Source organism: Mchenga conophoros, linkage group LG15 (assembly GCF_057382185.1).
Source record: "Mchenga conophoros isolate Kocher_MC1m ecotype Shallow Benthic linkage group LG15, M_conophoros_male_GT1.1, whole genome shotgun sequence".
Lineage (NCBI taxonomy): Eukaryota > Metazoa > Chordata > Actinopteri > Cichliformes > Cichlidae > Mchenga > Mchenga conophoros.
Genome location: NC_140540.1, coordinates 6003099 through 6075187, shown reverse-complemented (window position 1 = coordinate 6075187; position 72089 = coordinate 6003099). Strand labels below are relative to the sequence as shown.

At 39.8% G+C, this 72089-nt stretch overlaps 3 protein-coding genes across 5 annotated transcripts; 1 reads left to right on the top strand and 2 right to left on the bottom strand.

Annotated features, from left to right (window-relative positions):
• Positions 1-14261: 14261 nt before the first annotated feature.
• On the bottom strand, positions 14262-46517 carry vrtn (vertebrae development associated). 3 transcript variants are annotated; one of them, XM_085247150.1, is made up of 4 exons: positions 46479-46517; positions 46226-46309; positions 21789-22102; positions 14262-17485 (listed from the first exon to the last, which is right to left on the bottom strand). In XM_085247150.1, the coding sequence occupies exons 3-4, from the start codon at positions 22098-22100 to the stop codon at positions 15740-15742; spliced, it is 2058 nt and encodes a 685-aa protein (XP_085103276.1). In that variant the 5' UTR covers positions 22101-22102; positions 46226-46309; positions 46479-46517; the 3' UTR covers positions 14262-15739. The 3 variants fall into 3 exon arrangements, with proteins under 3 accessions (XP_085103276.1, XP_085103275.1, XP_085103277.1); XM_085247149.1 differs by lacking the exons at positions 46226-46309; positions 46479-46517 and adding an exon at positions 23294-23577; XM_085247151.1 differs by lacking the exons at positions 46226-46309; positions 46479-46517 and adding an exon at positions 23346-23577.
• LOC146557588 (mitochondrial basic amino acids transporter-like) lies at positions 40547-47907 on the bottom strand. Its single transcript, XM_085247152.1, has 4 exons — positions 47502-47907; positions 46479-46522; positions 46226-46309; positions 40547-44279 (listed from the first exon to the last, which is right to left on the bottom strand). Exons 1-4 carry the CDS (start codon positions 47527-47529, stop codon positions 43521-43523), a joined length of 915 nt encoding a protein of 304 aa, XP_085103278.1. The 5' UTR covers positions 47530-47907; the 3' UTR covers positions 40547-43520.
• An 11944-nt stretch (positions 47908-59851) lies between these two features.
• slc25a47a (solute carrier family 25 member 47a) lies at positions 59852-64613 on the top strand. Its single transcript, XM_085247590.1, has 6 exons — positions 59852-59991; positions 60540-60583; positions 60665-60736; positions 62536-62715; positions 62821-63085; positions 63369-64613. The coding sequence occupies exons 1-6, from the start codon at positions 59955-59957 to the stop codon at positions 63680-63682; spliced, it is 912 nt and encodes a 303-aa protein (XP_085103716.1). The 5' UTR covers positions 59852-59954; the 3' UTR covers positions 63683-64613.
• The last annotated feature ends 7476 nt before the right edge of the window (positions 64614-72089 follow it).

The window sequence follows — 72089 nt, the reverse complement described above, 5'->3', positions numbered from 1 at the left end:
GTCTTGTTTTCCCTTCTCCCTCTAGAAGAACACGGATTGGTGATGAGAAGAGCTGATTAAAAAGCTATAAAGCTACAGAGGAAGAGGGAGAAAAAGCGACAGATTATTTATGACGACGAAATAGAGACGGTGAGGGATATTGCACTGGGATCATCTCCTTGTGGGCGGACTTCCTCTTGAGTATTGGTTTTGATAGCTGAGTGAGAGTTTACTTGGAGAGACACTCGTGGCTGATAATGAGTAATGCAGTCAATATTCTCGTGACAGATTAGACCTGGATACATAGCAATGCAGCACTGCTCCAGCTGCATGCTTCAAATGAAAGATCTGGCCCAGGGGATCAGTTGGTCATCTGTTGCACGGCTCCCAGAGTTTGTTTCCAAAGCTAATCAGTCAAGACAGATTGAAGTTCCAGCCGACAGGGAAAAATGCCATTAAATTCAGAGTTAATGAAAACAAAGCAACTCCCTCTCCTTACGTTCTGCCCTCTTTGCTTGCTGTATTTATAGAGAAAACACATAATTAATTTTTAACCAACTGACAGGCCAGCCAGATTGCTTTTGGATCATAAAAGCAGATACAAGTATATCAGGTGAAATATAATATCATCTGGATGAACGTCTTTCTCTTACAAAGAGTAAAGGGAAAAACTCAGCAAAAACTGGAAAACAAAATGTAACATAAGCCGACACTTGAAGAGAAATTTTGGGTGAGATTTTAATTGATTCAATTTCAATTACGGTCATGAGTGCCTTAGCCCATCCTGTGCTTTCAACCTTCTGATATCTTCTTAAACGTCACATGCCTAATATCTAGTAAGTTGGTACAGATGACCAGTCTAGAGCGTGTTCTGTGCATTTCCACCATAACAGACTGGCGGCAAAAAAATAGCATCATCGCAAGAGCATAAAATTGGAACAGTGGATGTTTGTGGGTGTGAGAGAGATTATTGCATTCCAACAATTAGCAGATGTAGCCCATGATTTTCTTCTCATTGAAATCACCATAAATCCTGCTATGTAATGCTAAACTACATGCAATTGTTTCTGAAATGACACCCAGACTAAACTGTGCATGCTTGTACAGGGTCTAAATTCTCCACATCATCTAGGCCAATTAAAGTTTTTATGTTTTCTGTCATTAACAAAGCAACTTCCCATCAAGGGTAAATGACCCGCAGTTACAATTTGAATAGTATCTGAATTGCAAAACTGTATCCTTCCCATTGTATCCCAACTGTGGCTCTTAAAAGCATCAATGAGCTGTTATTTAATTATAATTATTATATAAACAATCATGCAAAACTTATTATTACTTATTATTTATGCTAAGCCTTTCCAATCTCACATGGGTCATACACTATATTGCCAAAAGTATTTGCTCATCTGCCTTCAACTTGAGTGACATCCCATTCTTAATCCATAAGATTTAATGTGATGCTGGGCCTGCCTATGCTGCCATAACAGCTTCAGCACTCCTGAGAGGGCTTTCCACAGGGTTTAAGAGTGTTTATGGGAATTTTTGAGCATTCTTCCAGAAGTGCATTTGTGAGGTCAGACACTGATGTTCAATGAGAAGGTCTGGTTCGCAGTCTCCGCTCTAATTTGTCCCAACGATTGTTTATCGAGTTGAGTTCAGGACTCTTTGCAGCCAAGTCAAGATCTTCCACACCAAACTATCTCATCAATGTCTCATCGGTGGCACTTGATCTCCTCCATACCTGCTTCATGCCCTGGAGGACGGGGCTGTGGCCCCCCCACACCCTCTAGCAGATCATTACATGAAGGAACCTTTTAAAAAACAAAAAACAAGCGCGTCCATGCTCACAGGTGTACACACGGGTGATCACACCCACAAACTACACCCTTTTTGGCTCCTACCTCAAAGCACACTGTGTTCTGTTGATCTTATGTGCTGCACAATAATGTTTAATATTTAGTATTTACTGTCATATTCCCATATATCATTGTGATGTTGTTTATTCTATTACTCTTGTTCTCTTCTGCTTGTTTTCTTTTTTCTTTCTCAGCAGGTGATCCAGGTGATCGATATATGCATTTTTTTTCTTTTTTTCTTCTTTTTTTTCTTTTTCTGCTCATTCTGTTGGTTTTTGTCTTTTGCCCTTCTCCCCCGTCCCTCTTCTCAGCTGTTTCTCTTTCCCTCTTTTTTTCTCCCCTTCTTTCCCCCAATCAAGTCTGTCCCATATTCAGTAAGTGAAAATAAAATAAACAATAAAAGGTGAATCAAATGGACCATTATGGCAAGGCTGGGATGGTCAATTTGGTAAAGTAAATCCGTTGGGCATCTTTCTTTGCCTTTAGACAACAATTCTGATGGCAAAAGAGCCAAACGGGACAGGCAAAAAGAAAAAAAAAGAAAAAGAAAAAAAAAAAAAGATTTAAAGTGTTTATTGTCATGTGTCACAAGAGAAAAGGCATTTCTCTGTGCAATGAGAGTCTTTCTTTGCTGTCCACCCACAGATGCCGATGCCCAAAGCCGACCTTGCTTTGGGCACTGGTGCACAGTCATGTTGGAACAGAAAGGGACCATCCCCAAACTGTTCCCACAAAGTTTTGAGCATGAAATTGTCCAAAATGTATTGGTATTCTGACAGAGGAAAATTTAGCAGCATGGAAATTTCATAGCTGGACATGTTGCACAGGTGACATTCTATCGTGGAATGCGCTGAGCTTCTGAAAGCAATCCAAATCTTTTACAAATAGTACAAATGGTGCTTGTTTACACCTGTAGCCATGGAAGTGCTTGAAAGACCTGAGTCCAATGATTTGGATGGGTGAGTGAACATTTTTGGCAATATGGTGTGCACACTTTACAAAGAAAACAAAGGGTCTTCAAATTTTAAGACACTGAATTGTGCACCAAGCTAATGAGAGTAATGCTGGCAGCTCTTAATTCTGAAATGGCTCAAATAACAACTGCTCAAGATTGTAACAAATCTTAATTTCACAAGTTGGCTGAATAAAAATGAACTTTTTGTTTAATTTAGTGAAAAATATTAAATTAGAGACAAAAGAGACAAACAAAAATGAACTGAACTGAGCAGAAAATTATCTGTATGACCACGTTTTCTGCTGCTTCAGACCAAACTTATATAAACACCAAGTAAAAAGCATCAAGAGCAAAATAAGCATTCCTTGAATCTTCAAAAGAAAAGGAGAGAGGGAGCTGTGTTTTAGTGCACAACAGGATTAAAGTCGGCATTAATGCTGAGCATATTTCAGGCTTTGATATGAGAGGTGAATTAAAACTTCAAGAGTACGAAAGTGGAAGCAAAACTCTCACCCTACTACTGTGGGTAGCTTTTCATGTTTGTTCCTGTATTTGAGGTTTTGCTGAGACTAAAAAGAAAAGTTTGCCAACCTTCCAAATCATTTTTCATAGCTGCCCTCTACAGACCTCTGAAAACAGCTTCAGCATCTGAACACCTCAAAATATTACCCAAAATATTTTCTAAAATATTTGCTGATGCAGCAAACCCAGAGCAGCTCCGCACTCCACCTTTTCTTACTCTTCGTCTTTGCCTCCCATTAAAGTAACATGATGAAATCACAATATCTTGATCTCTGTATAAATGAGAACATGGTGTGCTCAGCAAGCGTCCTTCCCAACATGAATCCAGACTTTTATCTTTAAAAAACTTTTGTGTTGTTCGCCCACACCCCTCCCAGCACCCACATCTTTTATACAAACCAGCAGAGTCCTCTATCCCAAAGCACATTTTTAATACATCAAAAACATCAGAAGCACTCCTGTGGGTGACATTATATCCATAACTACCTGTGCAACATAGGAAAAAGTTTTTAAAGTCTTCTTCCTCCTTAGTGGGTATAAGAAACAATGTGGTCCAATTCTCTAGATACAATCAAAGAGTTCTGCTTTTAGAGCAGGCAGATGAACAAATGCACTCAGACAGAGGATTTGGGACTCCTCTGCCTTTGTGTGAAATATTACAGACCTGATTGGAAGTGACACAGCTATAATTCAGCAGTGTGAGAGGAACCATAATTCAGTGAGAAGAACACACACACACACACATGCATGCACGCACACACACACTCACAGAGACCATATGGGCACTTCTAAGGTACAGATAATTTTCTCCTGTTTTACTCAGTATATCTTTATACAGCAAAATCACTTAGAATTTTACAGCCTTCTGGCAGGATGATAAAGAATGGAAATAAGAAATAATAAACAGCAAATGTAAAAGGCAAACAAAAACATTAGATGATGGATGGATACTTACACAACATTTGGTGATGAATTAGACTAAAGCGAAACAGGACTAGTGTGTTTTACCCTTTAAGCTCATTTAGATTCTTTTTTCTTTTTTTTTGCTTTGTTTTTTTTTTGTTAGAGCTATGAAATACACAGTTGATCTTAAAGTACATTGTTATTAAGCTAGAATATATGGAAAAAAATCTTTTGTGGCTGATGCTAATGTCAGAATCCAAAATGCATACTGTTAAATCCCAAAGGCATCAAACAGAAATCCAGATCCAAAAGGAACAGGTGCTGAGACAAAGACTGAAGGGAAGACAACAGTATTTATGCACAAAAAAGTAATCAGGGAATTGAAGGGTAAAAAGACAACAAGACTCAGGTATAGATAATCAAAGACCATTAGACAGGATGGGTAAGTAAAATTAAACATAACACAATACAGACAAATAACTTCAAAATAAAACAACAAGTGAGAAAAGTAACCACAAGGGGTAGTGAAGACACACAAATGAACTACACATAAAGGAACCGACACAGGAAGATGAGGCAGGATACAGTGCAGGAACTTTCTATAACTAGAACTGAAAATGCTAGAAATAACTGAGAATTCAACACCAAACATCAGATACAGGAATGAAAGACTCACAATAATATCAATAACCTAAAACTTAAAAAGAATAACTCACAAAAGCAGAACAAAGCCCACAGCTATGCAGTCTGCCTTTATAAATGTTTGTGAAAGAATGGCTTGTTCTAAAGGGCTCACTGTGTCCAGGTTTGGTAGTGTAACAGGACACCACCATCTCACCAAGAAGTTCTGAAATTCTTTTCCTCAGTGATATTCTACGATCAGCTGTAAGTGGTATTATAGCAAAGTGGAAGCATTTGGGAACCATGGCAACTCAACCATGAATAGGAAGACCACATAATGATAAGGTGCATATTGGGTAAAAGTTGCCACTCTGCTGACACACTAATGCAGAGTCCCAAAAGTTCCTCTGACATCATGATCAGCACAAAAACCGTGTACCAGGAACTTCGTGGCAAGGGTTTCCATGACCCTTGCCACAAAGGCTCATGGTCTTGTAGGTGTGACGTGCAAGTGCGCCAGTGTGTTTGTCGATCTAGTGTATGTTGTGATTCAGGACATTTTTACAACCTTTTAGATGGACTTGCTATTATGAAACAAAGGCACTTTATGTGCATTCAGGGATCTACTTTTTCTTCATTATAGTAATACAGAAAAAGACAGACACCATGCTAATGTTCTTCTAATCTCCTTGGATTAATTAGCTTGTGAAATAGGCCAGGCCGTACTGAGTTTCTGGATTATGTTGAAAGGAACATAAAATAATGATTTCCTGTGAGTATAAATAATACATAGCCCTGTGTTGAAATTCCTGAACACAAACACATGTATACTTGCAAGTGCAAACACACACACACACAGTGGACTAAAGCGCTCACGGAAGCCGCTCTGTAGAACATTTAGTTTGTGAGTGAAATGTATTTCCCCAGAGTGTACATTTTAGATGTAGTTGGGGGAAATTTCTTTAATTACTGCAACCCTGAAGCAGTCTAACCAAAGCTTGAGAGGTTGTATGACTAAAGCAGGAGCAATAATTCAACGTAATATACTCTGCAAAGGAGTTAAATTGACACAGGGGATGATTTGTTTCATCCAGCTTGAGCTAGATTTGCCTGTAATTTTATTAAACTTGAATCTTGCTTCCAAATTTCGGTAGTGTCAAGGTTTAATTTTGCTGCATTGTGATGTAATATCCTGATCCCAGAACAGCACATGTCACTATCAAGTTCCCGAAAACACCTGTAACCCTCTGTTCCGGGTTTGTTCTTTCCTCTAATCACTGTCTGAAGATGGAAACTTAAAAGCACAAGTTGCAAAGCTTGGTCATTTTAAATCACATATGGAGGCAGTTAAATCATATTATAATAATGAATCCTTTTATCTCGATATACCGTAGCTATTCGGTAGAGTAGGAAGTAAAGCGGTGATGATTGAGAACAATTAGACTCTCACTGAGCATGTTCTTCCTTGTCATAAAAGAGAATGACTTTATTATTCTGGGTTCTTTTTCATTCTCACTTAACATTTGAAATAAAACTCACAATTGTCACAAATGCTAAAGTTTTCACTTAAAGTGTTTGCCTCTACTTCGTAAACCATCCAGCCAGTTATTACTCAGACTCTAATTTCCTGCCCCTCCTTCATACTTATTCCCCTGTACGTCACTCTTCTTTTCTTGTGCTGAAACAAAATCTAGCTATTAGCTCTTATCGTCTCATTCTGCAGACAATAGCTGCACTGAAATGAGTTCATGGTTCATGGTCGCTGTGCTTTTAATCACAACCCTGGACATTAGCCATTAGAGGAACCAACAGCTGTGCTTACACCCACCAAGCTCACAATAAAACCCAGATGGCTATTATGGGAGGTTCATTTGGCGAGGCTGAGGTTACTAATAAGGCTCTCTTATTAACATGGGGGATCAAAACAGGGCATTAGCCAGGATATGGAAGATAGTTTCCCTATCATTTTGACAAGCAGGATTATCCGGCCTTCAGCAGACACCCAAGAAGACACACAGGCGCTGAGTGTTGTAATTGTCCTTATAGCAAAGACAACAGTGAAAACATGGTATTACATACAGATGAGGACTGAATTATTAGGTGTCCTATGACAATTTCATTTTTGTAAGTATTTCTCAAGCAAACTTTTATTTTGGATGCTTACATTATTTTTACTTTGCACACATAAACAAAGTTATTTCATAAAACCTAAAAAAAAAACCAGGGTCAAAATTGTTAGCCCCTCTGATGCTAATAGTAAATTGTGTATCCTTTTTGCTGGATAACAGCCTGTAGTTGTTTGTTATAGTTCACAGTCATCTCCTGATCGATCCCAGCCCATTCTTCTTCTGTGAATCTATCAAGTTCCTCCAGATTTGATGGCCTTTTGGCATTGACCTTGGTCTTTAGTTCAACACACAGATTTTTAATTGGATATAATTCATCATTGGGGTTACTGTCGTACTGGAAGATGAACCGATGGCTGAGACCCAGTTTTGCTGCTGACTACTTGAGGTTTTCTTTCATAATCTTTATAAGATTCTCAGTTCCAGACACACTGATGCATCCCCACAGTGTAATCCTCCCACCACTGTGGGTGTGGGTTGTCACCTCTCCCTTCTTTCTTTAAACATAAACAGCAGCTCCAAAGAGCTCCAGTTTCATCTGATCTAACCAAAGGACATAGTTCCAGTACGCATAATCTCACTCCAGGTTGACCTTAGTTTACTTCAGTCTGGCTTGGATGTGTCCCTTCTCCAAAAAGTGTTTTTCTTGGTCTACAACCTTTTAGTTTGTTCCTGTTCAGCGTTCCAGTGATTGTCTGCTTTGAGACAACAATTCCCAACATGGCTAAGTCATTCACTGGTGTCCTGGCAGTTATTTTGGGAGTGTTTAAACACGTGTCTCAGGCTACGTCCACACTAATGCGTTTTCATTTGAAAACACATAATTTTCTCTCCGTTTTGGCCTCCCGTCCACATTGAGATGGCGTTTTCCTCTAAGGAAAATGCACTGTTTTTCAAAACGCTCTCGAAAACGAATACATTTAAAGACTGCTTATGCGTCGCAGTGTGGACAGTGAAAACGGAGACTTTGGAAAACGATGAGGCACGTTAGTCATATGATGCAGTCATGTGACCAATTAAACAAAGATAGCGGAGGGCAGTTGTTTGTTCTCAATTTTGACAGCCCTATTAAAGATTATTAATATCACTTTGTACATGCTTCAGATGGCTTTTCTTCGAATTCTTTAATTCGTCCGTTTCAATGTGGACGTGGAGCGTTTTCAGACGAAAACTCAGTTTTCAAATCTATCCAGGCTAGTGTGGACGTAGCCTCAGTAGTTTCTGTCCACTGTCTTTGCAGTCTTACACTTCCTATGTGTGCCAGGTTTGTCCTCATCTGGAATATTCCTACCTGGAATACTCCAGTACTTTAGGTCACGTCACATTCTGGATACCTTGAAAGTCATATGTCAGAATGAGTGAGGAAAAACGGGATTTGTTTTTTTGTTCTTAACAATGAATAGCCATTCAGGTATCCCTGGCAATACAGCATGATACTTATTTTGTTGCACTTAAAACAGCACTGCAGCACCTTCATGGATAGAGCCTGGTCAGTGCTCTGCATGTGGCTTATTTAATTAGTCACAAACACACAACAGTGACAGTACAGATTGAAAGTTTTACAGTTTTACTAGTGTTTATGTTCAGTGCCACCATCTTGGATTGTTAGCTTGGAGTTGTTGGCCTTTTTAAATGTGAAATTTGAGTTGAGGGAGTCTTCCAGATTCAAACTGACTGCAAACTCTGAAATTCCGACTTAGACTTTACAATTTTTCCCTAGTCAAAGGTGTGTAGACTCTTAAGCTGCATGTATTTCAACTGTTGACTCATGCCACTGCAGCAAAATAAGGTTTTTCACTTCACCTGCAAAAGGTTGTTGATTCCAGCTAGAGACACAAAGGAAGAGCATCTGTTGTGCAGCTCCAAATGAAAACATGCAAAGCTGACTCCCGTGGCAAAGGAATACCTGAAAGCAGCTTTCTTGTCTCGTTTTATTGTTGTGGCCAACTATCACCTGACCACCCGATTGTTACAAATTCCATCCAATGTTTTATAGAAATGAAATATATTTATCTTAAAACTATGCTAGAAAAGTGCTGTCTCAGTTTTGGTTTGGAATACAGTTATGCTAGTTGTTCTTTCTTTTCCAGTTTTTATGCTAACCTCAAGAGCTGCTGATATTGAACCAAGAGTGATATTGATCTCTCATTTTGCCAAGGGAGCAAAACAACCTTTTTTCTCGCCGAAACTGACAGTTGTAGCCAGGAGAGGTTTTAGTCAAAACATATTAAAAAAAGTTTAAAGAAAAGTGTAGTATAGCTAATTATTGCTTTCCTTGCACTTTTAACTGAAAATTGATTTTCAAAACGGAACTAAGACTTGTGATGGAGGGCTGGATGCCCAAGAAGATAAAAAAGATTTTCCCTTTCACCTTCTTATCTCCAGATCCAACTTTATTGAACTTTGCAGTTCTGCTCTCTGGCTCTCAGGAGTTGCATTGCAGTATCAAGCCTCTCGCTTTTTATCAGCTTATGTTGAAACTGAACAAGTGTTAGAAGTTACAAGACCACAAAGCAAACATACACAAAGGATTACTTGAACACAAACAGGGATTACCCATCGAGGTCTTTATGTATCTGACCTTTGACCCTGATTATCATCTGTCAACATGTGGGAGAGTGCACTAGGAGAAATTGTGATGGAGTAGTTGTTGACTGCATTGCACTAACAATTCGTCGTTGCATGGACAGACTCACTGTCTCTCACTCTCCTTTCAGAGAGCCCCAAAAAAAGAATGATTATTGATTCAGTGCAAACAAACAATATAAAAATTGATGTGTGTGTGTGTGTGTGTGGAAATGAAACAGGAGGTGCTGGACAAACAACAACAACTAGAAGACTGCTGTAAATCACTAAAATAAATATGAGAGGAAATTGATCAAAGCCATGAGGCAGCAGTAAGTAAATACAATTCCTACTGTATTAACTGATGCTTTCCTCCTCAAGTTTGTATTTTTTTTTTTTTTTTTAAAGTCCTTCTTGCCATGCCCTCAAGATCTGAGAAATCTCAGACAGAGCACGATGCATAATTAAGCATAAAAATGGCACATTACTCATGGAAAATTCACAAAAAGCTTTTTTTCTTCTCGCCTGATGTGAGCGCTTCAAAACTTCATCTCACATCAGCCTCATTTTCAAGTCAAATGTAACGCCTCATTGTTCCTTTGTGAGCATCTTGGTTTAAACTCTGCAAACCCACTTTGGTTTTTCTGCCATCGAGTATTGAAAATTTAAAAAAAAAAGCGTGTTCTAGTGCTCATTAAAAAAGTAAACTTCAGATATACTTTTTTTTTATCACCTAACGTGACAAGGTGCTGATTCTAATTATGCTGGGCCAGCTCAAAATGACCAAAAATTGGATCTTTTTTCTGAGGAGTGAAGGACTTAAAATTGGGAGCCTTAGTTCACAAATAAGCCATCAAAGCTCAACAGGTAATTCTGCCATTAAAATAAAACAAAGACCAAATGTAAATGTCGCACATGAGGGTGAGGTGGCACAGATGTGCTATATGTACTTAAATTAAAAATACTGCAAAAAAATAAACTTAATGAGGCGTTACATTTGACTTGAAAATGAGGCTGATGTGAGATGAAGTTTTGAAGCGCTCACATCAGGCGAGAAGAAAAAAAAGCTTTTTGTGAATTTTCCATGAGTAATGTGCCATTTTTATGCCCTCAAGATCTGAGAAATCTCAGACAGAGCACTCCATTCGGGTGGTCTTTCAAATCTTTATCTTTATTTCGGAGATTGGAAACAAAATGTACCGGGGTGATGTGAGCCATTGTGATTTAGTGAATCCCGGACCCATTAGCTGATCTAAAATCTTACCTTTAGCTCTCTTGGGGGGCCCTAACGTTTGAGGCAAAGTGTTTATTCAAATGTTATTTTATTTTGGGGGTTGAATTTCCATGCCGGAAATAGAAACAACCAATCAAGTGTTCATGCATAAAAATAATCCCTGACTGGGTCTCTTAGGTGTTCTTGTCTCTCCATGTTTTCCTTCTTTCTTCTTGCACTGTTTAATCTGGCATTAAACAATTTGTTTCCCAGATGTTATCTGGTTTCAGCATTAGTTGGCTGCACTGTAGGATTATGTTTATTAATGGAGATATCACAGGAGAAATCTGCACTGAGCACCCTGAGCGGTGCAGTAACATATTGATTTTTGTGTCCAAACCAAAATGTGTGTGCCTGAAACCTTTTCACAAAGGGAACCAAACCGAGGAAATTTTCTTATGAAGCAAACCACTGCCACCAAGTGGGCAAACGTTTTAAATGCATGCTTTGGTGGATGTAGATCAGAGCTGTTGTTAAATGAAGGTGGCAGAAAACACATGATTATCCTGTGTGGCACGGCTCAGTTTTGAGTAAGGAAATGAGATCATAATGACTATCTGGTAATTTCTAAAAGTCATCAGGGTTGCAACATTTTCAGTAATAACTCACTTTCTTTACTTCCTTTCTTGTAGGGTCAAATGTCAGATTGCGTCTGCATCACCATTCTTGTCAGAGAATAATTGGCAGAAAACTGGAAGCCTAAAGAGTCTCACAGGCCTGTTTTGTTTACTGATAAACCTGGCATCCTTGAGATGCCTCTCTGCTTTATCGCTCTGTCTTTCTGAGGCAACTGCAGTATGCTAATCCTTGAAGACTTCAGCTCCCACCTGCCAGACCTCATTATTTTCATGCTATTTTTGAGATAAACAATGCAGAGTAGCTTAGTGCCAGCGAGATTTCCCTCCATCATACAGTAATGAAGATAGAGATGGCAAACAGGCCCAAAGGCAAAGAAAGAGACTTCATCAAATATTTGCTTATATCAAGGTCAGTTACTTTGAGACTGCACGATGCCGATCACATTACTATTTAAAATGAAAAACTTTTCAAATTTTTATGTTTAAGCTGAATTGCACATGTATTATATTCACCAGCTTTTGATTAGTGCTACATTGCATTCCGAATCATTTATTACAGATGCAGAATATGGTTTGGAATCCACAGGCCCAGACGTCATCACCCACATCACTAAGGCTGTAAACAGCAACAATGGCAAGAACCGTTTTTTGTTTAGATTTCATGTAGGGGAGACCGGGGATAGTTGTAACGTGGGTCAGTTGTAACACTTCCAATTTCTCCAATCAGGGCTAAGTTTCAAATGATGTGATTCATCCTGTACATGCCCAATTCAGTTCTGCTATCACATGTGAAAAATCAGCACATTTTGTCAAACACAGACAATTTAACATGAAAAAAATAGTAATTTGTATGCCAAAAAGTAAGTTTTTCTACTTTATTTCAAACAGCATTATCTGCTTTGCAGTTAAACTCATCAAACTTAAATTGTGTTATTTGTATGCCTATGGGGATATATTCTGTGTAGGTCTTTAGTGCTAATGTTAGCTAGTTCATGGCTATAGGAGTCTGGGTCAGTTGCAACAGCAACAGTCTGGGTTAGTTGTAACAATAATGCAGATGTTACAACTTACCACACTATTACTTTAACTTATATTAAACAAGTTGTGGATATGACATCAGCAGAGGGAGGTTCACTGGTCACCTTTGTATATGCGGTTAATGCCATGGCAACACAATTCCTCCACTGTTTGTGTTCCCATACATACATTATGCAGACCACTGTGTCAGAGATGGACCAGTAGGACTTACTGGTAGTGGAAATAAATCAGGATGGGTGCAAGAAACAGGTTTCCTCATCTTTCTGAAGCACTTTGCAAACCACACCAAGGTAAGCCATGATAAAAAGTAATGGAATTGCGACGCTGGTGCACAACTACATTTTTTCAGCTTCATTGTTATGTTCAAAATTGGTGCAAGAGTTGTAGGTTATAATGCCCACTGAGCCAATGAGGCCAAACTCAAGGAAGACCAACCAAAATTAATGAAATATTCAGTTGCAGAAAATTCCATAATTTGTCTTTTTTGGGGGGGTTGGAATATGTTCAAAGGCTAGATTTCTGCATTCTGTCACACACACACACACAGCTACATAAATGGCTCTAAGTGCATTCATGTGTTGAATAAAAAAAGATTACATGTTAATGTTTTGTTAGTACCCTTATTTCATTGTGTTACATTTCACCCCAGGATATGTTACAACTAACCCAGACTATGGGGTTAATTGTAACATTTCACTCTTTGTGTTTGAGACCATACCATGCAATGGGTAATTGCGCTGCAGAGAAAATAGCTGCACTATTTAATAGCAGAGACATGTAAATACTTTGCATTACATTTTGAATCCACTACCTTAAAAGAGCTCCAATTTACAGACAGAAATGTCAAAAATGTTACAACTATCCCCGGTTTTTATAAAGCCTTCTTAAGTTAACAAATTGTTTTGCTTCCAGACTTGATGTCCAACCACAGGGCAAGTAAAATCACTGAAGAGTATGTAAGAAACATTGCGCTGGAAACTACCTATTTATAATAACTTGTGAATTTCTACTTGTAGTAAAATTCCAGTGTGGCATCAGCTATTCATTACAAGGGGTTAAATGCTGATTTTTAAACACAAAAAGCTACACAGAGCCCTTCTTCCTCTTCATTACCTCCATCCCTCCCCCAAACTCTTGGATCTCTTGGTCTGATCTCCAACACTTTTATCCGCATGCATACAATTACCCCCTTCCCCCCTTTCGCCCTCACACTTATGACCATTAACATGAGCACAATAGCTAAAACAGAGAGGAGGCGGCAAGCAGAAACCACAAAACCAGTCTCAAAGCTCATTGTTATTCTTTAGCCACTGGCTCGGTTTGACCTGCTCGTCTGCGGTTATATAAAGGGATTTTGTTCTTTATTTTTGCCTTGCTTATGTTTTGCACAGCATGGAATTTGTTAATATGAATATACTGCCTATGCCTCACTTCCTCTGGGTCATGACGCACTATGGAATGAACAATTTCACCTGTTAAGTGGTCCAATTCATTCTACCAGACAATCAAATCAGGATTCAGTTGATGGAGTACAAGATTAGATATGCTCAGAAAGGGGTTGTTGGTATCCATCCAAAAACTTGGAAGGATGACCAAGTTATTTAGAAAAAGTAGAGGTATTCAACTATTTCCCCAATCTTCCATATGTTTGCAGTAAACAAGGGGTGGTTTTAATGCTTTGCACCAGGTAACCCGTGTTCATGAGCTGACATAAAGCACTGCACTTCTTAGGTTCATATGCAGTTAAAAGAAGCAAAACCTGTGCTGAGAAGAAAAACAAAACATGCCAGCATTCTTAACTGTACACTTTTCAGACGTAACAAAAAACAAATGCTCAGGTCAAATTTAGACTAAATTTATTATGGGGAATCCATAGGGTGCACAATACAAAAGAGTAGCTTATGAAAAGAAATCTTCACAGATATTTTACTGATGTAGGTAGTTCTAAAATTGTGTGCACAACGGCACGTCTTCATACATTCAATTTTTAGCTTGTTTGGTTTTTTTTTCTTTTCTTTTTTTTTTTTTTTTTTCACAAAATTAGATTCAGTTAAAAACAAAAAAAACAACAACAATAAAATAATAAAATACTCTGAAGTACATACTCAGAGTGTGTATCACATTCTCATTGCTATGGATGTCAGATACTGCCACAAATCACTGGTGTGCCAAAAATATGCACAAGATGTCAAGAGAAAAGTGTCACCCTAAATGGAAACCTCCTCCGATTTGGTCTGTTAAACATGATTTTTTAGCATACAGGAACCTTTTTAAGGTGGCCATTTAATCCAAGAATGTCAAGATCATTTCCTCTAAATCTAACCCAGTAGTTAAATGGAGTGGAAAAGGAGTCAAGGTCTTCTGGTTGACAAACCAGTGCTGATTTACACCACTGTAACTCCTGCCTCCAATGATGCATGGAGGCACGAGGTGAAAAGGACACCATGTGGATGTTTCTGCAGTATCACTGGCCTATTGATAACATGGCAGTAACTGACATGCTGGGAGATGGAACTAGATGGTGTAATGACTCAAGTAATACATCCAACAGTGTACTGGTACTATTAACTACTAAGTTCCTAAACAAAAGTCAAGCCAGCATGTCAAAATCTTAAGATCATTTAAAAACTACCTAAATTGTCAGCTCACCAATTCGCTCGCTAATTTGTAGTACAAAAAAATAAAAATAAAAATAAAAATACACAACAACAACAACAACCTGAAAGGAAAATGCAACCCTGTTTTTTTATAACGAAAAGTAATCTTATCTGAAAACTAACACTGTTGTTTACATTCAAAGAAATAAAAAAAAAATGTAAATTTTTTTAAAAAAAAAAAATCATTAAATCCCCAGGCCAATTACAACGAAAAACTTACACTTAAGCATTAAGAATTAAAGAAAATAAAAAAGTTAAAGAAAAATAAGGACACCCGAATTATATAGTGGGGATGGGGATTAAAGGAGAATGTAGGAGATGCAGGTTCAAACAAAATGACACAAAACAAAAGCTTTGAACTGCCTTTTGCCTGGAGGGTAACATGCATGGTTTGAATGGACCCACAGCTCAGTTTCTTTTCACACATGTGCATGTGCAAATGTCCAGGAGGGAGGAATGACCTACTGGGGTGGTACTGGGGGGAGGAAAGGACAGAATGCATTTAAATGCTAAGCCCATGTATACAATCTTTTAGAACATTAGAACATAAGGCAACAATGTGTAGGTAGTTTGTTTAGAACAAAACGCTGCGGTATGAACGTGACATAGACTAGCAGAGCTTTCATTTTGCTCCTGAATGCCAATTTTTAAGTGGCACAAAAGCTTTTAAGCGTGAATTAGTGACACCCCGTGATGCAAGGCTCGCTTCCACATGTAGTAGGTCGAGCGAGGGGTGAACGGGAAGTAGGACCTGAATTCTTTAAATGTGGGGAAGGATTTCTCCTCAAAGCGCTGCTGTAGGAAGAGCTTGGCCTTTGCCTTAAAGTTGGCCAGAGTCACAACATCCATCGGAAACATCGACTCACCTACAGGTGCCTTTCTGTGAAGGATGTGGGTGGGGACAAAGGGGGGCATGGTGGGCCTTTCTAGAAATTTAGGGGTCTCAACAAATGGGGCTACATGCTGACTCTCCACCCTGCTTTCAGTGGTCTGGTTTTCTGTACCTGTGCTCTCCAGCGTCTTGAGGACATTGGCCTCTGTGTTCTGGGTGACCATTTTCTTTTTGTGGTTCTGGCTACTACGCCACAGCCAGTAGAGGCAAGTTGACATGGAGGGGAATTTCATCTTAAACTTTGCCAGGGACCATTTGGCCTTCTGGACGTGCAACTTTGCAGCTTCTCTGAGCTGTTTTTTGCTCATATATGCAAGCCTGTAGCTTCTGTGTTTTTGTCTGTAGATCCTCATCCTTGCCAAAACAGGCTGGCTGACATTGCGCAGCTCTGGTGACAGACTTTTGGGGCTTTGACTCTTGTCTGAGCTATCCTCACTGCTGCCAGTGCTGCCTTTGTACCCTCTGTTGAACAGCATGGCTTCTCTTCTCCAGTTGTAGTAGGTTGATCTTGAGATTCCTGGAAAATTTCTTTTAAAGATTCTGAAGGGCAAGGATGCGTTCATGGCAATGCAATTTTGCAGGCAGCGCTTAGCTTCCTGCATATGTGCAACATTGTGAGCACGTTCTGCATCCAGCTTGCCAAGGTTGAGGCCAAACATACCGGCAACGCTATCATTAGGATCCAGCTCATCCTGCTTTGCATCAGGTGATGACCAGGCTTCCTGCTCTGTGCTATCTCCTGAACTCGTCTCCCCAGTGGAAGAGGTGGTGGAGAATTTTCCTCCAGATTTCATGAGCTCATGCTTCCAGTTGTAATAAGATGACCTAGAGATCTCGGGGAAGAACTGTTTAAACAGGTGCAAAGGGATGAGCTTGCCTGATAAGTAGCAAGCTTGCAAGAAATGTTTAGCCTCATACCTGGCGGCTGACTTTTTGCAGTGTTCCTGCGTCTGCCTCTTCCAACGATAGAAGGTTCTCTTGGTGATGTTGTACTTGTCTTTCAGACTGGGATAAGAAAGCTGGGGGTCCTGAATTTGCTCGTCACTCTTAATGGCTGACACACTCTGTGTGTTGTTAGGGCTTTCAAATGTAAGGTCATTTGTGCGGACTAATGCCACAAAATGATTGGGTCTGAATGATGATTCGGACTGCAACTCACCAGACCACATAATGTGGATGGTTTGGGGCTCAAAGTCTTTGGGGCAGGTCCTCGGGCGTATGATTCTGTTATAATAGGGCCTGATTTTCAGATTGAACATGGGGTAGATTGAGTAGATGTTGAACTGAAGAACTGATGACAGGGCGTACACATGCCACATGTTAGCATAGGTGCCAGGGAAGCAGGAAGCTTTAACATCTGCATCAAAGATGGCCTCCAATACTGTTCCAGGCAGTTTTACCATGTCCTCAGACTCTTCAGCACACAGACTGAAGCGAACAGCCTGCAGCATCATTTTAGAATCTATCATCCCAGACAAGTAGTATCTCTTCCACAGCGCCATTTCCACTGTGGTTCGTACCTGTGAGGGACAACAACAGGGACAAAGAAAATTTTTGTTGTTGTGCTTCTGTTCACCAATTTTAAAATTCAAGTGTAGACTTTCAACTTTAATTCATGGGGCCATTTTGCATTAACTGCTGATGAATTGCAATTTTTATACGTAGTCCCCATTTTCACAGGCTCAAAACTATTTGGATAATGAACTGACAAGTACTTCGATGGCCATGTGAGTTTTTTTGCTTGTTATTTCATGACAAATGGCAGATATAATTTTGGAAGTATTTTTCATTTTGACTGTAATTTTAAATATGACACACAAAAGACATGTCAGTACAAGTGAGAGAGGCTAGTTTTGGGCTGAAGGAAAATAAAAGGAGTGACCAAATCAACAATCTGGTCTATTCTTTACAAGAATAAATGTACTGCTTGGCTCAGAAATACCAAAAGGCTTCTAAAGCCTGTATTATACACAGTTACGGACATTGTTAGCTGGCGACCCAGCAACCAACCAGTCATTCACGTTATACTTCTTTGAAGTCCTGGGTTCATGCATAGTTGGTAGACTGTTATGTAAATTCTCCACTGACGAGTCTGTGCAATCACAAAAAAATAGGCAGGCACGCAGACATCCACATAGACCATTGCTCTAACTGTCTGATGACAAAATGAAAATGAATGTATGAATGAGAAGTATGATCCCCACCTAAAAGACCCTGCATAGCGTCAACTTGCTAACGGAGATTTGATTTGTTAATCCTGATATTAGAGAACTTCCCTTTTTTTGCATGAAGCAAGCCTTAAGGTTTGGTCACATATCTATGGGGCGCCGTTTGTAAAGTGAAATATGCTGAAATTAACGGCAACATTTTTCCACATTTAGCTCAAAACAAGTCATTTTTTACAACATTTAGTAAAATATTTGTAACTTTTCATATTTAAAACAGGATTTTAAATGTTAAATATTCAATCTAAATGTTAAATGTTAAATCTAAATGTTAAATGTTAAATCTAAATATTATATTTAAATCTAAATCTAAATGTTAAATCTAAATCTAAATGTTAAATCTAAATGCTAAATGTTAATAATAATAATAATAATAATAATAATAATAATAATAATAATGGATTGGATTTATATAGCGCTTTTCAAGGCACCCAAAGCGCTTTACAATGCCACTATTCATTCACTCTCACATTCACACACTGGTGGAGGCAAGCTATGGTTGTAGCCACAGCTGCCCTGGGGCAGACTGACAGAAGCGAGGCTGCCATATCGCGCCATCGGCCTAAATGTTTAGGCTAACATGCAAATTTATTGCACGGATCAGCGGAAATACCAAAATAAAAGCTTTCCGAAAACCACCGGTGCAAAAGTGTGCCGGTAGTGGTCAGACACGTTCTCACTCCCAAAGCGTAATAATTTTCGCTAGGTGACAAATTGTCAACATTTTATGCTTTCGGGTACCCAACACGTTCCTAAATTACGGCATCGGAAAAAGGAGAGCACATGAGAACCGTTTGGACTCAATCTACACGTTTGTTCATTTTCTAAAAATCGCTTTGGGAAACACTATTTTACGTCATTTAACTGCTAGTAAAGGTTAAGAATAAGGTTATAGTTAGGGATACGGTTATGTTTAGGGCTGGAACGTCTATTATGGCGAGACCGTCATTCCACTGGAATTCAGCCATAACCCGGCACGGATCAATGACTGTATAAAAGTCATTTATACATTTATACAGTCATTGGCACGGACCATGAGAAAGCACGTCCGGCGATTTAGCTGAAAACATCGGAAGATCCGTTTCGTCGGCCATCCAAAGGTTCAGCAGTAGTGCACTCTTAGCAGCTGCAGTCTCCACTTCACAATCGCTGCAGCACATGTCCAGCAAAATCGCTGGACATGCTCGTAGGCAAGAAGTGAAGCAGCACATGGCGGGGAGAAGTGAGGAGGAGAACAGACAATTTTGCACCGGAGGTTTTCGGGAAGATTTTATTTTGGTATTTCCGTTGATTCGTACAATAAATTTGCATATTAGCCTAAACATTTAGGTTTAACATTTAACATTTAGATTTAATATTTAACATTTGATGAAAAGTTACAAATATTTTACTAAATGTTGTAAAAAATTACTCGAAAAAACATGTTTTTGTAAGGTTTTGAGCTAAATGTGGAAAAATGTTGCCGTTAATTTCAGCATGTTTCACTTTACAAACGGCGCCCCATACATATCCTGGTCACTCACTCTGAACCTTAACCGAAACCCCAAACTGCTTAGCTTATATCCTTTAAAAAAAATGACAAGACATTTAAGGACCACTCGTTTCTTATGAAGCTTCTGATATGATCCATGCCACATGAACTCATCCTCAGTTTGGAATAAAAGCTATACTTCTTTAGAGTTCTCTCACTGCGTGGACATTAGGACTGCTAGCAGTCAATACCCTTACACTGAAGCACAAGAGACACTGATTAACAGTCATTCCTCCTGCTGCACAGATTAAATATTCTTTTCACAGTTGGCATCATATGATTGAGATGATTGAGAGCATTTCTGAGTGAGGATGATTGTGGTTCTTACTCCAGGATGTTTAAGAATTTAAGAAGTGGTCTTTTAAATACAGACTGCATTCACAGTCGATTTGTTCTGACAGCATCATATATTGAAATGATTTCACAATGAAAATTAGTTGCTAAATGCAGACGAGACTAAAGTTTGAGAGTACAAAAGATCTGAAAATGTTGTGCTGACATTGATGCAATGCTGACACCTTTGCAGGTGCAAGTGGAAAACATGATTAGTGGGGGGGGGGAAATGCCATTTGCAAATTTTTTTTTTTAAAAGATCAGTAAAATTGTAGGTTTTTATCTTCAAACTTTTTTGAGATACCCATGCTCATTGCTTCATATTTCAATCTGAAAAGAAAGAGGCCTGAGAGTAGGTGGACAGGTCTTTTAAAAAATATATCTAGAAATGTAGTTGACATATCATTGTATATGTCAAATTTTTAAATACAAAATTTCTGGCAAATTGGAGGTTGTTTTAACAGAGATGTTCTAAAAACATGATGATTTGAGATGGAATAACCTGATCCCTATTCGCTAATAATGTTGATGATTTTAAATCATGCATTCAATATATGACTGAAGTGCACAATTTCAAGTGGTTTTATAAGAAAAATTGGAGGACATTTCTAGGAATTACAGCCATTTTAATATATATAGTCCCCCATTTTTAAAGGCTCAAAATTGATTGGACACTTGACTGACAAGCAGTTCCATGGCCAGGTAATGTCTTTTTAATTGTTATTTCAATTGAGGGGACATAATAACTGAAAATTGATTCAAAGTGTTAAATTACATTTTACAGATTTTCACTCTAATTTTAAATTCGACATCCAAAGACATGTCAGGGCAAGTGAACAAGCACACCAGTCAGCTCTGCAACACACACACAAAAAAAATATCCCAAAGATCACAGAAGGCAACTAAAAGTACAAAATGAGAGAATTATTTGAGTGTTAAGAAAAACCAGGTTGAGCATTTCTAATGAAATCAAGAACACTCTTAAGGAGCTTGCCACATCATTTTAAAAGTATATAAAAGAGATACATTAATGTCAATATGAAAGGTTTACAGTGAGGTGCAAAGCACTGGTTACACTGAAGAACAAAGGGGCCATATTAGACTAAAACAATCTATCAAACCCTGCACCTAGTTGAGATGAACGTGTATCAATATGATGGGAAAAAAAACAACCTCCCATTATATGTCAGACACAGTGGCAGCGTTATGGCCTGGGAGTGTACAGCTGCTAGTGTAACAGAGTCCCTACAGGATCACCTCTGAAGTGAAGCTGATCAGAGTGCTTCAAAGTGCAAAAAAATGATGACCCCCCCAAAAAATTCCAAAAGTAACACAAAAGTGTATCAAGGAAAGGAAGAAATTAGATATTTTTCCACCGGTCAAGTCAGTCACCAGGTCACAGAACATGTGTTTCAGTGATGGAAGATAAAACAAAAGACAGATAAACCCACAAAAAAGGCCTAGCAGCACATCTCAAGGGAGGAACTCCAGCACTTGGTGGTCCATGTGTTCTAGACTTCAGGAAGTCACAGCAAATTATTTTTATCCAGTGATTAAAGACAATCCTTATATTTAACATTACATAGCTTTGCTAATTAAATTAAATGAATGAAATGAGGCTGTGTATAGAAATGACTGTAGTTCTTAAATGTTTTCCCTTCCACGAAAACCAGGGGTAACCTTTTTGAACCAAGGCAGTAGATTTAGACCATTAGCGCACACGATCCTGCTTACCTGTAGCTCCAAGCTCAGTCCAGTGTTGCCCACTAACAGCAAGCTGATTGCATCAAACAGTAAGTTGCCTTCTCCATCACAGTTTAGAGGCAGGAGGCCCCTGGGTGCATCAGCTGGGTACAAACCATGAGCGGCATCGTCAACTCCTGCCCACTCAGGGAAATCCTGACAGGTGGTCTTGGGCAGCTGAAAGGCAGCGAGGACTTGCTCCACCTTCTGGGCCACTTTGGTCACTGCATCTAGGCCAGGGCTCTCTGTGGCCTCCTGGAGCTCTCCCAGAGCAGACAGCATGACCTCGTCCCTCTGAACCATACCTGTGGATCACACCAGAGATGCAAGGAAGGAGGAGGAGATAAGACCTAAAGGAAGAACAGTGGGGGGAGAGAACAATTCCAGATCCCAGGAAAACTGAAGATTATTTGAGATTTAATTATTTAAACTGTTAAATAAAATATGACCGGTAAATCTTATCCCAATGCCTTTATCACAAGTAAACTACATTACTGAGATTACTGTGGCTGAAACATGTAAAAGCAACAACTACAACAACTTTAATCCTGAATTACCAAATGCTGTTAGTAACAAATAACTCCACACCACCTCCTCCTTAATTAAGGAAAGGCTAACCTGGAAATTAAAGCATGTCTCTACTACTCATCTGAGCGAGTGTTATTTAAATGTAAAATTATTGTGTTTTCAGCAGAAGCGCAGCGTATTCACGTGATAAAATGTTGATTATCAATTATAAAATTAAAGCGAGCCCAAAACATTGCTAGAAGCTCTCACCTGCAGCTAACAGGCCTGACCCCTCCTACACTGAAGCGAGGGGGTCAGCACAGGTACGATACAGTTACATTACAAACACTAAAATCTCCTAATGCGTCAAAGCTAAACCAAAATAAAACTGGATTAAACTAAGCAGGTCCTATGCATCTGTGAAATAACACCTTTTAATTATTGAAAGTTTCATAAAACGTTATGTTTAAAATTTAGATATAGTCCCGTTAATTGAAAGAAGAACAACAAAAAAAACCCCACTTTGTTTTAACTCAAATGAGTGCATCACACTTCCGTAAATTTACAGGTCGCCTAATAAAAATGCAATTACAAAAAGTCTGTAAAATTGGCCTGGGTCATAGTGGCCCGTGATGAATATTATTTTTGTTTTTATTAAAATAGAGAAATTGTTAGCTACATTATTTAAAGGACAAAAAGAAAGAAAGAAAAGAAATCTGAACAATTTCAAAGTCATTACCTAGTATATGGCTCAATTTGCGCTGCGTCATGGCCTGTTTGTTTTGGGGGTTTTATTTACCCGTGTTTTTGTTTTCTACCAACGCTTATTGATTACTTAAAAAAAAAAAAAAAAAAACACATACCACTGACGCCTTCTTAGTCACCAAACCCCCCCCCCCCCCCCAAAAAAAAAAAACCCCTGAACGAACGCCGAACAGTAACTCCACATCACAACCCAAAACAATGATGGAAGCCATTATCTTTCTTACCTGAGCGCCTAGTGACCTAAGATGAGTATCAATGAAAACCACGTACTCTTACTGGTATCTTACTGGAGGGTTTCACAGATCATAGATTGCTTTCACGCTGCGAGTGTTTTAGTCCATTGCGTCCGTTTAACCTCTGGGAGTCCTGTTCTCCGGTGTGCAGTTGAGATGTGGACATCGATTAACGACACCTCCCTTCAGGAAACAGTCCACGGACGACCCTGGACGCCTCTCGCCGTCCCTCCCCGCGAAACACCTCCTCCTTTTCTCGTCTTCCCCGCCTGCTCCTCCTTACGTCGTGCCAGGGTCAATTTCAAAGTGAAGTGTTAACAGGAGCAAATGTGTTAGGGGCCATAAGAAGAAGGTACTTGTAGTTTTTTTTTCCTCAACGCGTTTTGGCTTGTTTTTGTTCACACTGAAAAGTTCATTTTCAAGGTTATTTGTCAAGTGCTTTCGGGTTAAGAGAGCAGCAGGGCCCCATTTTTGCTTCATTAACTGACCAACCTTACGTTTATGCTGCATAAAAATACACGTTGTCAGTTTATTTTTTTATCATATTTTTTTCCACTCAGAAGACTACAAATCAGTTTTAGGTTGTCCAGGGTAGACAGTAGTGTAAGTGCTACTTAGTTATTGAAGTGGATATGTGTAGACAGGGTGTTGACATGAGAGGAGAAAAAGGCTCCAGAAGCCCAGGTCAACTTGTTTCTATACTGTATCACTTCTAACACCTCCTCTCCTGCCTTTTGCAGGATTTCAGGGATCAAGGCCTTTTGTTCCACACACACAGAGACCCCCCCCCCCCCCACACACACACACACACACACACACACACACACACACACACAATCCCAGTGACTCTACCGTAACCCCCCACAGCTGGAGGACACCCTCTCTGGAGGACTTTTTTTTAAACCTCCAAAACTCCCCCATTGCATCCACACACCAGGGGACAAGAGCATTTGTCCCCTGGTGTGTGGATGCACACACCAGGGGACACACCAAAGATCTGTGCACTCCAAGTTCTGAGCAGACTCACTGGTGCCTGAGTTCACCGGGGTTCAAGGCTTTGGTCTGAAGCTTATCAGCTAATTGGTCAATGTGTGAATGTGGTTGCTTGTGTGGGGGGTTTACAGTAGAATGGGTACATTTTACACTTTGGTTTGTATAGTTAACACTGCAAATAATGCATACAAACACCCACTTGTTAAAAAGTGCAGCTCTAGGTGTGTGGACAATTTCTTTTCCTTTAGATTTGCATCCATTGTCTTAGTTTAAAGTCTAAAAACATGTGGACATCCACAGAAAGGGTTCACTAAAATGTAGATTTTGAAAGATGATCACTATGGTGATGCAGAAATCACAAAGTGAAACAGGCAAAGAAGCTTTTAAATACGCCGCCATATTTATTTATTTTTTTGGCCTGAATAATCTATAGAAGGAACTGAAACTGTCAGATCTGGATACTACAAGGAAGTTTACCCATATGGAAAAGAAATAGTAAAAACTTATAAAAGACTTGCATAAGATGTGGGCTACTTCATATAGTGAATCATATCAGGCTTATATGATTTACTCATGAAAGTGGCCACTTTCTCATTACTTTTATATATTGTTTTAGTAAGTATCCAAAACATACACGTTTCATTTATATAATTTTTCAAGGGATCTTACATCTGTTTTCACTCTTGTATGCTATCATACAAGTTTCACACAAGACAGATACAAACTTTGTAAGATTTATATATACCTTTTCCATATGGGTAGGTTGGTTTCAAAAGCTTGAGAACATAGTTCTTTTGGCCAATAAAGCTACTCTGAAATTCATTTGAAACTGAATCTTGTTTTTCCATAAGATTGCATATGAGTTGGATTTTGTCTTCCCTAGGTTGTACAGTGTGGCAGTGCCATTTTGGCAAGGTCCATCTGGAAATGGTGATTTTTGATCTCAGGAAGGCTCCACTTGGATGAATAGAGTGTGAGAGACCACACACCACACACATCATTACAAATTTGACTGAAAAGTACATTTTATGTAGTTCTAGTTCAGTAACATTTTAAAACATCTTCATGTCTGCTCTTAAATTTCATCTGTACTTTAGTGGCTTTCAGGCAATTGGCAGAAAAGGTACTCTATCCATCTTCACTTCTTGCATTCCTATGTTTGACATTAAAATAATCGTACGTCTTCAGAATCTGATAAAGATATTTGCTTCTACTTAACATTGTATGGAATAAGTGCCTTTAGCCAATTCCAGTGAGGCTCCTCATGTGTATTCATGCCACCTTTCTTGTCAGTGTTTGTCTTCACCATCTCCTCAACCCCCGCAGACTCCTGGCTTTAGCCTTAGGTGTGTAGATTAGCTGTGCTGCGTTGCACTGTGAACACAGTAGTGGGCTGGCTGCAAGTATTTAAAATGTAAATAGGGCAGCACCAGGACCGGCTCCAGGAATTTCTTACCTGCTGTGGATGCATGTCTGTGTGTAAGTGCGAGAAAGAAGGGACAGAGCTTTAGATTGCATCTAACATTGCACTCTATACAAATTTAATTAACATTCATGGCACAAATTGCTGAATGGTCAGTTTCTTGTACTCCATCACTTGCATGAACATGCGACTCTGCTAAACGATTCAGTTAGACTTGTTGTGCTTGTTGTGCTTTTTATGTGTTATCAATCCAGTGTTTTGTTTGTGTACATGTGCTTCAGTTTCTTCCCAGTTACTCCACCTGGTTTGCAGAGCAATTAATTCAATTTAACAAGTACTACAATTTGCATAGGAGTGGCCAAACATGGAACTGATTTGCCTAAATCTAAATATTTTAAAATATTTAAAAAATTCAGTTTTCAGTGTTTTTGAACTTGAGATTGTACAGCCAGATAATTCTGGAACTTAACATATAAAGCATACAGTGATTAACAAGTTATTTGACCACCACAAAATGTATCGTTTACATGTTGGAACAGCTCAGTACTGTGTTTTATGTTTTATGCTTCTGTAATGGTTAATCCACCAATATGCCCAGGCTCTTTAACCAAATTGTTGTTCTTATTGTTAAAATATAATTACTGTTGCTATCAATGAATTTTTAAAAAAAATATTGTTTAAAAAGCACATTATTATCTTTGATTAAGTTTTTTACTTGCATTCCTAAACATAAAAATTAGTTTTAGAGGTTGAATGTGTTGAATGTGCTGGTTTAAAAACATCTACTTACATCTCTTCAACTTTCTTCTTTTACTTATCTCACTTCTTGCTTCATTTTCTTATCACTGATCCTACTGCCCAGCTGAAAGTTGCAAAAATTTCTTATTCCAGGTGTCTTTCTTTTGTTGCACTACCTAAATACCCTTGCCATTGTTTAACATTAACATGTGTATTTCCTATGCTGACTGACCTGTTTGGAGCTTGTCTACTGTCCCATTTCAAGGGATTCTTGTGTGGTAGTACACAGTAGTTGATATATTAAATCTTGGTGATTTCTCACTGCTCATCATTTAAGAGCTCAGCCCCTACAAATGAACTCAGTGGATTTTTTACTAGCTTTTCTTTTCTTTTCTAATAATCACCCAAGGGTTTTTATAACATCCAGACTTGCTCCAGACTGGCTGTTATAATACTGTAGGACAAAGTTAAATTTGATTTGTTCTGCTAGCTGCGTCCTTTTTTAACTGATACTTTTTTCAACAAACCTACCTTTTTGCTGGATAGCTTTCTTTACCTGACCGTTTGTTGTTCCCTACGGAGCCACAGTGGCATTTCTAATGCCTCAAGCATATACTGGTGTTGTTTTCATTGCCCCTAAGCAAATCCTCAGAGACAAGCCTGAATAATATTCAGGTGTGACGATGCCGACTTGGCTGCTGAACCATACCCCACACATTGATTTCCTTTTTGCCCAGACAATCTATGCATGCACATATATTTTAATATTGCAGTATCAGCTTCTCGTTCTTGCCCCACCACATAACCCATGACATTACTGCCGTTCTAACTGTATTACTCATATGCAGTGCATGCCGACTTTTATTAGTGATTTTTTTTTTCACATCAAACTCTTATTTCTCACCACTGCACACGGTTTCCACATCAGATAACACTGTAGCTGCTGCCTGTTAATTAACCTGGGCAGAAGAGGTGGTCCAGGGTGGAGCCTGCTTTGAAGAAGAGGCCCAAGAAAAGAACTAAAGCATGAGACTTGACAAACAGCATTTGGGGGTGGGGAGGTCTTTTTGTAATGAATTCTAGTCATTGTCTGTAGTTTTCCCCTTTTTGCTTGTAGACCAGTGCATTTCCTATATGCTGTTTTTGTTAAGTCAGTTAGACGTGGGTAGGCAGAAAATCTCTTTGTCCAGAGGAAACCAAAATTTGCAATTGCCACTGTCACTTCCTATACTGCGAACCAGGTGTCATCACCAAATCTCTCAAGTTAATAGCGACCATCCATGTCAGAGTATGACTCTGACCTAAAGCACAATTATCATCCATCTGAACCATGTTTGTAATCTTATCATCTGTGTATTTTAGATTTAAACACACTTTTGCACCTTAAATTTTAAACCTTAAATTACATTTACATGTTTAGGAAATACACAGAAGAAAAATCACTGGATTAAAACTTCAATCTCAAAAGGAAGCAGATCTTTTTTAATATATCAAACACATCAATGCTGAGAATATAGTGATATATAAAGGGAGTGCAAAAATATTAGTCAAGTTGTATTTTTGAGGAATAATTTTATTATTGAACAACAACCATGTTCTCAATGAACCCAAAAAACTCATTAATATCAAAGCTGAATGTTTTTGGAAGTAGTTTTTAGTTTGTTTTTAGTTTTAGCTATTTTAGGGGGATATCTGTGTGTGCAGGTGACTATTACTGTGCACAATTATTAGGCAACTTAACCATAACACAAATATATACCCATTTCAATTATTTATTTTTACCAGTGAAACCAATATAACATCTCCACATTCACAAATATACATTTCTGACATTCAAAAACAAAACAAAAACAAATCAGCGACCAATATAGCCACCTTTCTTTGCAAGGACACTCAAAAGCCTGCCATCCATGGATTCTGTCAGTGTTTTGATCTGTTCACCATCAACATTGCGTGCAGCAGCAACCACAGCCTCCCAGACACTGTTCAGAGAGGTGTACTGTTTTCCCTCCTTGTAAATCTCACATTTGATGATGGACCACAGGTTCTCAATGGGGTTCAGATCAGGTGAACAAGGAGGTCATTAGTTTTTCTTCTTTTATACCCTTTCTTGCCAGCCACGCTGTGGAGTACTCGGACGCGTGTGATGGAGCATTGTCCTGCATGGAAATCATGTTTTTCTTGAAGGATGCAGACTTCTTCCTGTACCACTGCTTGAAGAAGGTGTCTTCCAGAAACTGGCAGTAGGACTGGGAGTTGAGCTTGACTCCATCCTCAACCCGAAAAGGCCCCACAAGTTCATCTTTGATGATACCAGCCCAAACCAGTACTCCACCTCCACCTTGCTGGCGTCTGAGTCGGACTGGAGTTCTCTGCCCTTTACCAATCCAGCCACGGGCCCATCCATCTGGCCCATCAAGACTCACTCTCATTTCATCAGTCCATAAAACCTTAGAAAAACCAGTCTTGAGATATTTCTTGGCCCAGTCTTGACGTTTCAGCTTGTGTGTCTTGTTCAGTGGTGGTCGTCTTTCAGCCTTTCTTACCTTGGCCATGTCTCTGAGTATTGCACACCTTGTGCTTTTGGGCACTCCAGTGATGTTGCAGCTCTGAAATATGGCCAAACTGGTGGCAAGTGGCATCTTGGCAGCTGCACGCTTGACTTTTCTCAGTTCATGGGCAGTTATTTTGCGCCTTGGTTTTTCCACACGCTTCTTGCGACCCTGTTGACTATTTTGAATGAAACGCTTGATTGTTCGATGATCACGCTTCAGAAGCTTTGCAATTTTGAGACTGCTGCATCCCTCTGCAAGATATCTCACTATTTTTGACTTTTCTGAGCCTGTCAAGTCCTTCTTTTGACCCATTTTGCCAAAGGAAAGGACGTTGCCTAATAATTATGCACACCTGATATAGGGTGTTGATGTCATTAGACCACACCCCTTCTCATTACAGAGATGCACATCACCTAATATGCTTAATTGGTAGTAGGCTTTTGAGCCTATACAGCTTGGAGTAAGACAACATGCATGAAGAGGATGATGTGGACAAAATACTCATTTGCCTAATAATTCTGCACTCCCTGTAGTGATATTAAACACATGGCAAAGGTTTTCTTTTGTTTTGTACAGCATGCTTTTTGTGTTTGACACAGGTGTATTGTGTGGATTCGCACTCTTGAACCCACAGTGTGTCTTAGACTGCAGAGAGATTATTGTCTGCATGCATCACATCATCTACATTCATCACCTAAACAAATAGACAAATAGACATATTTATTCACTTTAAAAGCAGGTTAGCAGTTTACGTTCTTTGAAGACCTACATTGATGGAAGTAATTGCGTTAGATGGGTCATTAAGTAACTGAATTCCTACAAAAATAAATAAATAAAAAACACATGCATTCATATTATTGATATGATTGCATGTATTGTGTCCTTTGAGGTCTGAAAATAGAGATTAGGTACTTTTTAAATGTTGAAATAATGTTCTGCAATGATGAGACATGTTCTTTAACACCACATCTAATCTTAAAGAATAAGAGTTAGAAAATAAGCAATGCTGATATAGTGTCTTGGTCTATTTCAGCTTTACTAGGTTTTATCATCACTATTATAATCGGACCACTTCTAACTAGCTCTCTTTAATTGGGTCTCTTTAAGCGAAGTATGAAAAATAATTTAAACAGATTTCTGCCAACAAATAAATAAATAAAAGTGAAATACACTGGTTGTCTTTTGCTGTACTTGGGATGATGCTCACAGGTGTCTGAGCTGGTAAAAGCAATGTTTACAATGCCCAAATGGTGGTTTTAGAAAAAAAAACAACTTCAAAATAATATATAGATCTTGCTGGATTATCTGAAATATGTAAATGAGGATTATAAATTCACCTATGCAAAACAAACCTTTTTTTTATTGTATATGAATAAGAATAAATCTGTACTTAGAGGTTCAGGTTCTTGATCCACGATGAAGCCTCTTTCTCTCCCTTTCAGTGCTACAAAAATACATTTGTTATTATCTTTTCTTTTACTTTCAGTATGTCAGAGTCTACTGCAGGGTTAACAGTTAAACAAACCTGACACCCTGACCCACAGCTCCACTGACATTTTGGCTTGCTCATCCACAATCATCCAGCACCTGAATTTCTTGTTTTGGGGACTTTGAAGAGTGACAGTCAGAGTTATATCACAAGCAGTCTGCTGCTTAATCTGATACTGAGCGTCCTCTTGTATTTGAGCACCAGTTTCATGCACCCACGTCTGAATGATCAGCTTTTGTTGCTGTTTATATCAATGTTTTTGCTTTGGGTAGGTGAACAGAATATTCTGTAGTGACAATGTTTCATCGGGCATGAGGTTATGAGAGAAACAAGAAAATGTGTTAATTGCATAGATTCGTTACTCAGGGCTTTCTTGTTATTATCCTACAAAAAGGCTTTCATGTTGCTAGTGGATTGGATTAACGGAGATGTTCGCGCGGCACTGGCGGCACGGAACACCGCCTTTGCCTCCGCGAACACATCGGACTACAAACATGCACATTACCAACTCCGGAAGACGATCAAAGCAGCCAAACGTGAGTACAGGGACAGGGTGGAGCAACAGTTTGACAACCCTCGGAGTATGTGGCAGGGACTAAACACGATCACAGACTTTAGAGGGAAAACCAGCACACCGCAGACCACGGCCTCTCTGTGTGAGGATCTAAACGTATTCTACGCTAGATTCGACACAGCGAACACCATGAGACCGGACAGTGTGCGCACCGCGGATGACGTCAGTGCGCACACTGTGTCTGAGGAGGATGTGCGGAAGTGCTTCAGGAAGGTGAACGCACGCAAAGCTACTGGTCCGGACGGGATTCCCGGCCGCGTCCTCAGGTCATGCGCGGCTCAGCTGGCTGGAGTGTTCACGCACATCTTCAACCTTTCCCTCTCTCTGTCTGTAGTCCCAGCCTGCTTCAAAATGGCCACCATCGTCCCTGTACCCAAATCCTCCACCATCTCCTCATTGAACGACTGGCGACCTGTAGCCCTGACCCCCATCGTAAGCAAATGCTTCGAGAAGCTGGTCAGGGACTTCATCTGCTCTGCACTACCCGACTCACTGGACCCTCTACAGTTTGCATACCGCCACAACAGGTCCACTGATGATGCCATAGCCCTGACACTACACACTGCCCTGTCACACCTGGAGAAGAGAGACACGTATGTGAGGATGCTGTTTGTAGATTACAGCTCAGCATTCAATACCATCGTTCCCTCGAAGCTGGACAGGAAACTGCAGGATCTAGGACTGAGCAGCTCCCTCTGCAGCTGGATCCTTAGCTTCCTGTCTGACAGACGCCAGGTGGTCAGACTGGGCAGCATCACCTCATCCCCCATCACACTGAACACTGGTGCTCCACAGGGGTGTGTACTGAGCCCTCTCCTGTACTCACTCTACACCTACGACTGCACAGCCACTAACAGCTCCAACATCATTGTGAAGTTTGCGGACGACACTACAGTGGTGGGTCTTATCACCAACGGTGATGAGACAGCTTACAGGGAGGAGGTCAGCGCCCTGACCCACTGGTGTCAAGACAACCATCTCACCCTCAACGTCGCAAAGACAAAGGAGTTGATAGTGGACTTCCGGAGGTGCAGAGAAGTACACACCCCCATCACCATCAACGGCGCTGCTGTGGAGAGAGTGAGCAGCTTCCGGTTCCTTGGAGTACATCTGGCTGAGGATCTTACGTGGTCAGTACACACAAACAAAACAGTGAAGAAGGCGCAGCAGCGCCTCTTCTTTCTCAGGAGACTGAAAAGATTCGGCATGAGCCCCCGCATCCTCAGGACCTTCTATCACTGTGCCATTGAGAGCATCCTCACTGGATGCATCACCACCTGGTATGGCAACAGCACCGCCTACAACTGCAAAGCTCTCCAGCGAGTAGTGCGGTGCTCTGAACGGATAATTGGAGGTGAGCTTCCCTCCCTCCAAGACATCTACAGGAAGCGCTGCCTGAGGAAAGCGGGGAGGATCATCAAGGACTCCAGTCACCCCAGCCATAAACTGTTCAGACTGCTTCCATCAGGAAGGAGGTTCTGCAGCATCCGGTCCCGTACCAGCAGACTGAGAGACAGCTTTTTCCATCAGGCCATCAGACTGCTGAACACGTCATAGACACCTCAGCTTCACTACTGGAACTTCAACATTATGCACTCCACACTGTATATAAATGCCACTTGTTTTGCACATTTTCAACTCTGTATATTTTATATATTTTATTATTATTATTATTATTATTATTGTTATTATTATTATTATTTTTTTTTTTTTTTTTTACTATTTAATTTGTAAAAATGTGTATACACACACACACACACACACACACACACACACACACACGTAGGAAAATATTTAGTATACACATCCAGAAATGCATACACTATTATATATTGTACATATATTTATTAGTTTCAGGTTGGCCATTCTTGTATTTTGCTCGTTTGTGTTGTTGTGTTTGCACATCTCTGTTGCTTGTGGGGCTCGCACACAAGAATTTCACTCGCATGTGCTGTGCCAGTGTGCCTGCACATGTGATGTGACAATAAAAGTGATTTGATTGATTTGATTGATTAGTGCTTGCTGATGTGAGGAGAGTGACAGTGGTGATGTCCAGCATCTTTCACAGTGAGATCTTTGATTCTCAGAATGCATTTTGACTCATCATCCTATGATATAGATGCCTGGATGACTCCGTTTGGTAGTACAGCATTGTAATCAGTTTCTATTTTTGTGCCAAGATTTTATACAGTGAGGAAGCAGATAAAATCTTTTGCACATGGAAATGTAATATTATAAACTCGTTCTTAAAATATTGAACAATCTTTCCCAGTTACACCTGTGGAAAGAGGAACAAGAGGCTCTAAGATCCTGGAAATAAAAGATTAGATTATCAGACTGAGATAGCATGATGAGACTGGGTTCATTTGTCTCTCATTCTACAGTGGGGCAAAAAAGTATTTAGTCAGCCACCGATTGTGCAAGTTCCCCCACTTAAAATGATGACAGAGGTCAGTAATTTGCACCAGAGGTACACTTCAACTGTGAGAGACAAAATGTGAAAAAAAAATCCATGAATTCACATGGTAGGATTTGTAAAGAATTTATTCGTAAATTAGGGTGGAAAATAAGTATTTGGTCACCTCAAACATGGAAAATCTCTGGCTCTCACAGACCTGTAACGTCTCTGTAAGAAGCTTTTCTGTCCCCCACTCGTTACCTGTATGAATGGCACCTGTTTGAACTCATCATCTGTATAAAAGACACCTGTCCACAGCCTCAAACAGTCAGACTCCAAACTCCGCCATGGCCAAGACCAAAGAGCTTTCGAAGGACACCAGGAAAAGTATTGCAGACCTGCACCAGACTGGGAAGAGTGAATCTACAATAGGCAAGCAGCTTGGTGTGAAAAAATCAACCGTGGGAGCAATCATCAGAAAATGGAAGACATACAAGACCACTGATAATCTCCCTCGATCTGGGGCTCCACGCAAGATCTCATCCCGTGGGGTCAAAATGATCATGAGAACGGTGAGCAAAGATCCCAGAACCACACGGGGGTACCTGGTGAATGACCTGCAGAGAGCTGGGACCAAAGTAACAAAGGTCACCATCAGTAACACACTACAACGGCAGGGAATCAAATCCCGCAGTGCCAGACGTGTTCCGCTGCTGAAGCCAGTGCATGTCCAGGCCCGTCTGAAGTTTGCCAGAGAGCACATGGATGATACAGCAGAGGATTGGGAGAATGTCATGTGGTCAGATGAAACCAAAGTAGAACTTTTTGGTATAAACTCAACTCGTCGTGTTTGGAGGATGAAGAATACTGAGTTGCATCCCAAGAACACCATACCTACTGTGAAGCATGGGGGTGGAAACATCATGCTATGGGGCTGTTTTTCTGCCAAGGGGACAGGACGACTGATCCGTGTTAAGGACAGAATGAATGGGGCCATGTATCGTGAGATTTTGAGCCAAAACCTCCTTCCATCAGTGAGAACTTTGAAGATGAAACGAGGCTGGGTCTTCCAACATGACAATGATCCAAAACACACCGCCCGGGCAACAAAGGAGTGGCTCCGTAAGAAGCATTTGAAAGTCCTGGAGTGGCCTAGCCAGTCTCCAGACCTCAACCCCATAGAAAATCTGTGGCGGGAGTTGAAAGTCCATGTTGCCCCAAAACATCACTGCTCTCGAGAAGATCTGCATGGAGGAATGGGCCAAAATACCAGCTAATGTGTGTGCAAACCTGGTAAAGACCTATAGTAAACGTTTGACCTCTGTTATTGCCAACAAAGGTTATGTTACAAAGTATTGAGTTGTATTTTTGTTATTATTATTATTATTATTATTATTATTATTATTTATTGTCATTGTCAAAGAACAATGAAATTGCGTTTGGGGCTTCCGTACAACCCGTAAAAAAAAAAAAAAAAAACAGCAGCAGGTGGAAAAGGTGGCGCGCAGGGTGATGTTGGTCCCGCAGGATACTGTGCACCCTCCTCAGACAGCAAGTGGGGAAGATATTACTAATCTCTGGCAGAATTGTTCCAATAATTCTGCCAGCTTCTTTCACCACCCGCTGGAGTGCTTGCTGGTCGGCCTTGGTGCAGCTGGGGAACCACACTAGAAATCCATGCGTCAGGACACTGCTGATGGCACAGTTATAGAAGTTCAACATCAGAGATCTGGGAATGTGTGCGCTCCGTAGTCTCCTCAGGTAGTAGAGGCGCTGTTGGGCCTTCCGTGCAACTAAGGTGATATGGTTGCCCCAGGACAGGTCCTCGGTCACAGTTACCCCCAAGAATTTAAAACTGCTCACCCTCTCCACCGCCTCACTGCCAATGAAGAGAGGCAGATGGTTGTTATGACCCTTCCTCCGGAAATCTACAATGATCTCCTTGGTCTTTTTGGTGTTTAAGACCAAGTTATTGTCGTGGCACCATGACTCTAGTTGTTGCACCTCTGTCCTGTAGTTTGTCTCATCGTTGTTGGATATAAGTCCGAGCACTGTGGTGTCATCGGCAAACTTAACAATGAGATTGGACGCGCAGGAGGAAATACAGTCATGGGTGAAGAGAGTGTATAGCAGAGGGCTCAGAACACACCCCTGAGGGGCACCGGTGTTGACCACAAGGGTGGAAGAGGTGTTCTTACCCACTCTGACACTCTGTCTGCGGTTAGTGAGGAAGTCCACAATCCAGTTGCACAGAGAGGAGTTGAGTCCCAGTTGGTGGAGTTTGGGACGGAGTTTATATGGCCGGATGGTATTAAAAGCCGAGCTGTAGTCTACAAAGAGGAGCCGTGCATAGGTGTTCCTGTGTTCCAAGTGCTTCAATAATGTGTGCAGCACTATGGCGATCGCATCCTCAGTTGACCGGTTCTCCCTGTATGCAAACTGGTGCGGGTCCAGAGATGGTGGAAAAGCAGCTCTGATGTGTTATTGACCAAATACTTATTTTCCACCCTAATTTATGAATAAATTCTTTACAAATCCTACCATGTGGATTCATGGATTTTTTTTTTTCACATTCTGTCTCTCACAGTTTAAGTGTACCTCTGGTGCAAATTACTGACCTCTGTCATCATTTTAGGTGGGGGAACTTGCACAATCGGTGGCTGACTAAATACTTTTTTGCCCCACTGTATGTGTTCTGATCAAAGATAAAAGCAGCAGCCACATAATAATATGACATTACCAACCATCCCGTGTGTGAATCTATTCACGAAAAATTCAGGTTTACTGTCATTGCGCTTCAACTGAAATTGAATTCAGTAGAACGCTGTAATACAGCCTTTTTTCTAATTTCTGAACATTTACATTTAATTTAGTGTGTTCAGTACCTATATAGTATATAAATACTTTATGAGTACAGGAGAAGAATGGATTAACAGGTGGAGATAAAAGAAATAAAATTATACTCTGCACAATTTGGCTTTCCTTGGTAATGGATGTAATCCATGCAGTTGGATTATCTAAGCACTAAGATTCTCTTATCCTAACTTTTTATGAATTCTGGTTCACACTTGAACTCATGACAGTGTCGACTGAGGTCAATAAAAATGAAAACATCCAAGGTTTTTGTTTTGTTTTGTGTTTTTAACTATAACATCACAAGTGTGCATTTTGTGTGTTTTATTTTGTATTCAATTTTGTGTCTTTAGTTGTTTTGCTTCCCTTGTTACTCTTAAACTGTGGCTTTCATTTAGTTTTATGTATTTGTTTATTGTTTTTATGTCCATGGTGTAAGTAGATCTGTTCTGGATAAAAAAAAATATGCAAATACCTTTAATATGAAATTATATATTTCTACCACATTCTACTTAACTATCAAGTAAATAAATATACAGATGTTATTCTGTAATGCTGTATTAGTGCTAGTTTTTATCAGCCATTGGTTTGGTTTTGTTAAACAGATGTGACAAAACTGTTTATGATGGTTTACTACAGTGTAACTATTTGCACACATGCCTTGTTCAAGTTTTAGCTCCTCATCCACAACCTTGTGTCGCCCTCAGTGTCAGACAGTTAGTTCAACTTCTCTTCTTGTTGTTATCCTAAGATGTAATTTTCCCTGCATTTGGTAATCGGTTAGAGTTTAGATATAGTTTGAAAAACAATGTGAAAGTTTAAATGAAAATATCCATCACTGCATGATTTATGTGTCATTTATAGTGTAACACTCGGGCATTAAAGTGGACTGGAGGGATTTGAAACAGCGTTTTAAGTGCTGATGTCGATAAGTTGTGGTCGTGGCACTTCAGCATCCAACTACCACTGCAGAAGAGGAGCGAGTGCAAGCAGAGCAACAAATATCAGGAAAACACACAAACTTTCTGCAGAGTTTATTGCACAATGTGTCTGCTAGCTAAAGGAACAGATGCTGGGTTTATAGAGGTGCAAAGTAATGAAGTACAAATTAGAGATGGACCGATCCGATATTACGTATCGGTATCGGTCCGATACTGACCTAAATTACTGGATCGGATATCGGAGAAAAATAAAAAATGTAATCCGATCCATTAAATATCACGAAAGCACCTCACAAAACTTGCAACACGCTGTAACTCGCCTCAGAACGACGTTAGCACGTCGGAGCAGTATGCATCACATGATAGAGCGGCTGTGGCATGCGGGACCTGTCGGTGGTCTGGATAGCATGTGGAGCTTCGCTAGCAACCTGGCATTTCATCTCCGACAAAGTTATCCCCGAGAGAAGTAAAGCAAGTGTGTAAATCCATCTCTGAATGTTTGTAAAGCATTCCCACGTTAAGCTTAACGAGCGACTGCCTCTCGCTCTCCGGCTGCTACTTCAATCGTGAAACTGCTAATGATCAGCTGATCGGCTTTTCTGTGGCGAGTCCGTCTCTCTTGTTTGTTTTTGGTCCACTTTGCACCAGAAAGAGGAAACCAGCGGCTGAACAACAGCAGCACGTTTAAGCTTGATAAGCTGTTGTTAGAATTTATTTATTATTACTTTCTACTCAAGGATCTTTTTCTACGTAGCTGACTGCTGGTAACTGTGCAGGGGCGGATCTAGCAAAGTTTAGCCAGGGGGGCCGATAGGGCATTAACAGGGAAAAGGGGGCACAAAGACATACTTTTCTTTCTTATTCTCATTTAAAATGTCGAGCTTTTAATAAATAATTATCTGACACCCAAAGTTTTAATTTGATGTAAAATGAATAGAAGTCAATTACTGTATATAGTAACTGTTAAGTCTAATATATATACCCTAGTAAGCTATAGTACTTTTTACTTTGGGAAGGTACCATCTGTGCAGTCTGCAATTTTGTTGAAGAAAGATGTTGAATCTATTTAATATTTCTTGAAAAATAATTGATTTCCGTGCATTTTTTTTTTTTACACTGCATCAAATTAAGGTTGATTACGTCGATTAAGCATCATAAGGTGGAGCGTGAGGGGTGGTTCCCTATTTTTTATTTATTTATTTTTGTTGTTGCTGGGAGTTGGAACCCTATTAGTTAGGTTGCTTAATATTTACGCTAAGTACTCTTTAAAATACCAGAATAGGGAGGATGGTGTAGGTCTAAGTTTATTAGATTGATCAGTATTGCTGAACTATGAAATATTTTTTTTGTATACAGGTATAACAGAATAGCTTTAGTGTAGTTGTTGTTTTAAACTTGAGTATGAACTTGCAGACTTGCAAAATGCAGCAAGATATTTTAAAAAACAGTTTTGTTGATTAAAAAACACTATATCGGATTCATATCGGTATCGGCAGATATCCAAATTTATGATATCGGTATCGGTATCGGACATAAAAAAGTGGTATCGTGCCATCTCTAGTACAAATACTTCATTACTATACCTAAGGAGAATTTCCAGGTATCTGTACTTTACTTGAGTATTTAATTTTAATTTTACTCCCTATATTTTTACACAAATATCTGTAGCTTCTACTCTTTACACTTTAGGTTTAACACATTTTCAGGATGTTTTTATTGAAGGATTGAGCCTTGGTGGTTCCTGTGTAGTTCCTGAACATCTTAATCAGTTTCCTCATAAAAGGATGAAAGTCTGGCCCTATAACCTTGGCAAAGTTACATCCAAATAACTTCTAATTGCAATTGTTTAAACTGATGATCTTGGAATTTACAGTTGTTTAGAAATGAAAGGGACCTTTTCTAACTTGTTTGCCTTAGATCTTCACAGAGTTCCTTGCACTTTCTTATTGTTCTGGTCAAACCAGTCCTTTTTCATGCTAGCAAAGAGACGCTACAACTTGTACTCAATCACGATCACTAAAAAGTTAATATGCATCAGCCCTGTCAACTTTATTGACTTTGTTGAACCTTCAGCAGGGCTGGAATGCCACAAAAATTGGCCCTGGCATTTTGACTAGAGACCGGCCCACCAGGCATTATAGGAAAAACAATAAAAAGGCTTTGAATGAAAAAAAAACAAACAAAAAAAAAACAGTCTTGTTGGCATATATGTATGATTTCTATACATTTTACATCAGATAATTATTTAATAAAAGCTAGACATTTTAAATAAGAATAAGAAAGAAAAGTATTTCTTTGTGCCCCACTTTCCCTGTTAATGCCCTACCTGCCCCCCTGGCAAAACTCTGCTAGACCCGCCCCTGCACAGTTACTAGCTGTCAGCTACTTAAGAAGGACAAACAACACCTTAAGAAGGTGTTGTTTGTCTCTCAGAAACATTTCATAACTTCCCTTCAACTCATTCATGTCACCTAAAAGATAAACCTGTTTCTCCATCACCTGCTCAGCTCAGTAAGGACATCTCCTGGTTTCATCTTCATATTTTCCTCTCACAAGACATCAAAACCGATACTAGGACCAGCAGCGTTTACAGACATGGCTCCAGCAAACATCAGCTGATACTAGAAAGTAATATAAAATAAATTCTAACAACAGCTTATCAAACTTAAACGTGTTGTTTAGCGCGATATCCGCTGGTTTCCTCTTTCTGACGCAAAGTGGGCGATAAACAAACAAAACACGGGACTTGCGTCAGAAAAGCCGATCAGCTGATCATTGATCAGTAGCAACAGGAGAGGGAGGGGAAAGACTGAGAGAAGAAGACACAGAATAATTCAAGCACTGTGTCTTTTTTTCCATTCTAGCTGAAGTACGGGACAAATCACGTTCCTTTTCACCTCCACACTATTTTCTTCTGTTTGACTGTGATAAGACTGCTTTCAGCGCCCTTGCCCAAGCAAGGGGGAGGGTGTATCCGACCTCCTTGCCCAATCCACCACATTTCATTGTTTATACCGCTACAAAAAAAAATCACCATCGGCCCATCGGGCAATTGCCCGGAATTTTCCACGGCCAGTCTAGCTGTGACCTTCAGCATCACTTATTAAAGATTTAGGGGAGGATTTGTATATATTTGAGCCCGCATGTATACTCTTGATCTATTGTGGATTAGAGAAATCCCAAAATAAATTTGTGCACCCAATTCTCGTTTTTTAGTTTTTCTGGAAAAAAGAACAATTCAAAGAAATTTAAAAAGAAAACATTCACACACAGATGAGTGGATGTAAACTTCTCAAAACAAAGGTAGGTTGTCATCTAGTGACGAGTCAGTGTAAATGCAGGTTGTTGTCGTTGTTTTTTAATTCAACACTGAAGCCTGAAAGAATGTGTAATGTATTTGTTGTTGTATTTAATGTAGTAGTATTTCAACTACACTTTGATCAAATCGGGTTTGGCCCTTGAAATCTATATCTCCAACTCAAGTAAAGAAGAGGTGTGATTATTACTGTTCAGAAAATGCATATGTGCTAATCGCAGAGCTACAGACACACAAGCAGTATTGTCTGATTGTCAGGAATCTATTATTGTAGGGTCTTTACCTTACAGTATAAAGTATCTTGAGGTGACTGTTGGTGTGAAGTAAAGATGAAAAACTGCATTGACTAAGAAGACTGAGATAAAAGAAACAAGCAACTATTGAAATTATTTTTATTTACCCAGTTGTACAGACCTTTATTGCCAAAATAGACAAATAGGTTCTGCATGGCAAAAATATCACGTCTCAGCTTTTTTGTGAAAATACACCAGGTACCTTAAACTGATTAAAGACAGTTTAAACTTAAACGTGGTCATTCAAGGCATTGCACTGCATTATTACTTTAGAATAAAAAATATATAATATATATTTAACCAGTCACTTCAAAACAATCCTGCATTATCAGAATTATATCCTGTAAGTATTGTATCTTTTAAAGAGCTGGATTAAATAAATTAAATATTTGTCATGTAATATGCTTCAGATGTACTTTATAGCCACAGATACCAGTCGCTGTTTGAGAAGTTGAATATAGAGTTAAACAAAAGCAACTTTTGCATACATGGCAATCATGCTTTCATTCATCACCGCCACCACAACACAACTCTGTTTAAGTGAAGCATCATTGAAAGACTCCCCCAAAATACTTAACTCTTAAACTCTTAAAATAAAAGACCTCCACATCAAAACAGGTGTGTTACATTCAACAAACGTGGAATTAGTGCAGCTGCAGGTAAGTAGATTGTTTTAATGCAAAACATGTTGGGTTTAATTTGCTGCCAGTGTGAGAACTTAAAAGCTCGAAAAAGCTTTGATTGGAGTCTGACAGGACTGACAGAAAAGTATCCCCTTATTGAGAAGAAAACCTCAAGTTCATAGCAACATTTACATTTAAACATGAACACTGATCCAAAATTTCTTCTTTTAAATTTGTTTGCTGTTCTTCATTCAGCAAAGGATGTTACACCACCAGAGCTTAAAGGCAGTTATGGTTAAAGAAATCTGGATCTGTTTTCCCTGAAACAAGACAAAGTCAGAAGAACACCAAAGTGCAATGAATCACCTAGAGCAGGGGTGTCAAACATAAGGCCCAGGGCCTAAAATTGGCCCAGCAAAGACAGCTGGTCTCTGGATGACTTTAGAAACTATCACGAAGGGCACACATTTTTGGATTAACTTTATTTTTTTATACGTTTTAAGCCTTTCCTGCTGATAAAGACCTCCCCCACAGTCATTCATACTATACCAAAGTAGTTAAGTAATAGCTAAACAATTAAATAACAGAGAGGTTCCTGTTATAGAAATTTCAGTTAAAACAAAAAGACTTTCATTAATCAATGAAAGCTTTAGGTTTTATAAATACAGTACAGTGTGTTCAGTGAGCTACCAGAATGTTTTCTGTAATTTTGCACATTTACAACTTAGAAAAACAGAGGTTCTGTTGAAATTGCACTTCTTTACTTCATATTAATATATCTCATAGATTAAATGCGCAGTTAAACAGAAAGTGGAGTGTCACTTGTCCGGCCCATTTAAGATGAAAGTGGACTGCGTGTGGCCCTCAATGTAAAATGACTTTGAGATCCCTGACCTAGAGTAAAAACAAGAAGCCGCATGCCTGCAGTAACACATTCACACGTTAAACATGAATGGTCAAGAAAATAAGGAACATCCTCAATCTTGTGTTATTTGTTGGTTTCAGAAATGCGTTTCTAGCAGATTTCTTTAAAGTGCCCCAGCATGAATATCTGGCCTTGAATATCAGGCACACACTTAAAATCACCTTTAAAAAGAAGATAATGACAAACAAAATAGCAAGGTTTTATACTAGACCTTTAACGCAGCAGTGAGTAACAATAATAAAACTTGATATTATTTGGAAGAACACAACACCCACAGGCAAAACAATAAAACAAAAACGGCAACCGCAACCTCGATTCACACCCATACGTTTTTCATTCGATCCCTGAAGAGCTGTTAGACCTGATGCTTTTTGCTTGCATCCATACTGGCATGTGCTGCACGGGCTAATCGTGCAATGGATGAGACTGAAGCTGTGATGGTTTTTGGTTTGAAAGCAGTTTAAATGTGAAAAGTTGTGCACCCTTATCACACGCTACATTGGTTCCCTGTTACTCACCCAAATCTTCAGAGGATACACTTCAGGTGCTTTAGCTTCCTTACACAAAGAAAAAAACATTTTATAAGGCAGGAGAAATTCTTTAGATATACATTAAAAAACGATTCTCTGGAATATTTAAATCCAAATAAACCCTGCAAATTTGAAGATATATGTAAATAGAGATATTAATTTCCAGTGCCTATACCATACACACAATCTAGCCATACTGTCAGGTTTGAGGCTAAGTAACAAATCCTTTTCTTTTATACAAAATAATCCAAAGGATGAGGTCATTTCAAAAGCTGTAGAATCTGTCAGCTTCTATTTCCCCCACCTTATTAGAGGTATATCAACTTCTGCATCTACAGAAGCAAACACTAAACTTAAATTATTGCTAAAAGTAAAGATGTTTTGCTCTCCTTTTTGCTCCATAGAAAATAAAAAGTGCTGATATAAAGTATAAGTATATTTGGATTCAAAACAAGGAATGGCTGATGTGATGCGAAACCAAGTCAGAGTAACAAAAAGTTTGAATATATATTTTGTTTTGCTGTATTCTTCTAAAGTGCCTGGGTTGAGGATGAGCACTGTATGCTGTCACAGGTTGGTGGGCCGGGTCTGCTCCTCTGTCTGTGTCGGGGCCGGCTCACAGTCTTTAGGCCCTCTGTCCTCACCTTGTACGTACATGAGGAAGAGGGTGACGGTAGCAAAAGTGGCAGCATTCACAGGGAAGGCTCTTAGCAGTGTGGAAGTGAGGCCTCGAGTAAACACCATGTAACCCTCTTTTCTGACACTCTGCCGGATACAGTCAGCAATGCTGCTGTACTGGTTCACACCACCCACCCCATCTGCTTGGAGTCGTGATTTGATCACATCTACGGGATAGTTGCAGACCCAAGACGTGACGCCTGCCATACCCCCAGCAAAGAGCAGTTTGGGAATCAAAAAGCGGGCATCTGGCTCACAGCCGAGGCTGCGAGTCAGCAAATCATACGACAGGAAGTAAACCCCGAAGGCAGGTGTTTCACGGACAAGTGTAGTAACCATGCCCCTGTTTACACCTCGCAGACCCTCTTGTTTGTAAATGCGTAGCAAACAGTCAAAGGAGTTCTTGTACATCTTTTTATAGCCCGTCTTTACCCCTGTACCCTGCATTTGCATGCGGGTTTTGGCCAGCTCCATGGGGCAGCAGACCACAGTCTGGATGGCTCCTGCTGTAGCACCAGCAAGGAACTGGTTCCTTGGGGTGTCTTCCCCCAGCCATCGCATTGTATTTCCCTGAACACCAAACACTATAGCATTGATGAATGTAAGGCCCATGATGGGGGATCCAATGCCTTTATACAAGCCAAATACCTGTGGTAAGCGTGAAAGATAAGACATACAGTAACACATCACGATAAAATGAAATCAGGGTAAAAGATAAAAAGAGTTTTAATTAAACAGTTTCTGTTTTTTCCTTGTTACTTAATTTTAAATAGCATTAATATCCAATAATAATTTTAATAATCATTAAAAATAAAAAATAAAAAACAGGTTAACTCGCATTTTCTGTTTTCACAGAAGCCCATATATTTCAAGCTAACACTATAAATTAAAGCCTATATGTATTCTTGATAGCTTTTTCATATCCCAGACCTATAATATATTGTTCCTTCATCACAATGAGGAACTTATCTACACTTGTCATTACTTCCCTGATCTCAGTTTGAACAGCTTTTTCTCTTGAGAACCAGAAGGGTCAGAAAAAAACACCTACATTACATCTTATAAAGTGATGGCAAGAGCCATAAGTTGCTTTATCTTTCAAGGCAGTTAATTATTTTCTACATACCATTCCCTATGATAAAGCAGCCTGCAGTACCACAGTGAGACTGATATCATGCATTTGCATAACAAATCTTATGACCATTTTATATATATTTCCAACAGTATCCTGAATCCTAAAGAAGAAAATATGATGATTTAGGGAAAATCTGTGAAGTAATTACAGTGAAAGTAAAAACATAGCACCATTCTGATGGGAAGTGTGGTTAAAATGGCCCATAAAACCAAAGCCATTTTCAGACGTGTGTGTTACCCAATGGGGCCAATGTCTCTTGCTGTGTGTTACACGTGAGAAAGTGCACCTTTGGACAATGACCCACTCTGATTCTCCTAACACTGCCTGGTGTTAGTGTAGGGATGGGTATTGATAAGATTTTCACGATTCCAATTCCATTTTCGATTCTGTTTAACGATTCGATTCTTTATCGATTCTCCTATCGATTCTTTTTAAAAAAGGAGAACACTAAGGTCGATTAGCTCAGAACTTTGTTTTTTATCTTCTCTTTGAATAAGATAGAAATTTAGGAGTAACATGGCCTTACAAACCCAACAGTGAGATCTTAAGAGATCCACAGCCCACGGCTCTTTAACGGGGTGTCACAGGGTCCCCAGGAAAAAAGACTGCAGCGAGAACTGCCAGCATCTGAGCCAGACTCTGTCTGTCTCATCATGGTCACCTAAATGCACAGTAATGGCAGGTTTTGTAATAAGGCAGATCGCGCTAACATAATATACACTGTTAGTTGATTATTTACCTGCTGCATTAACGGGAGAGGACGTGCAAACGTTACCGCTGCTGCTGGTTGAGATTCACGAGTCCGGAGCGGAATTAAAAACACGACATTCATTTAAGGTTATCACGTGTTTTGTGAACAAATGGCTTTTGCATATTCGTAGTGTTTCCTCCCTTAAATGAAGTATCTACTTTGCAAGTATTGCAAGTTGCCCTGTTGTCATCCGTTCTCGTAAAGTATAACCAAACTTTTGAGCGTTTGAGCCGCTTAGGCACCGTGTTTCCTGCCAGGTAAATGACGCTCCGCAACGTGGTGACGTCATTCGTGGCGACTGAATTCGATAAGGGAATCGTTTGCAAAAATGGCAAACGATTCCAGGGAATTGAAACAGTGGGAACCGGTTCTCAACAAGAACCGGTTTTCGATACCCATCCCTATGTTAGTGTGTGAAAAAGAATCAAGCATCACTTAAGTCTACACGTCACTTTGACTTTATTGACTTTAATCTAACAAGCAAGTTATATATATTATATAAGCTATAATATATAACTATGATCTCTGTAATCATATTATAATGCATACTAGCATTAGATTGATCTGTGAAAGCAATCTGCACGCCCTGCGATAGATTGGTAACCTGTCCAGCATGTTCCCCGCCTCTTTCCCTATGAGAGCTCAGGTAGGCTCCAACCCTGCACTGGATAATATGAAGAAAATGAACGACTAAAGAAATCCACATACCGACTCCTGACGTATGATGGACTGGAAGCAGTGGAAAGTCCCACGATAGAGAGGTTTATCAGCATTCTGGACCTGCAGTCTAACCTGAAAGACAAGATGTTTGGAATGATCACCTCAACACTGGAAGACTAGAATCATGCATGTTTTACACATTATAAGCAACTGATTTCACTTTTAAAACATGCAAGGAGAGAGAGTGGGGGGGAAGAAAAAAAAAACGGGAAAAAATGGCAATAACGTTGTTATTACCTACCTTTACTGTGTCAAATGGGTGTCCAACCAACACTCCAGCCGCACCTACAGACAATGAAACAATACTGGAATAATCATTTGGTTTTAATCTGGAGCAAACTGAAGCAAAAATAGGAAACCCTGAGAGAGGCACTCTCTGATTACACATGAGATATCCTGCAATTCATATGTAGCTATTCATTTATTATTCATATGTTTCTATTTAAAGCAGTCTTTATAACCCATATGGCCCACTTGACCAGTCTTTGAAGCTCAAAAACTCTTGCTGCAGTTGTGTCATTTTAGAGTCTACTGCCATCGCCTCTTCAGAGCCACCTCTCTGAGCATCAACACTCTCTAAAACTCTCTTCAGCATGCCTTTGAATGTTGCGTAATCTGGGCCTGTAAAGCACATGTTCCATGTTAATTTAAGCTACTGAATAATAATTCTGGAACACAGTGAAGTGAGTTAACCACATCTACATCCATAAATGAACCCAATCAATCGGTGGAAGAGGCATTAATAAAATGAGGCTCAGTAATGCAGTTTCTTAGAAGCGAAAGCAAACTTCAGTGTCATACCATTAGTGAAAGTGAAACTACAATATTTCGTGCGTCATATAATCACACATTATGTGTGTGCATGCAAACAAACAAAAACATCATAGTAAGTTAGTTTTTTTAAATGTATATATACATTTTTTACACACGCACACACATCACAGTAGTCGTTTCTAAATACACACACACACACACACACACACACACACACACAGATAGATAGATAGATAGATAGATAGATAGATAGATAGATAGATAGATAGATAGATAGATAGATAGATAGATAGATAGATGTGTGAGTGTGTGTGAGAGAGTGAGAGTATATAATCATATTTTTTAAATACGTTTTACATACACATGTTTTTATGTATGATAGTTTTTTTAAGCTGCTCAGTGTTTTGATGGTTTGCTACCATGACAAATATCAGGAACCGCAGTGGGTATCTGACACGGTAAAAACGAACAGAAGTGATGAGTGACTTACCTCCTAAGCATCCAGCAATGAAGTCCATCAATAATATCTAAAGCACACCAAAAGGTTCTCGATGTCTTTCTGTCTTTCTCAGCTTTTCCCCAAACAACCTTTACTTTAACGTTTCCGAAACGTGTACCTAAGCGTTTTATCTAGCTGATGGATCACTGCTAAATGATAATATCAGATAACGTTTGTCTTAGCTACCATTAGCTAGCTTGTAACGTGCCTCTCTCTGTTACAGTCACGAATCCTGCTAATAGTATTTTCTCTCTTTGTGCTGGTAAACCTCTCCTGTTGACCTACGCGCTTTATATGAACCTTTGCGATGTTTACAGTCAATGCAGACTTCCTCCACACTGTCTGTAATTCAGAAGTTCATTACATATGTATGTCAAAGGAGCTTGCGTCACAGGAAGTTGCAGGTAACGGTAGGACGGCCCGCATAGAATTGCTATCCAATCAGGGGAACAGACACCACCGCGTATCTTAACATTTAGAAAACAATAAATAAATAAATACACACTACAGCTTGATGCTACGGGTGATATGAAACTATATGTTTTTACTCATGTGGTATATATCGCATTTTGCACATTTTGAATGCTCTCTCTCGTTGAATAAAACAGAATTTCTTCTTTTAAAATGTGATAAACACGTTAAAGCGCGGTTTCCCGCATGGTAAGTTGCATCCACAGAAACTGGCAGGCGTAATCCGAGTTGGTACTAGTCAGCAAGATTTTGATTTACAGTCAATGCAGACCTCCTCCTGAATTTTGGCTAACTGGGTTTTCTGTACTACGAACGTGGTTCGCTTCTTACCGAGGTATATGGTAACTTGTGACCCAACCTGCTCCGGAGATGTTCTCCAGAAAATAGCGTCACCTGTCCTGGAAGGTCCCTCGGACCTCTCCGAGGACCAAAATTTTTTTTTGCTTGTGTTTCTTTTTTCTGTTTGTTTGTTTTTTAATCGCATACAAATACACATATTTGTCGCATATTTGTCTTTGTGTTTCCCCTTTGCGTTTTAGTCACAAATAATATCGATATTTAGACGCAACTTTATTCCTTATTTCGTTCTATTTGCAGCAAAACAACTTCACAACAGTAGGCCTAGTTGCTCTTAATATTTCATAGAACAGGACTCCTACACTGTTCTTGCTGATCTGAAGTTTCATTTCTGCTCTTATGTTTCATTTTTACTCTCTAAGCCTTAAATACCGCAGTCTGCAGCGAGAAGAATAAAGCTGTCAAGTTATTTTCCGTTTCGCTTTCAAATCAGCCGCAAGCGCTACGTCATTTCTTCAAATAAAGCATGTTTATTATAGAGTCTTTGCTCTGCGAATACTTTTACATGTGCAATTTGTGAAGCTGTACCTTATTAAAACTGTTGTCACGGTAATGTGCCCGTATTAATATGATTATTCAATCACATTGATTTCACGTTGTTCTGCGACAAACAGAAGGGATTTCCGCGTCTTCCTTATCAGACTCTGGGACAGTAAGCTTCAATGTTAAAATAAATCCAGTAAAAAAAAAGCTTCAAAGCTCTAATGTGCAGCCCAGGGGCGTTTTTAGCCCATTCCTTGTTGACACTGGATTGCCCAATTATATTTCTAGAAGATCTTGTTTTCTTAGAAGATTTAAATAGTTATAAAGTATTTATGTGGATATTTTGTTGGCTCCATGCGGAGTTTCACATACTATACTGCAGTGATTCCTGAGATTAGGGACAAAACAGGTTTCAATTTTCTAAAATATATTTTTTGATTTTTCAAAAACATATTTACATATAATTGTTACACAAAGTTTTGGCTGTCTCACCATGTTTTGGTACAATCTCCCAGGTGTAAAATTTTTTTAATAATTTATGTTTTTGCTGGAGAAGTGCAAGGTTTTTGTCAACACCGTCAGACACAAAGAAATGCAAAAATATATATTTTAAATTAAGTTGTTTCAGCTATTTTGACTATTAGCAGATTCTCTTTTTTTTTTTTTTTTTTTTTTTTTTTTTTTTTGCTTTTTTTCTTCTTAAATGACATCAGAAACAGCAGTATGCGACATTACGTGATGGCAGAGCTTCAGTTCATCCTTTGTCTTTTTTTTTTAATAAATAGGACAGGGGGAATGAATGAGAGAAAGAGGGGGAGAGAAAGAAAGAAAACCAAAGGGGAGAAGAGACGGTGAGAAGGGGGGGGGGGAAGAGAGAGAAAAAAAAAAAAAAAAAAGAACTCCTGGGTCACCTGTATGGAGAAAAAAAGAAAACAAACAAAAAAAAACAAACAGAGGAGACAGCAAACAACAAAGAGCAACATAATAATAGAGAAAACAAAGCACCATCATAATAAACTAGCTAGTCATAGATATCAATATTTACTAAATAATAAACGATATTGTGCAGCACGCAAGATAGACAGCGCACAGTGTGCTTTGAGGCAGCAGCCAAGAAAGCTTTAGTCCGCGTCTGTGAATACCCATGTGTGCATACCTGTGTGGATCAGCATGCTTGCATTCCAAAGGTTTCTCCATGTAATGATCTGCTAGGGAGTGTGGGGGGGCCACAGCCCCGTCCTCCAGGGTGTGAAGCGGGTATGGAGGAGATCAAAACTCCAGACATCCAGAGGCCCCCAGAACACAAGAGACCATGGAAGACCAACAGAGGGGCAGCCGCGCCACTGTTCCAGTAAGAGCTGAGGAGAGTCCCAGATGAGGGCTCGCCCAGCAGCCGCGGAGCAGAAGTCAGGGGGAGTTGCAGTGACGCGCCCGTGAGCTCCGCCGGCCCCCAGCTGTGCCTGAGTGACCGAGCCCCAGGCCGAGAGGCCGGGGGCACCCCACCTCCAAAGGGGCCCGAGCGAGCCCCAGGCCCCAGGCCCCGACAAGCGGCCGCCAAGGAGTGAGCCGGTGTGTACCCGGACGCCCACCCCCAGACACAAAGAACCACCAACACACCGACACCTGAGGGAGTCCGCCACCGGCAGGGGAAGTGGTGGTGGGTGGAGATAGGCCTCCAAACCTTGGAGGGCCTGAGGTGTCCCCAGAGAGGTGGTGTCTGATACCCAACCTGACATATAGACACAGACATACAGGCACACACAGACACAAACATCCATTCCCACCCTCATGCTCTCATTAGCAGATTCTCTATTCTATTGTTTATGCACATATGTTTTCAAAGCAAGTATACCACATTTAAAAGTAAGATTGTTTTGGCTTTTTATTATTAGAGTTACAGTCATACATATTTTGGGACTTTGTGAAAGAAAATCATAACAAGATGACATTCAGGAGTATAAATTGGTGTTTTGAAGATAAGAGTACAATGACATTGTGATTGAGCTTTAAAACAATTTTAAAAGCATACCAAGAAGGCCTCGACATCAGACTCTGCATGCTGGGGAGATCGCAAAGCTGTGTCGTTTTGTGTGTTCTGCCGGAGTGGCGAAAGGTGCCGAAGCGGGGGCATTATGATGCCTGCTGTCAGTGGGCTGGGGGAAAGACTGTGGAGTGGTGAGGGCTGTTTTAAAAAAGACCTTGCTCCCCCTTGTAAAATGTTGTAGATCCGCCACTGAGGTGGGGTAAAACGCTGAGAGAAAACAATAAAACGAAACTAAAAATAGATGCGGCACAATGTGACAAATTAACCATCATGTTAGATGCTGTTATAGCTGCTGCACCGTGACAACAGTATCAGCAACAACTAGTAACCAGGTCTTACACTCAGAGGAGGGAAGATGAAGTTAACGTGGTAAAGAAATGGATGGAGGGACATCATTAGGAAGGGTGAGATTCGAGGATTCAGATAAAATGAATGGCAACTTCTACCATGAGTCACTAATAGCTAAAGTGTAGCTTTTAATTGTTGTCACATGTGCACTGTACAACTAAGAACTAACCCAACAACAGCTTTACCAATCTGAAGATATTTACCTGTGTATGTTGAGCGAGCTTCACAGTATAGCGCCCCACTCTTTTTTAAAGAGTTTTGGATCTCATAAAACCGAGCAGGACTGCTCCTCCGTGTGTTTTTGTCATTGTTTATCTCAGACAAAGTCATACTTAAAACACTCTCTTATTTCTCTGACTAACCAACCCTAATCGCAAGAATCAATCACAGCCAAGATTCCATCCATTTCAGGAAGAGAGTGACATAGAAAGAGAGTTTAGAACTTAAAATCAGTTTCAGCTGGTAAGACTGAATTTGAAAGTTCATTTTGAAAACTTCTTCCTGTGGTATATGATGACAACTACACAGATTATTCAGTTCAATTGAAATCAATTTTATTTAAGGTAAGCTAAAGACCCTGCAATAATACAACAAAATTCCCAACAATCAAACAGCCCTCTATGAGCAAGCACTTGGCAACAGTGGGAAGGAAAAACTCCCTTTAAACAGGAAGAAAACTCCAGTAGAACCAGGCTCAAGGAGGGGCGGGCATCTGCCGGGAGGGGAGTAAGATGGGGCAAAATGCACACTGTGCAAGAGAGCCAAAGATCAATAATACCTAACAATTAAATGTAAAGTGGTGTATAAAAGCAAAGATTGAAAATGCTAATTAAAGTAGGATTCAGGATCACTGGATCCAGCCCTAACTATATGACTTATCAAAAAGGAAAGTTTTGAGCCTAATTTTAGAGAGTAGAGGGGGTGTCTCTATCACAAATCCAAACTGGGAGCCGCAGTCACAAAAGAGGGGCCTAAAAGCTGGAGGCTCTGCCTTCCATTCTAGTTTTACATATCCTAGAAACCACAAGATATGCCTTCAGTCTGAGAGCGAAGTGCTCTGTTTGGGTGATATGGTGCTATGAGGTCTTTAATACAAGACGGAGCCTGATTATTCAAGACCTTGTAAGTGAGGATTTTAAATTTTATTCTGAATTTTAAAGGGAGCCAATGAAGAGAAGCCAGTATAGGTAAAATGAACTCCAGCAATGAATATTAAAACAATAGTCCATCCTACAAGTAACGAATGCATGAACTATTTTCAGCATCACTCTGAGACACAATTGTTCTACTTTTAGAGATACAGTGCAATAGCAAGAAATCAGTCCTACATATTAGGTTAATATGCACATTGAAGGACACATCTTAGCCAAAAATAAGACATGAGTCAGAGACCATACAAAGATCATTCACTAATGCGGTTTCGAAACTGTGATGAATTATGAATTCTGAGTGAAACTCTTCCTCTGCAGATGATCAGTTAGCTGTTTGACAGCTTCTCTGTTTTTGAGGTAAAAGGAAGGAGTCCTTGAAATTTAAAATGAAGTTGAAATGTAAATGAACTTATAAAGACATGTACCCTGTGTTGAAGGGTTTCAGTTCTATTCAGTCAGAAAAACTCCAATCATTTCACGGTCACCAATTAATTCTGTCAAGTCTGCTGTGGCAGACGTGTGGAGGGGAGAGAGAGTGTGGACCCAAATGCAGACACGAGCAATGGACTGAAACTGAAAACGTGCCTTTTACTGAGGCAAAACAAAAAAACACAAAAAAATCTCAGGAAGACTGACAAAACCTAAACAGGGAGGAAACTCCAAACAAGTATAAAGAAACTAAAAAACCTGAGATGTGAAAACTGGACCATGGGAAATGCAGTGGGTGAAATACAGAAAATCCAGGAACAAACAGAAGAAGACAATGGGCTTAAATACACAGAGAGATAAAGAGGGAATGAGATACAGGAGGAGAGCTGGGGATAATCACACACAACAAGTCCGGGAGGAAGCAAAACTGCAAACACTAACATAGGACGTAAAACTGTCAAAGTAAAACAGGTAACAAGAGACATTCACAAAGGCAAAGACTTGACACTGAGACCTGGAGATATGACTGGGGAGGCACAGGAGATGCACAAACATAGAGACCGGGGTGACTAGACATGAAACATGAGGGTGTCCAGGACGGATGGGGTGCCCACAAATAACACCAAATCAAATAATATAAATTAAACAACAAACACAAAACACTGGGTCATAGACCCAGTATTGTGACAGATACTAATTGTTAACATCTGAACTATCAGTCTACTGAAGAGAAATCCACTCAGTCCAGTCAGAAAGAACCTCAAAGTAAAATCTGCCAATGACATGATTTATCTCTAATACAAATCTATTTGAAATTACCAACTGAAAATAACTATCAGAATAGAATCACAGATGAGTTGAACTGCAGTTATTGTTCCCACGGTGTTATCTCCACTCACTGTCATGCTGAAAACTGAAAGGTTTTGCTGTAGCTTAAAATTGCTAAACCTCCTGTAAGCCAGTTTTTACAATAAATGAAAGCTGATGTTTGTTTTTAAATGTAAGACCCTTTGTAATGTCTACTTTTAGAAAAAAGAAAGAAATATGGAAGTGTCAGTTAAATTCACCTAAAATAACCAGCTGGAATTGTTTCTAACCTTTAGCTGTGTTGTTGTTTTCATTTTAAAAACCCACAGTGGGGACTTGGTAATCAGCTGTTTGTATGTTATAACTTCTGTGTTTTTTGCATGGCTGGATAATGGACCAAGTACAGAACAAGCAAAAGCGTTGCAGTCTGCTGGTAGTCCAGGAAGGAGCCATCTGCCAGATTATAACTGTTGTTGATGGAGGCAGTGTACAAAGTATATGGCGCTCCTAGTCTGTGGAACATTCTTGTCTGTGCTGTTTTGTGGGCCGTGCAGAAGAAGGAAGTTGAAGAGCTGAAGTGAAACCGAATGTTAAAAACAAAGAAATTTTTCTACTGCAGCCATGGGTACTCTTAATGCTGTACTTCTTTTGTGGTTTTCTCGTTGACCTCCACTTTTGCTCCTTTCCCATTTCTGGCCCACATATCAGATGACTAACATTCGATCAGAATTCATGGTTCAGAACAGATGGTGCGTTGGCAGTCTGCTGAACAGTCTAGTTGGACCTGCTCAGATGAATCTGTTCTTACCATTATGGTAGATTGGTAACACAGATATGGGAGTGTTTTAAATGTGACTTTGCAAATGATAAACGGTGACAAAAAAAAAACACCTGGATAGTCTTCTCCTTAAATAAACATTTGTTTTATGACATCCGTGATTATTTAAAGAAACATCCGTGTCCCCACCCAGGGATGCACACATGGTGAAAATAAAAATGAAAGCAAAACTAAAAGGAAAAAACCTGCAAAAACATTCATTAGGCTGCAAAGGCACACAAATCCAGTAGGATTAAAATGCAAAATAATCTGATTGATGTACATTCTCTATTCTTATTATCATCATTTTTATTTATCTATTTGTCTGTATATCTATCTATTTATATCTCTAGATGGATCTGCCTACATTCACACATACACAAAGTACACAGCATGTACTTGGATATGCAAGGTATTGTACACATACTCTAATTACATAATATGTAATTATGTATGTTGTTTTGTTTGTTTCAGTCTGTGCCTTGTTCCTGCCATTTGTTTTGTTGTAAGTTTGGTGTCATGTTTACTATAAAATAAAAAAAAATAAACAAAAGATGTAATAAAAGAAAAGAAGTGCTTTCTGTTTATTCGTTTCAAGCAGTCAAAGCAACATATTCTCAAGAGGTGGGGTATAGGTAAAATAAGTATTGAACATATCAACAATTTTCCAAAGTGCTATTGACATGAAATTTTCACCAGATGCTGATAAAAATCCATATGATCCACACATACAAATAAATCAAACAACAGATGTCCATAAATTGATTATGTCTAATAATGAGTCACAGGGAAAAGGTATTGAACACGCTTAAAATAATTAATTTAATACTTTGTCACAAAGCCTTTGTTGGTGATGACAGCTTAAAGACACCTCCTTATGCCTCCTTATGGAGGAACTAGTCATATGCTCCAGTGTGATTTTGGCCCATTCTTCCACACAGTCTTCAGATCTTGAAGGTTATTTGTGCCCCTTTCATAAACTCTGAGCTTTAGTTCTTTCCATAGATTTTTAGTTGGATTCAGGTGATTGGTTGGGCCATTATGGCAGCTTTAATTTCTTTCTCCCAAACCAACTGAGAGTTTCCTTGGTTGTGTGTTTGGGATCATTTTTTGCTGAAACGTGCACCCTCATTTCATCCTTATCCTCCTTGTAGACGGCAGCAGATTTTTATCAAGAATGTCTCGGCACATTTTTCCATTCATCCTTCCTTCAGTGATATGACACATGCCAGTGCTGCATATTGAAACACAGCCACACACCATGATATTTCTGCCTCTAGACTTCACTGCTGGTATGGTGCTTTTGGTATGACATGCAGTTCCCTTTCTTCAGCACACTTTAAACATTATTCAACATGGTTTTTCTTTAGCAATGGAGTCTTGCATTGTGAGCGTGGCACTTAAATAATTTGAAGTAATTGTACCTGCTGATTTGAGGTCTTTCTGTAGCTCTCCACATGTTGTCCTTGACTCCTCGACAACCCCACGTACACTTCTAGACATGCACTAAAGAACATGCTGGGGGAAAAAATATGAGGAGGAGAACAAGGCCAAGACTAAGCTGGAAAACTTAGAAGGAGTAGCCTGACTATGGACACATATCTTGGAGTTATTTGCAATTATGTGCTTGACAATGCAAACGTGGCTACAGTAGTTTCAGTAGTGTTGCCCCTCCCACAAGATGACACTGCTGAAAACATTGCAGCTGCTAATGATAATCACACCCTGCCCTAGTTACACAAACACCCCCTTTCTTTACTGCATTACATAAGTTTACAGAATCAACAGTCTGAATTACCAGTCAGTGCACCTTTCCAAGAATGTATTTATATAATTCATACAAACCCTATTTACGCTCAGCGCATGATTATTGAGACACCATTTTGATGTCTTGTGTTTGGCCACTAGATGTCATTGAAACAAAGCTTTCAATGATAAGATAAGATAACTCTTCATTGCACAGGTCCTTCAGGGAGTGAAGAGGATGTCCCTTGACCCTTTGAAGTGCCTTTTTGTGTGCCATGTCGCAGCTGAGAACCGTACAGAGATGCAGCATGTCAGCACACTTTCAATGAAGCAACGGTAGAAGATGATCAGCAGCTCCATCTTCAGGTACATTATTCTGAGGATTCTCAGAAAATGTAGATGCTGTTTGGCCTTCTTTAAAACCGCTGAAGTGTTTGAGATCCATTGGAGGTCTGTGTCTATGTGCACACCCAGGAATTTAAGGCTGGAAACCCTTTCCACGCACTCTGTGTTGATGCTGATGGGCTGCAGCACGATCGTCCTCCATCTGAAGTCGACTCAGTTTTTTTTTGTCTTGGTGGTATTGAGGTCCAAGTTGTTGTCTGCACACCAATCCGACAGCCTCTGAACCTCAACTCTGCATGCTGCCATTGTCTGGGTTGGTACTGATGCAGTCATGTGTGTACAGATTGTACCGTAGGGGACCTGGTACATAGCCTTGTGGAGAGCTGGTGTTAAGACTGAGGGCTGAGGACCCACTCTAATTCTCTGTACTGAGAGGAAATCTGTGATCTTGCGGCAGGTGGTAGAAGGAAGTCAGAGTCCGAAGTTTTACTAGCAGTCTATCCAAGAGTATCATATTAAAAGCAAAGCTAAAGTCAGCAAAGAGCAGCCTGGCGTAGCGCCCCTGTTGTTCCATGTGGGAGATGGTGGTGTGGAGAATAGAATAGAATAGAATAGAATAGAATAGCCTTTATTGTCATTGTACAGAGTACAACGGAATTGGAGTGCCACTCCCTTGGTGCAAGTTTCAATAATAAATATAAATGTAAAATATAAAAAGTACAAAAAAAAAATCGTAAGTACTCAAACAATAGTATGTACAATATATACAGGATAGCAGCATTAATATAATGACAGTATGAATAGCAGCATAATATAATGACAGTGACGGTATGGAATAGGTTCAATTGTTTTTGTGCTTATTTACTACGGTGATAGCTCTGGGAAAGAAGCTATCCCTGAATCTGTTTGTCCTGGTTTTATGTGACCTGTACCGTCGGCCTGACGGTAATAGTTCAAACAGTTGGTTGCTGGGGTGAGAGTGGTCCTTGATGATATTGCCAGCTCTGCTGAGGTACCGAGAGTTTGCAGTGACCTCCAGGCTGGGCAGAGAGCAGCCAGTGATCTTCTGGGCTGTGTTGATGACCCTCTGCAGTACTTTCCTGTCTGCAGCTGAGCACCCTGCATACCATGTTGTTATGCCATACGTTAGGATGCTCTCTATGGTGGCTCTGTAAAATGTCACCAGCAGCCTCTCCTCCAGGTTGTTCCTCCTGAGCACTCTCAGAAAGTGGAGACGCTGCTGGGCCTTTTTAACCACCGCTGTAGTATTTGCAGTCCAGGAGAGGTCATCAGATATCTGCACGCCCAGAAACCTCATGGAGTGTACCCTCTCCACACAGCTCCCGTGAATGTAAAGTGGGGCCGGGTCTGCTCTGCCCTTCCTGAAGTCCAAGATAAGTTCTTTAGTTTTCATGGTGTTCAGTTGGAGGTTGTTAACTGAACACCACTCAGTCAGTCTGTTGACCTCATCTCTGTAGTCCGACTCATCCCCCCTTGAGATGAGTCCAACCACTGTGGTGTCATCTGCGAACTTTATGATGGTGTTTGAGAGATGGGTAGGGGAGCAGTCGGATGTGTAGAGCATAAACAGGAGGGGACTCAAAACACATCCTTGTGGAGACCCGGTGCTGAGTGTGATGGTGCTGGACCGGTGGGGGCCGAGTCTGACAGACTGTGGTCTATTTGTCAGGAAGTCCTTGATCCAGAGGCAGATGGGGGTGGAGAGTCCCAGGTGAGACAGTTTCTGGACCAGGATCTCCGGGATGATATGATTGAATGCTGAGCTGAAGTCCAGAAAGAGCATTCTCACATAGCTTCCTCGGTGCTCCAGGTGACTCAGCGCAGTGTGGAGCGCTATGGTGATAGCGTCCTCGGTGGAACGATTTGTCCAATTGTAACAATGGCGTCTTCAGTTGATCTGTTAGATCAAGACAGGACATGATGTGGTGTTGGACAAGTTTCTCGTAACACTTAATTACAACAGGTGTTAGAGCAACTGGTCGGTAGTTTTTAAGGCTGCTAATATTGGTCAGTTTAGGCAGGGACAATTGTGGCCAACTTCAGTGTAGTTTGCCAGGCTTGTAGTTGGTTAGGTGCTGAACTCCCTACCATACCTGTCATGAATTGTTGATGCTTAAGTGGTCTTCCATATTCCTCTTGTGTGCTGCCTTGGCATCTCTGATACCTCTTTTCAGATCAGATCTGACTGCACTGTACCGTCACCAGATCTGAAAGCAGCTTCATGTTCAGCAGGACCTAAACCTCTTTAGTTATCCAAGGTTTCTGGTGGGAATACAACCAGAGACGTTAGTCCATAGTGACACTGTCAACACTGAAGATTATGTAGCAGAGCACTGATGTAGTATGCTCCTTGAGGTCCTGGTGTTCAACAGACAACAGTCCTGCAGCTAATGTGATGAACTTTCTGGACAGGTTTACAAAGTCTTTGTGGTTAAGGGGGGCTCTCCTCCTGACGGGAGTGTATGCAGGGATCAGCAGCATGGACACGTGGTCTGACAAACCTCGATGTGGTTGCTCTATAACTTTTTTGGATGTTGCTGTAGGCTTTGTCCAGTGTGTTTTTCCCTCTTGTTGCATGAATGAACCTATTTTCAATACAGCTGATGAAGTGGTTCAATACCGGTTCATTACTTCAATATGTACATCACAGATTCCAGATTATGACCATTATTAGAACTCAACAGTGCTCATGTAAACCTTCAGTAGTTTAGAAATTCTTCTATATCCAGTGCCATCAGTATATTTTGCAACAATAAAGTTGCAAAGGTCTTGAGAGGGCTCATTCATTTTACCCATCACAAAATGTTTCTTGTGTGACACCTTGGTAATGAGAGGCCTTTTTAATAGCCATCAGTTGGGCATGAACCAATTTGCACTAACTGGCAGGGTTGCTTCATAATTACTGATAGATTTCAGCTAGTGGCAAGACTTTCCATGCCTTTTTGCACCCCCCTTTCTTCATACGTTTAATACTTTTTCCCTGTATCATTTCTCCTTATTACATAAAACGTGAACGTCTATGCTTTGATTTGCTTGCATGTGTGGAGTTAAATAGTTATTGAACTAGCTGTACACACACACACACACACACACACACACACACACACACAGACACACACGCACACAATTTTATATATAATACATGGACAGTGTCCTACATAAAAGCGAACTGGGTTTATTAAGTTCACATGACTCTTTTTGGCATTTATAAATTTATCGAACAGTGTCGCTAAGCTGAGTTTGGTCATTTTGGCTAGGTTCAGGTAAAGTCGGAAAAAACGTTTTCCCTCGTCGGCATCGGCGGTGACGTTTCACTGTTACACAAATTGACGTAACAGAGCGACAGTCAAGGTTAGCGCATTCAAGAGGAAGAATGGGCTCGCATATGGCATATATTTGTCGGTCAGTCACCAAATGATGACAGGATGCATTTGGCTGATTTCGTGTCTGGATCATTTGCAGGTGCCGGTTTACATTAATCTATCATTTTATAAATGAATGTAAGCTAACGTTAGCTGAGGAATTTGCTAATGAGCTAGCATGATATGAATTTGGACACCCTCTATAATAACAGCATATTAGATTAATGCTAACGCATATGATGATTTGATCGCTATGTTTTGCCGTAAATTGTTAAAATAAATGAGTCCTGTCCTCACTAGCTAAACCGTCTTCTGTCCTGGTAAATGTTACGATCTTAATACTGATATGTTAACTAGACAATTAAAAAAAAAAAGATATAACCTGGCATTATCATTATCATCATTATCCACAACAACTTTAAACTTTCCATGTCTAGCAGTTTGATTGCCACCTATGACAGAAAATGTTTACCCTGAAAAGCCTGTCAAGGTTACTTTTTTAAATTACACAAAACATCAGATCAGTAACTTCTCATTTCTGACCTTGCTGTCACCGTCCCCCATTTTTAAGTGTAGCAGTTAAAACTTATAACCTCAAACATCTATATGTGTGCTATGTACTTGCACTATTTTCTTGTAAACAAACAGGGGCATGTGGAGTTGCAGTGGGCTACCCTCTGGACACTGTGAAGGTACGGCGAATATGTCTCAAAGCAATACAACATACATAATTTGTTTTTGCTTTTTTTACTAGATATTCTCAATCTCTCTAGGTTCGAATACAAACACAGAAGCAGTTCACAGGTGTATATCAGTGTGTAGTGGAGACATTTTCAAAAGAAGGGGTAAGTGGAACTTCTATAGCCTAACCATAAATGCCCAGTAAAGGTGTGGGTGTGTGATCTAATTCAAGCTAATGTGACAAAATCCAGGGATTCAGGCGGACCAGCTCAGCTAATAGAATTGTGGAAAAGCAGCACATGTGACAGATCAGTTTGTTACATTAAGTGTGCACAGCTACAGCTCCAGTGTTGGTGAAAATGGAACACTATAGTTTTCAGATCATTTAAACAACATATAAAATGTATCAAATACGGGCAGCTTGGGAGCGCAGTGGTTAGCACTGTTGCCTCACACCAAGAAGGTCCTGAGTTTGACTCCAAGGTTCAAGGTTCTTTATTTGTCACATGCATAGTTATACAAGTATAACACACAGTGAAATGTAACCTGACACGCTCCTCGACATGTGCAAAAATGGGGGGGGTGGTAGAGGAAGTACTATATATATATATATATATATATATATATATATATATATATATATATATATATATATAGGGGATAGAGGCTCCTCTTGAGTCTCTCTGTCCTTGCCCGGAAGATGCGGAACCTTCTACCAGATTGCAGAAGTTGGAACAGTTTGTTGCCAGGATGGGACGGGTCCTTCAGTATCTGCGCTGCTCTAGTCCGGCATCTCCTGGTGTAGGTGTCCTGAAGCGGGGGGAGAGCAATCCTGCAGCAGCGTTCTGCTGTACGGATCACTCTCTGGAGAGCTTTTTGGTCCTTCACACAGCTGTTCCCAAACCACGATGTCATGTTCTGTGTGAGGATGCTCTCCACAGCGCCTGTATAGAAAATCCTGAGGATCTTTAGAGAGACCCTGAACTTCCTCAGTTGTCGTAGGTGATACAGGCGCTGCCTAGCCTTTTTGGTCTGGACCTGAATGTGGGCAGCCCATGTCAGGTCTGAGGAGATGTGGAAACCAAGATACTTGAAGGTCTGCACCCTCTCCACCTGAGTTCTGCCAGTGAGGAAGTCCAACACCCATGCACACAGACGGCTGTTGAGTCCCAGATCCCTGAGCTTTGTGAACAGTCTGCAGGGCACTATTGTGTTAAACGCTGAACTGTAATCAACAAACAGCATTCTCACATAGTTACCCTGTTTCTTGTCCACGTGGCTGAGTGTGGTGTGCAGGACGTGGGCGATGGCATCCTCTGTGGATCTGTTGGGTCAGTAGGCGACCCATTTTCAAAACGTTTATTACTCTGTAGCATCGCCTCTTCTTTCCCACGGGGTTACGTCACCTCTTCTCAATTCAAAATGGCTTAATAATAATATAGCTGTATGTGGTGAGTATATTAGACTCCACCATCTAGCCAGGGCTTTTGTGTGTGGAGTTTGCATGTTCTCCTGTGTTCGTGTGGGTTCTCTCCAGGTAATCTTCCTCCAACAGTGCAAACTTAGTTAGTGGGGTTAGGTTAATTGATGATTTTAAATTGAATTGCCTCTTGATGTTAATTGTTTACCAGCTGTAATCTTAGATCGTTCAAGATTGAAAATGTACGTTTAGCTTTCAAAACTACAACTGCTTAGTCATTTCCATTTTCTGTTTCCAAAAACGTTGCATCTGGAGAATGTAGCTTAAATATACTCACCACATACAGCTATATTATTATTAAGCCATTTTGAATTCAGAAGAGGTGACGTAACCCTGTGGGAAAGAAGGGGCGATGCTATAGAGTGATAAATGTTTTGAAAATGTGTTGCTGTGTGTAATTCAGCATTAGTTTTCTGTGTTAGTGTTTGAGCGTTTGGAGTTACGTGATCAGTGGTTTCTCTTTTTATTCTCTAATCTCATCAGGTGCATGGCTTCTTCAAAGGCATGTCCTTACCCATTGCCACAGTCTCTATGACGTCCTCGGTGGTGTTTGGCACATACCGGAACTGCTTGCAGTGTCTGAGCCAGGCACGAGGAGCTTGTTGTGGTCCAAACACCAAACTGGAAGTCTTCCTGTCTGGAATGGCCAGCGGTGTAGCTCAGGTAATGGAGATTTCAATAACGTTTTGCAGTTGTACAGATTGTTTACATCAATGCTAACATGCAACATTTTTTTTGCTGAAGCTCTTGTGATATGCCGACCAACAGGTATCAGTGATGTCTCCAGGTGACATCGTGAAAGTACGTCTGCAGTGTCAGACAGAGTCCAGGCGAGCATTAACCAAGACGCCAACGCTAAAGTACCACGGTCCAGTTCACTGCCTGCTAACCATCGTCAAACAGGAGGGACTCATGGGGCTCTACAGAGGAGCTCTTCCTATCATGTTAAGAGATGGGCCATCATATGCCACTTACTTTTTGACATATGCAACTGTCTGTGAATGGTTTGCAGGTGGCAATAAGAAAAAGTTAGGTAAGTGAAGCAGGGGGCGAAAGCCTGCTATTGTTTTAAGTATGTGCAAATCTTCTTCAATACTCATCTGTGTCAGCTGTATCAACACAACCAGCAGTTGTGTGGTGAATTGTACAAGAACGATTTCTATAATTTGCTATATATAATTCTATAAAATACCTGCTTTAAATGTGGCTCCACACCTGAAACTAATTCACATCCCTGTAGAAAATGTTAACCTGCTCATATGAGGAGCCTAACTAGCATTTACCCGATGATAAAAGTTGTGTAATGTTTCCTCTAGATTGGTATGTTGTGATGCTGGCTGGAGGAATAGCAGGAATGGCCGGTTGGACTATAGGAACACCCATGGACGTCATCAAAGCGCGCCTTCAGATGGATGGAGCAAGGGAGATAAAGAAATATAAGGGCTTTTTCCACTGCATAGCTGAGACTGCAAGAGTGGAGGGAACTGGGGTTTTCTTCAGGAGCCTAGGCATCAATTTGCTGCGTGCATTCCCTGTAAATATGGTGGTGTTTTTTACATATGAGGTTCTGACTGGTTTTTTCCAAGCTGGAGGTGAAGGCGTTGACCCGCCTCAGTTAGGGTTAGAGTAATATTTGCCAACCTCAAGGCTGAGTGCTTGATATGTAATAGCATTCTACTGCTTTATGCATTTTTGCATTGCAATATTTTAAAAGAAAGATCATTTCATTGGCACTGTTACATATAATGCATACATTAGTAAGTGATACAATACATTTTTAGTGTAAAGTTTAAGTGTCAAGCTACCAAGAGTTTTTGGCATGATCCATGTGACCACTAGATGGCCTCCCTGACCAACTTGTCACATTTTGGCCTTTGTTTTTCTGCTCTGCCTAAAAGTAAGAAAACAGTCTGCAGAGTCATTAAAGGACTTTTGTCAGTGACCGTATATTTGACTTTATTCAAGACCGTTTAAGTCTTCAGCTTAAAATGAGCCGCAGTACGCACAGTTTACAGCAATCATGTTACCTGTCCACAACCATGCCATGTATATGTTTTTAGTTAGTGCATTTTTATTTATTTATTTTTTTGCTGTTTCCAAAAATGTTACATGTGGAGAATGTGACTTAAATATGCTGAACATAAATCAGTGTATTGTTAGGCATTTTTGAACTGAATTATTTATTAATTGAATGTCTTTAAAAATAGACTCAGGATTACATTCTGCATATCACCAAATAGGACTTTATGAGTCCTATTTAAATCTTTAAAACAAGTTATCTGTATCTATAATATAATATTGGAGCCTATCTACATTAACTCATACATTTCTGTTTTTCTTGCTTTCCCATTTCTTTCTCATTTCTGAAAATACAGCACAATTTAACTCCTGCTGGCTATGGTTTTATTTTGAGGTCTTGTGGGTGCACAGAAAAATCAGGGATCTTCAAACACTAGGAATGTTGCAAATTATGTATCTCCAGCAATGTGTTTGTACAGGTATTATGAGAATGTTCAATGTGCTTTCCATAATAAAGGAAGTTTGCAGAAAATTTGTTTTAAGTGTTGTGACAGTCTCCTCATTAATGCTAGTAATTAATTTCATAATTAAGTGTTAAAAGTAAGCGAAAGCAATTATTGCTCTGTCGCTCTGGTTTATTTACCTGTTCAAAATGTTGCTGAATTATTTAGTTATATATTATTTTTGGGGGGGGAAACAAAAACACAGACATATATTCTCACCTATAAGTAAAGATAAGTCTCTACAAGTGGATATTTTCCAACTACTACACTCTAACAAGACTAGATGTCATGAAACCAAAGAAATCATGCATAAATATTTAAAGATATGTACTATAAATACTGTCAGTTATAACAGGAAACAAATTCACATAACTATCCAAATTAGTAAAGTTACCATAAGTATTAAAAATTTGATTGAATTAGATTGTGGATAAATGGTTCATGTTACGTTTCTCCCACTGAAAACGCTACATCCAGATGAACAGAATCAACTTTTGGAGACATGCTGTCCAAACTGTGTCTCGCCTCATGTACCTAAAAAACATGAGCTGTAAATTAGCCTTTAATTTTATTCGAGGAATTATTAGAGGAAGGTTGATATTTATTACAATAATTATACATTGGCATTATTAAATTGAAACGAAATTCATGCTTGAATGGACAAAAGAATGAACTTTGCATGCAAGGCACACTAACACGGCTTTTTAAATGTCCCCAGTTACTTGACAGAGTTCAAGTTTTTCAGTATGAGCTGTTCTTGAATTGGACACATTTAGCATCTCCCAAATGATTATCTAGAGACCTATACTACCAAAATAATTGGACAGGCTTGGACATACTTTACTCAGATTGGACCAAATTGACACATGTTCTCTATTCTATTTTCAAATTGTAGGCTCTGGCATTTAAACAATGCTTACTTGCTATTATTGACCACAAAGTGTGGCATAAAAATATCCCCCAAGCTACAACCAGTCTGGCCTGTTTATACAAGGCAGGATGGAGTCATGTTTCGTGTTGTTCATGCACATTCTGACCCTATTATCCGAATCAGTGGTTGATCAGTGGTTGTTGATCAATGGTCATGAGAATTTGCATATTAATGATCAAGGAACTGAACGCCGAGCCCATTGTTTCTTCAATGGTGCTAGTTTTAGTCATTATGGAAATGTACAAAGAGCTTGGACAGAAAAGTGTCTGGACTTCTTTAAGTTGATTGAAGATGCTTCACCTCTCATCTGAGCAGCTTTATCAGTTCTAAGGTCAAATGGTGGAGACTCCAAGATTTAAGCCCTATGGGAGTCCCATAGGACCCCCTAATGATCCTCTAGTTCAATTCCCTCACAAATTGGTACAGCAGCTGCACTGCAACCAATAAATTAAGGTCTGTAGGTGTTCTTGAGTTTTAGTCAGAGAAAAGGAAAAATTAAAAGCAGGCGAGAATCAAACCTTCCTACCAAGAACCCCATGTCACAGAGTTACATCCATTTCAAAAGCTTCTTTTGAAGCTGGCACCTCTTCTATTCCCTTCAAAACTGAGTTAGGGGTATAAACAACACTATTGTTTGATGAAATGATTGGCTCAGTTAGGGCGATCGTGGCTCAAGAGTTGGGAGTTTGCCTTGTAATCGGAAGTTTGCCGGTTCGAGCCCCGGCTTGGACATTGTGTCCTTGGGCGAGACACTTCACCCGTTGCCTACTGGTGGTGGTCAGAGGCCCTGGTGGTGCCAGTGTCCGGCAGCCTTGCCTCTGTCAGTGTGCCTCAGGGTGGCTGTGGCTACATGTAGCTTGCCATCACCAGTGTGTGGATGACTGGTTGTGTAAAGCGCTTTGGGGTCCTTAGGGACTTGAAAAGCGCTATACAAATACAGGCCATTATCCTGCAAGTAATATCAAGTGGAATCCTGGAAGCATTTTAAGAGCTGAATGAATGACCACGCCGAGCAGCCCACAGACACTATTTCTGCAATAACCCCACTAATCATTCTCTCACTCTCCTTCTCTCTCAGGGTGCTTGTTGTGTGAACTGCTAATTATTCCACATGAAGTATGTGTTAAAGTGACAGTTTCATCTGTTTTACATGTGTAAATGTGTGTGGCTCATGCGTATCCACAATGGGTGCAATAAAGGCCTGTTAGAACTCAACTGTAATTATTTAATCGCAGTATAAATGACAGATTTATTCAGTGAATAAAGTGAGATCACGCTGGGTGAGACCCCAGGAGTTTTGTTTTCACTTGGGCAGACCTTTGGTTTACATCCTGCAAACATGAACAAATAAAACACATACATGCTTTCCTGTTGTGAAACTGCATGCATGTATTTACAGACAAGTCATTACACTGCCTGCAAAAACCAGTCTTAAACATGATTGATAACCAGAAAAGTTCGCAGTTTCCGTTAAAAATGACCTAACATAGCAATTATGCAAAGTTATGTGTAGTTCAATGCCTTTGATCGGCAAGGGTGAAGAGTTTGGCCAAACATAAAAGAAGGTTTTCTCAGTCTATAAGCCTTCATCTCAGTTCCAAGCCAGAGTGGGGATTCATAAACCAGGCGTTTCCACAATGAGATGATTGCTAAAATTCTAGGAACTGCCTTTCGTACTGTGAAACAAGAAAACCAGTCATGTTGTCTTTGTTAGCTGCTTTTAATTAAACCAGGCATTTTCCCCTCATGCAACAACAACACACAATTATGCAATGATTTAAAGATCTCCTTCAGTAAAGCTAGGCTGAATACTGAGTGACACCTTTTTCTTCTTCTTTTTGTGTTGCTATCTTTCAACAACATTGAAGGACGCAGGCTTAGAATATGCTGACATGACTCGATTATCGTATTTGTCAGTGATTAAAAGAAGATGTTTCTAACCTGGATTTTCCATTTTTGGATGGCACAGAAGATAGCATAACTTCTTATGCACAAAGCAGAGCATGCAAAGAGAATATTGTCCTGCTGCCACTTTACTAAGCTAATCGGTGAGTTTAGTTCTAACACATGACTCATGGCAAAGGAGAATTTCATGTATTTTAACTATATCAGAGCACATGTTATGTTTCTATGCTGAATATTCAAGGATCATAGGAGCCTGGTTTCTTTTTATTACTAGAACCAAATTATTAAGCAGCAAGTTTACTTTAATAGAATAAAGTGAATTCAGAACAATTGTTTCGAAGCAAAATCTTAGGAACTTCCAAAGGGCTGTCCAAAGTACAATGATTAATCAGCCAGTTGTGTGGGTGATTCATTAAATGATGCGTGTTCGCAAAATGTCTTGAAAGCTTCATTTTGTTGTCAGAAATGGTCCTTGGTAACTACCACTTGGGCCCCCTTTAACCAATTGCTGTTTGGGCTATTTTGGGAGCTCTGCGCTCCCCTGTTAGTGACGTGTGCTGCTGGGTAAATTTGCAGCTCCGGCGGCCTGGGCCTGCAACCTCAGATGGCATCAATCGGGAGGAAATAGAGGGGTGGGAGGGATGAGAAGAAAGGGTAAGAGCAAAGATACTAGAACGAGAGGAGGTGGACAGAAAAAACTAAAGAAATACAAATACTGTGAGATGATCCGAGGACAAGAGAGGGATGTTAAGTGAGATGCAGTTCAAAATGGGAAAAAATACAGTACACAAGATAATTAATCAGACAGAAACACTTTGGAAAAAACTCAATTATTTTTATTTGAATCTGAGTCATTTTAAATTAAGCATTGGTGAAATTCTGTTTGCATGAAAGGGAAGAGATGAAGAACACATTCATGAGGAAAAATCAACTGCTCTCAATTCTTGATGACTAACAAGTGTAGGGAAGAGTCGGGCGCAATGATGGAGGTGGAGGAGTGGGGGCGCTATTGTACTTCTTATTTGTTTGGAAGAAAGGATATACTGAATAAATCCCCTTGATGTTCAGCGCAAATTCTGTCTTAAATCATGCCTTTCAAGATCCATTTGTGGTACTTTTGCTTTATTTCTTGCACTGGGTAGACTGGGTAATTAAAACTGCATTTAAATGAGAAAGTTTTCACAATCCTTTTGCTAAAAAGTAGACAAGGAGAGTATTGTATATTGTTTAGCGAGTTCTTTAGGTTTGAAATTGATTTTAATTCATGACAGTAGTACAACGGATACTTCCACTGGCCTTACATTAGTGTCCTGATAGTGCATCACCTTCACCATCAGATACTTTTATCTTAAAGAGGGATGAACAGCAGTCCGTAATACACATAAATAAACATAAACCATCTAACATTTTTCTTCTTTGACTTTTCCAACAGCAATACTGGAAGCGGCTCTAGAAAGTGCATATAAATAGCAGAGAAGTTCATAGAGTAGATGACAGGAGACCCAATATTGCTCCTTGGAGGACACCTTTCTGAGCTTCTAATGTGTTTGATTTGACAAGAAATCACAAAAACCATAAATTTTACAAGTGTGTAGGAACTTATTAACAGTAGTAGGTCAAAGATTAAATCCTGGTAGTTATAATGGACAAAAAAGGTTTGTGTTAAAGAATGATTCTAGGATTATAGTTAAACAGCAATGACGTCATCAGATATTTAGGCCACCAGTGTTACCATACCTTTACAAAAAAATACGACTTTATCTGATTTCCACAATGAGACAGTTATCCCCAAACAGAGTTTCAGTCAGTCACACAATTGTTGTAGACATTATAATTAATCAGTGGTTGAAGTTTGTTTTTATCCCTTTCAAAAAATTGCCTGTTAAAGCAAAGATTTCTCATTCCTTTAGTCATTTCAGTTTGGATATCCGTTGAAATCAGTTTAATCAGAAACATAAATTCAGAGGATCGATAAGTCAACCATAAATACCTTATCTCCTCCAGAGCTTCACTAATTGCAGAGGTGGGGCAATAAACACCCATAATCGCATTCCCTCGCGCACAGATGTCCTCAGTAACCTATTCAAATTCCTCAGGCTCTGGGAATCAGTACACAGTCCCCTTTCTCCCCTCTGTTCCATCAAAACACAGCTACTGTCATTTAAAGCACTGGCACAGAGCCAGCTTTCCATGCAGATAAACATCTGGTGCTGTTTTGTTTAACATCACATGCTTAAATTCCTCTTTTTTATGCAACAGTATAAAAGTGAGTTAGAATTAGTTACACCAGGAAGTGTGGGTTAAATGTCATTCCACCCATTTCCTAGAAATATTTGTACTCGAATTTCGTAGCATTGTAAAATCTGACATAAAGAATGTTCATACTTGTTGGTCCCCCCCTCCCACCATGCCCCCTCTTTTTTTTAACCGAGAAGTTTTTGCTACTGAAGTTTTGCTAATGTTCAACAGATTCACTATAAGATCGTTGCATTTAATTTTTTTATTCGAATATCTTTGTAGGTATACAGAAGGTACAGAAGCCCATTTTTAGCGACAGCCAGTCCTGTGTTTGATATGAAATTTTGTGTTACATAATGTAAGTTTATCATATTAATTGATCAACAGAACCCCCCCCCCCCAGTTTCTACAACTGCCTTTTTGACAGAAGGACAGCAGTAAGCAGGAGAAACTTTACAAGGTGGTAGAGAGATCTGCTATGGTGTATGACTTGGAGATAGTGGTACAGGGAAAAAAATGGGAAAAGGAGTTGGCAGAGCTGAATGTGATTTCAGTCACTAAGCATGTTAACAGGTAAATCATCTATTACCTACCATCTTGGCCAATGTGATGCAGAGGATTTAGGGTGTGAAGAAGTTCTTGTTAACTCCTTTAGCATGTTAACAAAAAAAAGCTTTGATGATGGAGAGTGGACATCAGCTGCAGTGTCAGCTGGCAATGCAAATTGAGCCTGTTCAGATTAGCATCTCTGTTAAATGAATCAGCACAGTGTAAGCAGTTGTTTTTCAGTATTTTTCAGTAATATTTTAACCCCACTCCATGCCCAGCTGATACATACAGTTAATCATGACACACAATGCTAAGGCCTTTTCTTTCTGTTGAGATTTCATTTAATATATTTAGAATATTTTTTCAATCAATCAGCTGTTTTCAGATATATGTGGTGTCACAAAAGCCACTACAAATTAGAGATGGACCGATCCGATATTACGTATCGGTATCGGTCCGATACTGACCTAAATGACTGGATCGGATATCGGAGAAAAATAAAAAATGTAATCCGATCCATTAAATATCACGAAAGCACCTCACAAAACTTGCAACACGCCGTAACTCACCTCAGAAAGTTAGCATGTCGGAGCAGTATGCATCACGTGATAGAGCGGCTGGGGACCTGTGGTCTGGATAGCATTTGGAGCTTCGCTAGCAACCTGGCATTTCATCTCCGACAAAGTTATCCCCGAGAGAAGTAAAGCAAGTGTGTAAGTCCATCTCTGAATGTTTGTAAAGCATTCCTGCGTTAAGCTTAACGAGCGACTGCCTCTCGCTCTCCTGCTGCTACTTCAATCGTGAAACTGATCAATGATCAGCTGATCGGCTTTTCTGTCGCGAGTCCGTCTCTCTTGTTTGTTTTTGGCCCACTTTGCACCAGAAAGAGGAAACCAGCGGCTGAACAACAGCAGCACGTTTAAGCTTGATAAGCTGTTGTTAGAATTTATTTAATATTACTTTCTACACCAGGATCTTTTTCTATGTAGCTGACGCTGGTAACTGTGCAGGGGCGGATCTAGCAAAGTTTAGCCAGGGGGGCCGATAGGGCATTAACTGGGAAAAGGGGGCACAAAGACATACTTTTCTTTCTTATTCTCATTTAAAATGTCTAGCTTTTAATAAATAAATATCTGACACCCAAAGTTTTAATTTGATGTAAAATGAATAGAAGTCAATTACTGTATATAGTGACTATTAAGTCTAATATATATACCCTAGTAAGCTATAGTACTTTTTCCTTTGGGAAGGTACCATCTGTGCAGTCTGCAATTTTGTTGAAGAAAGATGTTGAATCTATTTAATATTTCTTGAAAAATAATTGATTTCTGTGCATTTTTTTTCACACTGCATCAAATTAAGGTTGATTACGTCGATTAAGCATCATGAGGTGGAGCGTGAGGGGTGGTTCCCTATTTTTTATTTATTTATTTTTGTTGTTGCTGGGAGTTGGAACCCTATTAGTTAGGTTGCTTAATATTTACGCTAAGTACTCTTTAAAATACCAGAATAGGGAGGATGGTGTAGGTCTAAGTTTATTAGATTGATCAGTATTGCTGAACTATGAAATTTTTTTTTGTATACAGGTATAACAGAATAGCTTTAGTGTAGTTGTTGTTTTAAACTTGAGTATGAACTTGCAGACTTGCAAAATGCAGCAAGATATTTTAAAAAACAGTTTTGTTGATTAAAAAACACTATATCGGATTCATATCGGTATCGGCAGATATCCAAATTTATGATATCGGTATCGGTATCGGACATAAAAAAGTGGTATCGTGCCATCTCTACTACAAATATGATGTTACAGAACATAAATCCATTGCTGGAGATTGAACAGATGTAAAGTACTTAAAAATCTGTATAACACTAATGATGCATATTCTTCTGTA

Coding starts and splice junctions, on each gene's coding strand:
- vrtn (XM_085247150.1), bottom strand. CDS start 22,100: ATGGTTCAGAGGGACGAGGTCATGCTGTCTGCTCTGGGAGAGCTCCAG. Junction 17,486..21,788: donor GACTGAGCTTGGAGCTACAG/GTAAGCAGGATC, acceptor TGTCCCTCACAG/GTACGAACCACAGTGGAAAT.
- LOC146557588 (XM_085247152.1), bottom strand. CDS start 47,529: ATGGACTTCATTGCTGGATGCTTAGGAG. Junction 46,310..46,478: donor ACCCATTTGACACAGTAAAG/GTAGGTAATAAC, acceptor CTTGTCTTTCAG/GTTAGACTGCAGGTCCAGAA. Junction 44,280..46,225: donor CCATCATACGTCAGGAGTCG/GTATGTGGATTT, acceptor CGCTTACCACAG/GTATTTGGCTTGTATAAAGG.
- slc25a47a (XM_085247590.1), top strand. CDS start 59,955: ATGCATTTGGCTGATTTCGTGTCTGGATCATTTGCAG. Junction 60,584..60,664: donor ACCCTCTGGACACTGTGAAG/GTACGGCGAATA, acceptor CAATCTCTCTAG/GTTCGAATACAAACACAGAA. Junction 62,716..62,820: donor TGGCCAGCGGTGTAGCTCAG/GTAATGGAGATT, acceptor GCCGACCAACAG/GTATCAGTGATGTCTCCAGG.